This window comes from Malaclemys terrapin, chromosome 12 (assembly GCF_027887155.1).
Source record: "Malaclemys terrapin pileata isolate rMalTer1 chromosome 12, rMalTer1.hap1, whole genome shotgun sequence".
Classification (NCBI taxonomy): Eukaryota; Metazoa; Chordata; order Testudines; family Emydidae; genus Malaclemys; species Malaclemys terrapin.
Window position 1 is genome coordinate 6,094,930 of NC_071516.1, and position 71,394 is coordinate 6,166,323.

Consider the following 71,394-nt stretch of genomic DNA (forward strand, 5'->3'; position numbering starts at 1 on the left):
GCTCCAGCCAGCTCTACCAAAAAAATGCAATTCTAGATTCAGTGGTAGGAAGTTAGAGCCCAAAACAGCCCCTAGCCCTCAAAGAGCATTGGGTAGTTATCAAAACATCCTGTCTGTGCTGATGAGTGGGATGTAGAAAAGACAAAGCTGCCAGCTAATGTTAGCTAAGGTGTGGCAGCCTTTCCTTCCTGATGTGCACTTTGGAAGTGACACACATCTGGCAAACCAGGTCACTGCAGCAGTGCCACTTCTAAGCCACAGCCCACTGGCTTAATGGAGTATTTCTGCACAGGCACATCACACCTCTTCTTCACACTAATCTAACCTTGGTCTGTTTCCAGGCAAAATTCAAGAAGTTTTTCAATCTGGCTGCCTCAGGAACTGCTGCTTCCTATTTGTCGTCATGGCTGCTAAGATGCAGTCCCCAGATGCTGGAGACCTGGAGGCAGAATGTTCTCAGATGGTCCCCCACTGTGGATTCCCTCGCTGTTCAGGCAAGCCAGAGACAGAGTTTCTTAAGTCTTCCGAGCAGAGTACAAGACTCGCCTTCCTTTGGCCAACACCCTGTCTGTTCAATAAATTGTTATTTGTTTGCATGTGACAAGCCTGTAGCCACAGCACCTAACTACAGCATGATGCAGTGAAAACACTATCTTCAGCATTCTCCTATTTTAAAGCCAACTTCATGCTAGTCTTAGCACCGATAATAATTTGTTACTATGAAACATTTACAAAATGATTAGTTAAGAAAACCAATCCAGGGAAGTACAGTTGATCCAAGAAGCTTCTCCAGACACATTAACATGCAGGGATTTAAATCTGAATCCCGTAACACTGCCTGTGGGAAACATCCCACAAGGTGGATCACACCTATGCTGCTACTTATCGGACAGATGTGCTGTCAGACACAGGAAACAAGGTGCATTTAGGACAGGGATACTCAGACTTCAGTGGTTCAGGAGCCAAATTAGCGATCAACATTAGCTAAAAGAGCCATAGTAGTGTGAATTCATGGTTTCATTTTCTATAATCCTATATATTCATATTTAAATAGTAGGAGAGGGAAAATATTATATATATAATTCTCACAGCAAAATGACCAAGTATTAGTTTATCCACTACAATTGGTTAACACAGTAAAGCGTCCCAATTTAATTATTAACCAATCACACAGTGTTTTAATATCATGTGCTGCAAAGAGCCACAGGAGACACATTAAAGAGCCGCTCACAGCCCCTGAGCTTCAGTTTGAGTGTCACTGGTTTAGCATCTGCCCGGGCACAGCCATCCCCTGCTGCTGCAGATAACTAGTCACGCTGTGCTTCCCCAGTAATCTAGTGTTAAGGTGAGCCTGTCGACTACAGGAGAGGAAGACGGGAGACAGGTTATTATCTAGTAAATTGGACTTGCCATGAAGGGTATTGAGTTTGTCAAGAGCTGTGACCAGGCAATAGAACAACAGGAGCAGGGAGCCTTGGGAGAAATTCCTCATACCCTAATAACCAGCACCACTGACAAGGCCAACCCAACTATTCCCAACCAAGGCGAGTGTCTACAATTCATCACCTTTCAATGGAAGGAAGAATGATTAAGGGGTAGGGTTTTAATTTGAAGCTCAGCTACCAAAGGAAGAAACTACTGAAATGGTAGCTGTATATTCTAGAAAACGGGTCATGCTCCATCTTGCTACGAAATGCATATCTTGGGTATTTCCATGTCCCTCACCTTACTATAGTATCTAAACACCTCATGGTCTTCAGTGTGTTTACCCTCACACCACCTCTGTGAAACAGGAAGCGTTATCCCCTATGCACAGATGGGAAACAGAAGCACAGATTAAGTGACTTGCCGAGGGTCACACAGAAAATCGGTGGCAGAACCGGTCGTTTAGCCTGGGACTTCGGAGACCCATGTTCGTGCGCTCTCTCAGCATCTTAGGATGCTGAAAGGGGATGAGAAGAGAGCTCATTTGTGTAGCAAAGGACCCACCTGATCACCATGGATGTAAGGGCAAATGGCTTTTCACATTCCTCAGCATTTACTCACCACATGTGAAAGACAGATTTAGGCCAATCTCAATTTTGAAAAAACAAACACCAAATGTACAGACATGACCAGTAGGAAAGAACCAACCGGAACCTCAACTGCCAATGAAGGCTGCAGCCTCAAATTTGAGGTTAACATTTATTTTATTTCCTATTCTGCATTTAATAGACTCCATTAAAAACAAATCATATCCCACTTTCAGCCAGATGCAGGTCACTCCATGTCCCACATTTTAAGCTACACACATTATATGATGAAGGCATGGGGTCGTCAAGTCAGAGTTTGAGAGAGAAAAAAAACGATTCTGGTTTGTCCTTGTTTGCTAAATTCTTATCATAGTGTAAAGCCACACTCAAACCTCTGGTGAGCAGAGTAACACACTGACAGATTTATTTCACGTGTAGGCATTTCTGTGTTTCACATGTAGGCATTTCTGTGTCAGTGGCACCAGTGCTCAGAACTTGTCCTTAATCTCTAGTCTTTGAAAAGGCAGTCTCTGTTTTTAGTCACTCCACTTTAAACCAGTACATCCCAAACTGTAGTACATCCGCTTGATATTTTCTATCAATTCATTTCACAATAATATTTTAAGAAGATGGTACGTGAACCAATAAAGTTAAGTTAAAAAGAATCCCCATTACCAGCTTATAAAACACCTTTGTAAAGTTATCAGCATTCAAGCATGTTGCTGCATGAAAGGTTCTGCTGGCAGATGTGATCAGTTCTCTAGTGTATCCAGTGCACTTTTCCTTAAAGTATCAGACTATGGATAGTAAGCGCCTCATCAGATTTCTCTTTCATTCCGTGATCAAGAATGACTGAAATTCCTCTGAAATTGTTTGATGGAAAGGGTAACAGCTGCATATTAACTGGCAAATAAACCTCTACTACACATTTGTGGGTCTAACAAACTTGCTTGTTTTGCAACAGATGTGGTCTCCTTACAGATTTTAGTGTTCAAGGAAATCAAATGCAGATGAATGTACAACATGGTTCATCCAGTAGAAGATTCTGCTAGTCAAAAATGACCAAGGTCATGTAGCCATAAGCAGTGCTGTGTTAGCAAAGGCAGTTGGCACATCTAGTAAAACCTTCACAAACTGCCTAGAAGAACCAAGTTTAAATGAAATCTGGTTCATACCAGTTTAATCAGAATCACCACACACAGACATTTCCCTTCCTCCAGAGCACGTTTGATGAGGCAATACAATTAATGCAGAAGAAATAGAACAGGGACAGATTCACACCGCTTGCACACTTCTTAGCTGGATGGGAAAAAATAGACTGCACTTCTACACTGGGGGATGGCTTTAACATTTTTAGAAAACTGTGTGGGAAGGGAGTCAGTGACTAGGGTTATGTAAACTGAAGGGAAATCATCAAAACATGTTTGATTTACAGAGGGGGAGGAAGTGGCCATTTCTTTTGTCTCTCGTCTCTTGTAGAGAATTCTTTACTTGCCTGCAGCTGGGGGTGGGGAACTCTGCTAGAACACACAAGCTGAAAAAACCGGACTGAACTGGCTCGCAGCAACCTACAGAGAGCCCCATCCCATCCCCCTTGCCTAGCTTCTAGTCCTGTACTTCCCTACAAGCATGATCCAACTCGCTCAGCACGTCTCTCAAGTAATTTGTGGGGGAAGGAGAGCGGTAGAGAGGAAAAAAGCATGTCAAGGATTTGAGGGGGGGAGAGGAGTGTCCGGATGTTCAGTCTCGTATCCTAGGCTAACAAAAAAGCCATGCACAGAAAGCAATGCCCTCTCTCAGCTCTACGATCAGCAAAGGGCAGCTGCGGTAACACCCCCATAGCGAAGCTGTGTCTAGAGATTGCACAGCAACTGGTTTGGGTTAAAAGATTCCCCAAGACGCGTGCGAGGGAAAAAAAAAAGAAAGACGGAGCAGCAGACCCTGCACATGGGGGGAGCGTCCTCTGCGGAAAGGAAACAGTTGCCAACATCCCGAACGAACTCAGCGCAATTCTTCTAGGGTGCCCGCAGCTCTGACCGACTGGGGCCAGCCCAGGTGGGCCGTGGAACGTCGGGACACGGGGGTGGAACGTCGGGACACGGGGGTGGAACGTCGGGACACCGGCCCCTACCCAGGCACTGGTAACGAGTAAACCCCATCCATGTCACTTACAATGCAACTGACAAAGCCACCGGGAGCCCGTTTCGCTCCTGTTTCGGGGAGACACGGGGAAACCCTATTTTTCTTCCGCTTCAGATCTTCACCCACGTCCCCTATTTGCCCCGTACCGAAAGGTTCTGTAGGGCGGTGAGCTGGAAAGGCCCTGTCAATCCTGGGACAGTTTCACCGAGGGAGATCGCGTGTTTCATTACAACGCAGAGCAAAAAGGGGGAAGAGGAAGAAAAGAAGAGAAATCCCTCAAAATGAGAGGAAAACACTTAAAAGAGCCTTTAAAAGCGAGATCTGGGGCGAGACTGTCCTCCTTGGTCTCCCCACACAAGCAAGGCTTGGCAGCGTGTCTGGAAGCGGAGAAAACACACCAAATCAGCCCGTCCCCAAATCAACACAATACTCGGTTTAACAAAGCTGCGGTCGCACAGATCTGCAGTCACCCGCCACCCCTCTCCGGCATCCCTAGCTCACCCCCCCCACCAGTTGCTCAAAGTTTCCCTTGGCGCAGCTATTCTCGGAAGCCCCAACCCGACTGGGTTTTTGGGGAGTGGGGTGTGTGTGTGGGGGGGTTGTTTTACCTTGTTTCTTTTCAGCGCTGCTGCCAGCAGCACCTTCACGGCTTGAGATCACAGGTGGCGAGGCTCAGGGGAGTAAACGCTAGGCCACAGAGCCCATTTGCAAAGGAGATACTGGGAGTGCACTCCACGTCCACAAAACACAGCCAAGGTCTACGGGATTTCAGAGGCAGCGCCGCCGCAGCATGGCTTTATATAGGCCGGTGTCATCACAGCTCGTGGACACGCTGGGGACGCCCCCAGTGGGAGGGGACACGGGAGGGAAGAGGTTTCCACCCCCTAACCTAGGGGATAAGGGCCCTCTCGGTGTAGGGGCTGGGACGTCTTGTCCGCGTTGGGATCGGAAAGTGTCAGCCCCACGGGTTATTGCACAAACTCTTTGTGTTGTTTTCTGGTGCCTTGTGTATTGCTAATCCCGAGTTCACACATTCAGCAAGCAGGAAAAGGGAGTGAATGATTCGGAGAGAGTCCCCTTGCAGATCAAAACCTGCCTCCTGTTGGAAAAAAAAAAACAGGCAACATTTTGCAAACAGCCATGCCTCTACCCCTTGGGGGCAATAATACGAATGATTAAATTAATAGGGCAAAATCACCCTTGATGCAACTCTGCTTAAGTGAAGGGCGTTACACCCAGGGATGAATCTGGTTTATTAATGTAATTAGAAATGTAATATTTTTGTTTTGTTCTGGCTTTTACACTCGTCTGTGTAAATAAATTAATACAAAATGTAAGGATTAGAAAGGGGAAACTGAGGTCCTTGCAATGAGCTCAGGGCTTCACCTGCCCGGAGCCCCCTGCAGGATTGGGAGCATATGCCTCAATCCTACAAATGCTTCTGTCAATGTAGTCTCTTATATGACCCCTTATCACCATAGTATCTGAGGACCTCAGAATCATTAATGGATTTATTCCCACAACATCCCTTTGAGGTAGGAGGCGATCATCTCCATTGTACAGATATGGAACTGAGTGACAGGCTGAGGTTACACAGGAAGGCTATGGCTGGCAGTGACCCAAGAACTGAACAGGGCTGCCGGTCTGGTTCCCTATCCACTAGGCCACACTTATATTATATACATTCAAGCCACTACATAACTTTACTCAGGTGACTGGTTCCATAGCTGTAAGTGGGACTACTCACATAGGTAAGTTATGAATGTTCTTCAGTGTTTGCAGGTTCGAGTCCATATACAGAACAGCATAATGCAATTCCATACTATGACATAAAGCAATTGCTTACTTCAAGTCTCTGATCCTGCAGCCCTCACAGAATATCCCCATTCGGTGGGAGTTTGGGTTATGGAAAGACAGCAAGATATGAACGCCCATCAAATGTTTCTTACAAAAGTGAAGGAAGCATCTGGGATTAGGTATACATTTCTTTCTCACCTTAGTGTTGTTGAGCCAAGGGTACAGAACTGCTTGAAGCACAGTACAGGATGTTCCTGGGCGAAAAGAAAGCAAAGGACATTTCTCTGGCAATTTAAACTCCCTTTGAAACAAAGATTCAGTCCATAATAACAACAACATCTGGATAAATTCAACAAACCAGCACAAGTTGTGCTTAAAGGCCCAGATTTTGCACTCCTATCTTCGTGGGCTCACCTGTGTGGATCTAACTGCAATATCAGTAACAAGGGAAGCAAACTTTCAGCTTGTCATCTCTCCGTATGCAGCAAACTAATTATTTTTAAAGGACACTTTCTAAAGGACATATCCTGCCATTGATTTTTAAGCAAAACTCCCCACTGAAATCAGTGGGGAATTCTGCCTAGAAGTCAATGACAATGCATGAATTTGAGTCTTTTTCATATCTTCAGTGCGAGGTCTGGCAGAATCAGCAAGGGAGTAGGATTAGGCAAATTACTTCACCCCTTCCTGTGCCTCGGTTTACCCATCTATTCCATGGGGATAATAAAACTGACCTACCTTCAGGGATGTTGTGAGGGATTAGTTAACTACTGTAATGGACTTTGAATATAGAAATGCTAAACAAATGACTGTTTAAATAATCCTTTGGTAGCTTTAGATACAAATCTATTTTTAGCCAGTGATGTTTTGTTTTTCTGCATCACATAGGCACATGGGTTTGTTATGGTAGGGTTCCTCATAAGCATTTGACTAGTATTAATTATATAGCTTTGAAACATTTTTAAAAAAACACCAGGACCCTTTAAATGCATGTGTAACGCACACACCTTTTGGGTGTGGTGTTCTGTCCCTTCTAGTGGCAGTGAGACCACAGAGAGAGAGATCAAATGAGTCTGCTCGACAGCCTTAGCTAACAGCCAATTGGCTTTTAGCTCATGCAGCAGAGGATCATGCACTGAGCTCCAGGGGTCCCAGGTTTGATCCTGCCCACTGACCACTGGGGGTCTGTCAGTGTTGTACATGCACAGCATTAATCAATGTGTAGCAAGATAATTATATGGCTCATGAAGTAACCAGAATTAGCAAATATATAAAAGAATAAAATATATACATAAAATAAAATATAGACACGCTAAATTTTGGACTTCCCAACCTTTTTGTCTTAGTAAAGTCAAGAGTGTGTCCCAAATTCCTCTTCAGATCTATCCTGGTGTATACCATGTGTCCTTTCTAATTACTCCTAATGATACCTAATGGCACCTTCCCACAAAGGATATAGAATTGTTTTATATACTATAGTGTCTGAGTTGAGCTTATTGCTTTTATAAGTGATGGAGCCTGGAATAAAACATATTGTGTGTGTGTGATGGCTCCATACATGTTCACATTCAACTCTGCTTTTCAAAGTTAGTTAACCACAACACTATTCATTTAAGATAATCACTCTGTCATGGCAAGTGAGGATGAATCAAGGTTCTACAGCATGTTGATTCAGAAAGGATCAGGTCTCCACCCTATGTCAATTACCATCTACACTGTAATATGGATGTTTGCCAAAAGGAAAAAGAGTGAAGGTAAAATACATATTGATACAGTGTTTTCCCAGCCCATATGCCTACACACAAGCAAATATATCTCCTACCGCTCTCCTATTGGTTTTTGAATGTTACAGTTCTTGATGTCAGATTTGTGTCCAGTAGGCGAGCACTTCGGTCTCCCAGAACACTCAATAACAGACTTAAAAGTCGCCATTCTTCAATAAAAAAAAACTTAATAAACAGACTTCAGCGAGAAACTGCAGAACTGGAATTAATTTGCAAACTTGACACCATCAAATTAGGCCTGAATAAAGACTGGGAATGGGTGAGTCACTACAAAAAAATAATCTTCTCTGTGTTGATACTCACACCACCTCTGATACTTCACACCTCCTTGTCAACTGCTGGGGATGGGCCACATCCACCTTGATTGAATTGGCCTGGTTAGCACTGACCCCCCACTTGGTAAGGCAACTCCCATCTTTTTGTGTGCTGTATATTTATACCTGCTACTGTATTTTCCACTCCATGCATCTGATGAAGTGGGTTTTAGCCCACAAAAGCTTATGCCCAAATAAATGTGTTAGTCTCTAAGGTGCCACAAGGACTCCTCATTGTTTTACTGCAGACTAACATGGCTACCCCTCTGAAACCTGGGTCCACCTAGTTTTTCTGCCCGAGCTGTCCTGGCTGTACAAGCCAAGCCAGTAACTATAAAAAGGCAGTGAGTGTATCCTGGGATTACGTTGCTTCAGGCTCAGGAAGAATCACTTGCAGTGAAATTTATTCAGCAGAGGAGCCATACTATGAGGCCTCGAGATCGTGGAACTGCCATGGTTTTGCTGCTTGGGGAGTGCGTGGCTGCAGTTCTGGTGCACAAAGGAGCTCCACACACTTGCACACAGCAGAGCAGGGCTCCGAGTAGGGGGGATAAAGGAGGCTCGGCGGCAGGCCGTGGGAGAGGTATAGGAAAGCCAGTGGGCCCTCCATTACACAGCCCTAGTGGGAGAGTCATTGTGGGCGCTTCCAGATGAGGGGTTAGAGTAGCAGTAATAGAGGGCTAGTGGGATTGGGGGTGAGACCCCCAGGCAGTTTCCTAGCACAAGGCTTCTCTATGCAAGTTGGGTGTGTTGGGGCTGGAGAAAGGGAATTTTACTGGTTACTAGGAGTGAAACACAACCGTTTTAAATCCAGAACGGAAGTCAGGAGTCGGCTGGGGATTTCTCTCCGATTCCCATCTACTTCTCTTCTTCTCCTGCAGCTGTTTTCATTCAGCGCCATGCTTTTCACCCAGGCCGTCTCCGGATTCCATACTGGGTGTGAAAGGCAATGTTGAATCTGGCAGCTGGCTTTTGTCCTTACTCGGCGTTGTGAACGTTCGGGAGATAAAGCCTTTCATGCAATGTAATGTACTTGGCAAAAACATCGGGACTAAACCAACTCTGCAGAGCTGGTTGAAGCAGCTGGCCTCTGTCATAGTCACCAGGACGTGAAGGCGTACATTAATAAAGCTTTTATATGTAGTAATAGACATCCCTGTCCCACAGGGTTACTATCTCAATTAAATTAATGGAGATATCCTATCTCCTAGAACTGAAAGGGACCTTGAAAGGTGTTCGAGTCCAGCCCCCTGCCTTCACTAGCAGGACCAAGTACTGATTTTGCCCCAGATCCCTACGTGGCCCCCTCAAGGATTGAACTCACAACCCTGGGTTTAACAGGCCAATGCTCAAACCACTGAGCTATCCCTTAATAAAGCTGTAACTGACTTATAAAGGAACACCATCTGTTTCCCCTCCCCCCACTCAAAATACAGTGTACCATTCCCGTTTTTCCTAACTTCTTAGAAGCCTAAAAAAGTATATATTTCCTCTTCTGAGTTTTAACTTTACTATCTGGCACACTTGTTATTTGCCAAACAGGAAAGTTACATCTCAATACACACACACAACCACTGAACTGTGTGGGTGCTTGAGAACAAAGTAACTCTTTGCTTCCTTGTGTTTGTATCATCATCTCTGATGATTAGGTGGCAGGAGAACTCGGGGAATAGTTTTGATTGGGCTCTGGCTGCTGCAGAGCTAGGGGATCATAAGAGCACCAAACTTTGTTTTTGTGTAGGGCCTACAAGAACTATGACTGTTGTTTCTTTATGGTAGTTGGAGGGAGGGAGTTGTTTGTTGTTAAAGTCGTGATTTAAAAAAAAAAAAAAAACAGGGCTGGATACTGGCCACAGGCAGCAAGTGGAGAAATCTCTTGGTCAAAGGGAACTTCCCACTGGCATAAAGCTGGTAGAGCGGGCTTCTGCACCAGCCAAACTCATCCTGGCACTGCGGCATATGAGAGAAGGGAAAGGCTCTGATCTCCTACCCTGATCATTTACTGGACTACGGGCCTATATAGACTACACGCCTGTGGCCTATGTATCAGCAGCCCCTAGGCTGCTCTAACACTGCGCCTGGGGCCCACACTGGTCCACAGGATCAGAGAGCCAGAGGCAGCTCCCTAACATTCTCTCCACGTGTGTGCCGTGAGCAGAGCTCAGGTGCAGGGGAAAATCTGGCCCATAATATTTAGAAACTGGAGATCACTTCTGATCAGTGCACAGGCCCTGTAACCGGGGTGCGTGACAGGGAGAATTGCATCAACGGGTGGGGTTAGAATCTCCTGCCATGTCTCCTCTACTGCTGCTACTTCAACCTTAGGGACAGCAATATGAGTTTACAGTGATGCCCCAGTAGCACCAGCATGACATTTCACGCTGCCTGCAGCTTATAGTGTAAAACAGAATATACACGGCTACCATGTCACGTCTGATATGTTGGGTTTGTGTGACTCATACATGAACAGTAACAAAACCAACTCCTTTCCTATGTTACATTCCATGCACATATGAAGCACATCCAAAAATCTCTCTTCCTTACAAAACGATGTTGCCAATTCTTGCAGTGTCATCATGAGTCTGGCAATAGAACATAAACACATAAGAAAGGCCACGCTGGGTCGGATCAATGGTCCATCTAGCCCAGTATCCTGTCTTCCAACAATGGCCAACGCCCAGATACTTCAGAGGGAATGAATAGAACAGGGGTCGGCAGCGTTCGGCACATGGCTCGCCAGGGTAAGCACCCTGGCGGGCCGGGCCAGTTTATTTACCTGCTGACACAGCAGGTTCGGCCGATCACGGCCCCTACTGGCCTCGGTTCGCCATCCCGGGCCAATGGAGGCATCAAGAAGCCGCGACCAGCACATCGCTCGCCCGCGCCACTTCTCGCCGCCCACATTGGCCCGAGACGGCGAACCATGGCCAGTGGGGGCCGCGATCGGCCGAACCTGCCGCGTCAGCAGGTAAATAAAACTGGCCTGGCCCGCTAGGGTGCTTACCCTGGCGAGCCGCGTGCCGAACGTTGCCGACCCCTGGAATAGAACAAGTAATCAAGTGATCCATCCACTGGTGCTTTTCTTAAAGCCCCAGCTCCTGGAGTCATGAGCTTATGTGAGAATCTCTGCTTTCATTAAAACAACAACAACAACAACACAAAGATTCTAGTCCTCTTGGTTGCGAAGAAAAGCTGGGAAACATGCCCAAAGCACATCCTAAAAGCTCAGAAACCTTAAGGCAAACAGAAATTTTTGAATGTTTGGTGTTGGCAAGGCTGAAAACGTATTTTTCCTTTCTGCGTGGGCATTGGAAAACTTGGAGCATTTTCATATGTGCTTATGTTGTTTTATCAGCCAGCTGTAAATACTCCATTCGGAAAGGAAATGATAGCCCTGTACAGCATTCCTTCGGAGAGACCGTGCAATATCCTGGTGAAATACTGCAGACATGTTGCATTGTCTCTTGCAGCATATGGAAAAATCACCTCCCTCTCCGCAGTGAACACAACTTGCTGGGAGTGCCACTAAAGAAATCAACATTTCCCAACAGCTCGTGCACTCTAGAGTCTGAGCTTATACCAGGAAATAACTAACACAAAGCATCTGTGCCAAAGAGCAATGGGCCTTTTCATTGGTAGCAGCATTATCCCATCTCTGTAACCGACGTATGGCCTTCAGAGAGTTGCTGCACACAAATATGTATATTCCCAGTTTGGTGCCTAAGCCCCCGTTGTTTGCACACATAATAATGGAGGCCAGGGCCTGGAAATATGGCCCAAACAGAGCAGCAACAAAGCAAGAGGCTTTTTCCTGAAGTCGAGAATATTTATCCAAACTTGTGAACTTATAAGGCCAGACTGTCTGTGGTCACCATTGTGCCAGTGCACAAGGGGAAGAGTGCATAGGGAGCTTCTTGCCTGCATTTCCCCCAGAGCAAGGGACCAAGGACAATTGCACCACTTGTGCTTTGGAGAGTTCAGGGACTGCCCCCTTCCATGTGCTCCCCTCCCCCCCGCCCCCGGTGGCAAGCATGATCTCCAAGGTGATGGATAGGTGGATAAGGGGATGTAAGGTCGTGGCCCCACCGATGCTCACTGTCGCTGACCCTAAATGTTCAAAAAATCACGAGTCAGCCCTCCCCCACAATCATGAGAGCAGCTTAAACATCATGAGACGTTTACACCCTCCCTCTCAGTATATTGATTCTTTTTGTTTCCCTTCTGGTTTCTGAGCCTTTGGAAGGCATTTGGGCCACGTTTTCGAGTGTCCCTCTGCAACCACAAGGGCTAGAAACTTACTCTTCTAAAAAAAAGAGAGAGAGAAGAAAGAAAGCCGAGAGTCCCATTGGAATCACTGGGGTCCAGCGCTTTAAATAAGGCATTACATATTGAGAGATCGGCAATGAAATCCCAAGAGCTGGCAGCACTATATTGTCTGCACTGACCCACAGGGCGGGAGAGAGAGGGCGAGGGGGGCAGGGACCGGCCCCAAAGAGGCCCAAGGATTTCAGGGAGGGACAGTGCTTCCCTGAGGGACAAACTTTTCCTGAGCTGCTGCAAGTCAGTGTGGATTTCAGGGCCGTGACATAAGAGGCCCTTTGAGCATTTCCTATGGCTACTTCTGCTCCTAGAGACTGCCTTTTAGAGAGCTCAGTGGAGACTGGAATGGTGTCAGCTCTTTGCTGGCCACAGCCAGGGATACCAGTACAAGGGGCCTTTAGCCCAGGCAACAGTCACATGACGACCTGAGATGCAGCTCGTTTCAGGATGCTGCCCTGAATCCAGGAGCCTGGTGCTCTATGCAGAGAATGGTAATGCAGAGCCCACTCCTACTAGTACTAAACAGGTGATAGGAGGAAGGGAGATTAACCTTATGGGGTTGATTTTCAGCCAGGTCTCCGCCCAGCTCGCCCTTGTGCAGGTGCAAAATTGAGAGGGAGGGAATAGCGGCCAAGCAGCACCCACTGATTGCTGTGCACCTGGGACCCAAGGCTGCGGAGCTTGCACAGGTCCATAATGGCCGGGGCAGCGTGTCCGTGCACCCTGATGGCCCAAAGCACTCCCTAGCCCCAAGCCATTGCCTGAAGGTTTTACCACTCAAAATAGGTCCGCTAAAGACGCGGCTGCTTTTCCTTGAAGGAGATGACACCCCCTGGTGGAGCAGGAGTGGAATGTTCCACACACAGAGAACAACAATAACCTAGCTCCTCGTCCCCAGCCAGCCGAGGTGGAGCCAGTCCTGTTGGGATCAGATTGCCCCAGAGCACTGAGCAATAGGGGCCACTGGGAGGAGGTCGCACTGGCTATTGATTAACCTTTCAGTGCAGGGGAAACGCATAATTAGTTGCTCTACTAAAGCTAGAGGGCAGGGGTCGGCAACCTTTCAGGAGTGGGGTGCCGAGTCTTCATTTGTTCACTCTAATGTAAACTTTCGCGTGCCAGTCATCCATTTTAACGTTTTTAGACAGTCTCTTTCTATAAGTCTATAGTATAGAACTAAACTATTGTATGTAAAGGAAATACGGTTTTTAAAATGGTTAAGAAGCTTCATTTAAAATTAAATTAAAATGCAGAGCCCCCCCCAGACCGGTGGCCAGGACCCGGGCAGCATGAGTGCCACCGAAAATCAGCTCATGTGCCTCCTTTGGCATGCGTGCCATAGGTTGCCTACCCCTGCTATAGGGCCTGATGCAGCACTGTTAAACCCAATGGGACCAAGTCAGGCCTTAGTAAACTCAAGAGGCCCAATTCTGGTACCTTTACCCACTCTGACTAGTACCTTTCATTGCAAGGAAGAGTAGCAGACAACCTCCAATGACTGTGCTTCACAGATTCTACTCCAGAGAGCTAGATTTTTGCCCCTCTTCCTCACGCTAAGTAGGACCATCCTTGGAGCACAGAGCCGTTGCACTTGCAAGTGACTTCAGTAAAGTTACGCTAGGGAGTAGGTTGTCCATAAGTCTTTTGTCTGGTTCATAAAAATAATCAATGAAACATCCAATGAAAGAGAACCTCATTGTGAGGATAATAATGAGTTTGAAGGGAGAAAGGGTGTCAGGCTTTGTGGTGTCAAACCTAAAAACCATCCAAATGCCCAGTAGAAGGAATTGGAATGGTTTGATGTTTGTGTCTGAGAAGCAAAAACAGTGGCATGAGTTGGTTCACGTTCCAGGTAAGAGCCTAGAGTTGAGCAGCGGGAAAAACTCTCTGGGGCGGGTCTTCATCTGGTCTGACTTGGCGCTTCACTGAGATGGGAGCTCTGCCAATTCTACCCCCAATAGGGTTACCATTCGTCCGGATTTACCCGGACATGTCCTCCTTTTGTGTGCTAAAAATAGCGTCCGGGGGGAATTTGTAAAGCACTCACAATGTCCGGGATTTCCCCCTCCCCTGGCAGAGCAGAGCGAGCGGCTGGGAGGGCTGCAGGAAAGTCCCGGGCTGGACTCCGGAGCAGCTTCCTCCTCCCACCCCCCCCTCCCTGCATTCTGAGCCGGCCGGCAGCTCCTCCTCCTGCAGCCCGCTCCGGCAGCCCTGTGCAGGGCCAGGGACCGGGTTTTGTGTTGTGCTGGGGAGCTCAGCCATGTGTCCGGCTGGCACAGAGCCCAACACCCTGTTCTGAGCAGCAGGGTAAGGGGGGGCAGGAGAAGGGACAGGGAGGTTCTGGAGGGGGCAGTCAAGAAACGGGGGGGGGCTTTTGGAGGGGAGTGGAGAAAGTTTTGGGCAGTCAGGGTACAGGTAGGGGGTAGGGTCCTGGGGGGCAGTTGGGGGGGGGTCTTAGGAGGGGGCAGTTAGGGGACAAGGAACAGGGAGTCTTAGGTAGGGGGTGGGGTTCTGGAGGGCAGTTAGGAGCAGGGGTCCCAGGAGGGGGCAGTCAGGGGACAAGGAGCGGGGGGTAGGGGGCTGGGAGTTCTGGGGGGGAGCTGTCAGGGGGCAGGAGTGGGGAGAGGGATCGGAGCAGTCAGGGGACAGGGAGCAGAGGGGTTTAGATGGGTTGGGAGTTCTGGGGGGGGGCTGTCAGGGGGTGGGGAGTGGTTGGATGGGGCGTGGGAGTCCCAGGGGTCTGTCTGGGGGTGGGGGTGTGGATAAGGGTTGGGGCAGTCAGGGGACAAGAGGCAAGGAGGCTTAGATAGGGAGTGGAGTCCCAGGGGGCAGTTAGGGGCAGGGGTCCCAGGAGGGGGCAGTCAGGGGACAAGGAACGGGGGGAGGGTTGGGGGTTCTGGGGGGGCGGGAAGTGGGAGGGGCAGGGGCGGGGCTAGGGCGGGGCTCCTCCCGTCCTCTTTTTTGCTTGTTGAAATATGGTAACCCTAACCCCCAAGTCTCTGCAATCTCCCACAGTTCAGACACAGCAACCCAGTGACGGGCTCAAATGTCAATCAGCTGTAGCCCACTGTGGGGAGCTGCTGCCACCTATGGATAAGAATTAGCCTTAACCTCCTTTCCCAAATGCGGTTCTAGCTCTTGATTTGAAGGCTGCTCTATCAAGACCCCTTCTAGTATCAGGGGGATCGTAGCAGGAATAACCATAGGCCTGAAAACAAGCAGATCTTCACGTCGCTGGAAGCAGAAGCAGACACGGTGTAAAAATGCAAGAGAAGAAGAATTCGTAATGGCCAGTTCATTAAAGCAGCCTCCAACATGTCAAGCCTAAAAATATACCTCTAAGGAAAATGACACCAACAGACACTAATAGACTTAGTCTGCCAAACGTAGCTGTAATGTTGCAAACCCTCAAAAACGGAATGTAAAGTCTAATTGAATATTATAGCAATTGACTCCTTCACTGCTGCTAGGACATGGGCTAACAATGTTTAATCGTGTGAGTAGAGCGCTAGCATGAGGAAGGAAGCCCTGCTGAGTATTTCCAGGATGCTGGCAGCAAACGGCCATCCTAAAACCATTTGAAGAGGGGCATCTAGATAGAAGTGGACAGGATTTTGGAGAAGTTATGTTGCTACTACACCTTTGCAAGTTCCTCCAATTCACATGCTTAATTGTGGAACTGGTGAGTCACAAGAACACTTTTCACAGTTTATGCACATCAAAAGCAGGCTGCATAGCGCGCTTCATGGAAAACTTCACAGGAAAAGTTATTAACAATTAACCACACCTCATGGGACCTGTGGATGGGACCTTAATCTAAGGGCTACATGTGCCTTTAGGCACAACCCTAAGCAATAAGTTGCTCCACCCCAGAAGGTGAGATAACCCTACAAAGAGGTGAGATATAAAAAATAGCAAAACCCCTTAAAGAGGTAAACCTGTTGTCTACACAGATTTGTGTTGTTCCTGCACCGAAACCTGTCTCATTCCTGCACTGAAATCGTCTTAAATGTGTCCTCCTTGACAGAAGAATATGGGACTGATAATCAGAATAGTGCCCTGCAGAATATGCATGCAGAATTAATGTGATTGCATGCTCTGTCATTGTAATATACAGCACAAAGCTTTTACCAGAGCCATTTTCACTGCCCCTTTCAGGGCGTCATGAGTGGCTCTGTGAATCCCACGTGTATTTTTCGTTTGCAGTTCTAGTCTAGAAATCTAACTTTCACGGCCAAATTTTCAACAGGTTTGTTTAAATTTCATCTGCAACGATTGCATGTGTATCTTTAGTGAGGACAAGAGCCTGATTTGCATAGGCAAATAAGCACAGGTATGTGTAAAGAAGATAAAGATCGTTACATACCTAACTACTTGATTTCAATATATACGATGTTCCTTTCATTTTGGGGCTGCAGTTAAGAGAGACAGTGTGTTCTGGAACTGGGATTCAGCAACCTGTGTTCTGGTCCTTACTCAGCCAGTGGATCAGTGTGTGACTTGGTCAGGTTACTTAATGAATCTGAGACACAGATATCTGTAAAATGGGAATAATAATAATAATATGTAGCCAGCTTTGTAAAGTTCTTTGAGCTGTATGGATGAATACAAGTGTTATGTACAATAGTGAGGCTGAGTAGTAATAGTTATAACTAAGGAAGCTTTATGTAAATTAGGTCTGAAGAGTTAGCTCATCATTTTGCCAGCCATAACTTTGATCTGCCTATTCCCTTAGCCAGCCTGCATTTCAAAGTCTTTTGTAAAGGAAAATGCAGAGACAGGACTTGCTTGTCGCACATCTTTAATCGGCAAAGCACTGTGTTCCTCCTGGCAAACGGTCTTGCAGAGGCAGGATGCTCTCAGGACATCTCTTGTCTCAGCAAACCGCTGCCCATATTGACTAACTCACCTGGCCCTATGGCAGGATCGGTGGTCACTAAATAGCATTTTAACACATATGGATGAATAGAAAACATATGGCATCAAATTAATCCCTAGTGTGACACCATTGGCTTTACCAGGGGTTACTCAGCGATGAATTTTGGCTCATCCATTTCACGGACCTGTACTTCTAACAGATCAGTGTTGTAGTAATCGCCCTTTGAATGCCCTAAAAGTTTATTCTTTTTTTTTAACCCGGTCGTTCCTTTAATAGGTCTTCAGTTAAGGTGGTTAGAAGATGTGTCCAGCCAGAGTCCTTTTAACTCAGCACCCATGAATTCATAAACAAAGCCTTGGCTTTTGCCAACTCACGTATGTGCACAGCTGCCAGATAAAATCTGATGCGGTTTCCTGATACTACTGGACATTTACTGCCGTATAAACAATCCAGCCAGATAGATGTCCAACATGCTGTAAACAGCATTAAGGCAATACTGCGCGGATATCTCCCATTCTCTCTCCAACTTGACCTACATCAGGAATCAAGAGGGGACTCTAGCCTCTGGGAGTGTGTATCTGAGCAGCTTGTGTTGGCATTAGCGGGCGTTATGCACACAGCTCCCCTGTGCTTCAAGAATGTCCCTAACTAAATAAATTTTCACATCTCTCTGTTAGCCTCCTCTCCTCGAATTAAAAAGATTGCATTGGATATAGAAACATCTGCATTGGCTGCTTCTTGGATTGCTACCGCATCCAATTGTACCGTGCAATTTTATTCTGTACGGCCTCTTTCATATCAAGTGTCTCTCAAAAGGCTTTAAGGAGTTAAGGAATAAGGTAGCAATATAATAATAGCAAAGGAAGTGAGAAATGAAGGAGACAAGCATTAGATTTTCAGAGGAGATCTGAATATAGGTGAAGAGTTGCTGTATTTTGCTATGGGACGTCTGCTCTGAATGGCAGAAGCTGTAGAGGAGAAGGTACTTGGCACCAGCAGAGTTGTGAGTATCTGATAATCTAGCCAGTGCTAGATGAGCAAAGGGAGCAGGGAGGGGAGTAGGGAGAAAGACAGAGGCAAGCACCATTAGGTGGGGAGGCTAAAGGTTAGAAGGGCAATTTTGAATTGCATCTTGAAATGATGGGGGAGTCAATGGAGTTGTTTCAAGACAGGAGTATTATGGTTATGTTTTAAGGGGGCTGTGGTAGAGATAGTCACTTGGTCAATTGTATAGCCATGGGGAAATCCGGGACCCATCTGTCAAACTCAACTCATCCATCGTGCAGTTTTGAACACCTCACTTGCACTCCGTCCACCATCCCCATTGTTTTCCCTGGGATTTAGTCTAACATCCCAAATCTTTGCCTTAAAAAAATCAACCTGCTATTAAAAAAAAGAGTCTTTCTTTCCCCCACATGTGAATTTTCCCATTTTTCCCTCCCCACTCCCTGGAAAAAAAAAATGCTGGCCTGAGGTTCAAGATGGGCAATATTCAGTCCTATGCCCATGTCTTCTTAAGGCCTGATATCACATGGCTCTCTGGGCTCTGGAGTTTTATACCACTGGGAAGGGAAGATTCCCAATAGACCACACAACATTTCCGTTTAGGCCTCGAAGGGCCCAAGGGATTCAAAAATGTGACATGTTAATGTCTGAAAAAGCTATTTTAGGTCATTTTTAGAGATGTTCACATCCACTGGTTTTAATTTCTCCCTCCCTGTTGGCTGACTTTGCAGGCAGAGGAGTATGAGAAATATATCCAATGCATTTGTTAAAAACCCATTCCCTAAGGAGATTTCGAACACAGCTTTCTATAAAGCATGTGGTGTTGAGAGTATGCAATGGCCTGGGATGGTATCAAGCTGTGTATAAAGGTGAGCTCTGTAATGCAGCCATCACAAACGCATGCCAATAAAGCTTTTATGCCCCTCCGTGTCCTCATGCGTTCCCAGCTTCTGTCATCCTATGGGTCAGATTCTCTGCTGAGACACAAAGGGGCCAGGAAGGAACTGGATCCAGCCAGCTAAGAATTGCCCCAGCATGGGGAAGCTGTTGGCTAGCACAGAGCTAATATAGCTACTTCCTGAGCCACCACCATCCCTGCAGCTCCAGCACAGTAGGTATATCATTGTTGAGAGGGGACATATCTGGAACACGCTATGCTCTGGTTATGCCCAGCTGGCATATGGGGACTGTTGCCGGCTGATGTAATATAGAGCAGACCCCAGGCTGCTCCACCTACATGGCGCTCCTGAATGGTGCAGATCTAGACCGAGAATCAGGGAGCTGGCTCCCTGACAGCCCCCACTCCCTGCTATGCTGAATTTGGGCCTATCCGTTTCTCCATGGATTGATAATACACACAGACGTTGTACTCCTCTCCCCATAGATTCTTTAACAGCAATGGCAGATTAAAGCAGGATCATCTCTAGGTCACCTAACCAGATGCTGGCATCTTTAGGGGGGTTTCCCCGCCCCCCCATAACTGCGGATTTCACTCTCCAGGTTTCAGGCAGCACTATCCCAACATGGAATAGTCTCATGGAATATTTTCCTCCCCCTCAAGCCCTTCATCCATTCCAGCATAAACCCTCCCACCAGGGAGTCTAGCCATCCATCAGTGGAAGATGTTTAGCCATCATCCCTCCCTGTTTCTGAGCATTACAGGACTTCCTCAGAAGCACAGCTCAATTCCCTGCAGTGGGCTCATATCCTTCAGGGGCTGCACAGGTGAATTCTCGACCCAGATGCACAAAGGGAAGAATGGGCACTTGGGCAGGTGGAATTTAAACATGGAAGCCTCCCCCCCCCCAGTGTGTTGGAGCTGCAGGTCGGGGATCCACGCCTCCCCACAGTCTATAAGAGCAGCTGATGTAAAACGCAGGCGCATCCGTTCCATGAGTGTAGCACTTGGCGAGGATGCTGATTGTTGATGCTACACAGCATCACCATGGCAACCAGCTTCCGCCTTTGCTGCTCTCTCTTCTCTATGCACCGCCTGTGGGAAGCTGGAGTGAAGTTGCATGGTCCCCTGGTTGTCTCAGGTGGGCTGCTGACATCTCGGCCCAAAAGACGTTTGCTTGCCGGGGGCTTTGGAGTGTTGTAACTTCCCAGCATTTCACGAGAGCAGCGCAGGCATCACTCACCCTTCATGTCTGCCCTTGGGGTGGTAATTTGGTGTCTAGAGCCAGAATTTCCCAGAGGGAAAGGGGGACGGAGCAAACCCAGCCTCCTGCTGTGCTAGGATGAGGATCATAATGACAAACAGTAGGTTAAAGAGTCAATGAGTCTCTGCTGGCAAAGCTGTTTCAGGGAAATCAAGGATCTGTCCCCATCAACGAATTCCTCTATTTTCTGTGCCTTGTGCTACAGAAGCATGTCTCCTGTCTGCATGCAGATGAGTGGTCTATTGACGAGAGATCAGCACCAGTCCCACCAGTGCATCTCCATCCTTAAAACTCCCAGCATGGACCTGATTATCTACCCTACTGTCCTGAAGCTCATTCTGGTTTTACAAACCGTTGCATTGCTTTGCTGCCACGGCCTACAGAATTCTGGGCCCTGAGGGATGGAAGAGGTTTAGAAAGATCTGCCAAAGTTCCCAAAGGCTTCGATTCTCTTTGGATGATACAGACCCAATTTATTCATGTTTCTCTCCCTTTCCCAAGGGGATTCGTTGAGTCAGTGTACAAATTGCATCATCTTCACTGCCTTTTAAACCACATGTTCCTGCTGCAATGGGTGAGGGTGCTGAATGCCCTGTCCTCCCTAGAGACATTTATTTTTTAATGGCACCAAATGCTAAGCCCTCGAAACACCATCTCTTCCCCCAGGTGTGATCTTTGTGTGTTAAATGATGAAGGGCTTATTCAAGCCACCCAGTTTCCATCGAAAGAAGAGCAAATAATCCCCAGAAACGCACTGGCTGCCTGGCACATTCAACTCGTTATTAGAAAATGGAAGTTATTAAAATGAAAAGGTCATTACTTCTACATATACACAGAGACAACCTCACCGGTAGCCAACCAGAAAGCAGCATTCGCATCCAGGGTTTTTGAGACATTTCATGATAAAGTTTAATTTTATCTGGCTCTGCCTGTAGATTACATTGCGCCAGGAAAGCACAAGCATTGCCTGGAGACAGAAGGAGATGAAATTCTTGCTGCGCCTTCCTCCTCTCCTCTGACTGAACCAGGGAAGACAGTTCCAAAGGACTGAGAATATATGGAGTGATAGAGCATACTTCAAAGCATCTGGTGGGATTTTACGTCTGCTTTATCCTAGAGGATTAAACCTGCTTGCTGTGCACACACTGAATATCCCCTCTCACCCCAACCCTTCTCTCTGTCTCCTGTCCACCTCTCCTTTGCATCACTTCTCTTCTGCCCTTAAGGGCCAGGTTATAGTCAGCCCTTGCCCTGCTATACAAGGAGGAAGGGGACTCCTGTCCTTGTGCTCCTGCAACCACTAGCCTCCCCAAAAAGGCCAGAGGAGATAGGGCCGTGTCCTTGCCCCTTCTCAGCATCATCAGCAGAGCTTGAGAAGTGATGGTCCCAGCTCAGGAACTGGACTCTGAGCTCATGTTCCCGCTAGACTGATCCCTGGGGAAATTATATTTGCAGTGAGTGCTTCCCAAATTGATCTGTTTAGGAAGAGAAATGTTCCCCCTCTTTGCTTCTCAGCAATGGTGTTACTCCTTTCATGGCTTCTTGGGCAGTGGGTTCTATAGGACACCCTTTGAGATGGATGGCCACCAGGACATAGGAGTCATGTCCATCGGCACTGGAGAGGTACAATCCTCAACCCTTTGTTCGGCACTGAAAGCGGGTGCATCATTGAACATACTGGCAGAGGACCCGCTCCCACATAGACATCTGTTAACACAGTCACCTCTGCAGAACCCCAGAGTCAGGGCCAAAGTATGTAATGTCTTATACTGCCCTCTGGAGAAAGAAGATCAGACCTGCCAGAGTGTATGTGGCCTGTGTCTGATCTAGAGAGGGTGGAAACCCTAATGCTCCCTCAGTTAACAGAGATGATCCTTTAGCTCCTAAGGGAAAGTCCTTTGTCTTTGGAGCTAGCAGTCCAGAGTCCTGCCCCCAATGACGCCAGTTTTTTTGGTTTTCTTTAAAAAAAACCTTTTCATTAAGGCAAAGTTACAATGAAAAATGTAACATACTAATTCGTTTATTACTTATTCAGGATCAGGTTAATATTCAAAGAACCTGGCTAATGATTCTGGCTTGCTGGCTGGGAAGCCCTCCTCCTCTGAGTATGCTTAAAAGGGTGACTACATTTCTAAATACCTGTCCTAATTTTAGCGCTTCTGTTGTGTGCGTACTTGGGGTGAAAGCTTTTCCATTACAAGGATAGTCCATATTTTACCATACCACAATGCCATTGGAGGAGAAATCACACAACGTGCAATTCAAAGTCTTGCTGCTAACAATAATACATAAATAAAAAAAAGTGTTGTTCTGTTTAAAATATAGATCCTTTTACTGGACCGTTAAGTAAGCAGGTCAGGGGATCTCTAGGGAGTTGGCATTTTGTCATAAGTTGAATCCCTTGAATAATTTCCAGGCAAAATCATCCGATTCTTGGACATAACCACCATATGTGCAAGTATGTTCCTTTACCTGCAACCCCTCCAATGGAGCACTTCCCTAGTAACCAAAATCTGGATCTTAACTGGAGTCAAATGCCATCTCTGCAATATTTTATACCAATTTTCTGTACGAGCGATACAAATTGAAGATGTGTATCCTCTTTCCCATGTAGAAACCCACTCATCCAGGCCAATTTCTTTCTCCAAATCCCTGTACTATATTTTCATCAGGGTTGTTTTCTTAACATCTTTTTCAGTCAAAATTGTATATATGTTAGAAATTCAACCTCTGTTTCATCTGGCTCCTGGATAAACTCCTGAAAGAGCTAGAGGTCTAAAGTTGCAGATAGGGGCCTAAAGACATTCAAAACCTGGCCCAAGAGCACTCCTGTAATAAGAAGGATAGAATAGTTATGCTGTCTCCACCCTGCTTATTTAGCACCAATAAAGCTAGTGGAACAGTTTGGTGGAACGGGGAAGAATTTCCAGAAGGGCTGCTCCATGACATGAATGAAACCACGTTGGGTTGTAAACCTGCATGAGGCCTGCACCGAGCATTGAATACAGTCTCTGCTGGAGGAATCACACACTGTGCTTTATTCAAGTGTATCCTCTTTCACAGAGATGTCATCACTCTCACTTGTGTCATGCGCTCTTCGCTTTGTCAATGACCGGCCTGCATGCCTCTCAGAAGCAAGGACGGGGGGGGGGGGATATTAGCTAATGGGGCACAGTAATACCCAATCTGTGTTCTTGGCATCACAGCAGTACCTCTGCACTGAACAGAGATGGTATGTGCTGAAGTGCCCAGGAGTTAAAGCAACCTTCATAACTGACAATATAACTGTCGGCGAAGAAGAGTTGGCATTGGATATGGAGTCCAGCTGGCTGGGCTGCTGGCGTTTTTCTAAGAACTTGATTTCACGTCAGAGGTTTATTTTTAAATTCCTGGCTCCAGTTTGCTGGTATCAACAGCACACAATGATTTCAGCCATTCAAAATATTCCATAATTCTCCCCTCCTTTTCTCCCTTTCTCTGCCCCTCATTTCACGGCCCCCGCCCTCAATACTGAAATGCCTGTACAAACTGAAATGGTTTGGCAGAGTTGTTGGTCTAGCCTCTTAAAGGGCTTTATGAATCCTCCACCTGTTTGGTAGGAATTGGACACTCCCATCCGTTTACCACACAACGCTATTTCCATTTGCTGGATTATTGATGAGCCATCATTATTCATTTAGCTCTAATACATTTATTATTTACTACGTGTTCAGTGCAGTACAAGACACAAAATAAAGGCAGTCCTTGCCCCAAAGAGCGTATAGTCTAAAAGACCGACCATTAGAAGGACATGCACTGGGAAATCAAAACACGGGAGTAACAGAGATCATCCTCATTATTATGATGAGAATTATTTAATTATAAATTCACTTCGTGTGGGCGTCATTGAAGGCACGCAGCCACTACAGTTAGAGTGCATAGAGTGAAACAGAATTTGCCCTTTCTGTAAGGCTGTGTACCTGGGAGGTAAGCATTCAGCATTTCATGATGAGGTATCAATATAACCCATATGTGAGGGGAAGATGGTCTAGAGAGCCGCTACTACACAGCTTCTCATTCACCCTGCTCCCTGAGTTCTTGGGAGCCCCTTTCTGCACAGACCGGCACCAATGGAGGCATTGCAGCATCTGGGACCAGTGGGGAGGATAAAGGAATAGCTACTGTCCCTACACATAGGCATGGGGAGACTTGCAGGTGCCTATCGCTACCCTCCACGTGGAGTTGCAGAAGGTAGCATGAGGCCCTGCATCTGGGCAGATCCCGACACTGCAGGCATATAAGAACATAAGAACGGCCGTACCAGGTCAGACCAAAGGTCCATCTAGCCCAGTATCCTGTCTACCAACAGTGGCCAATGCCAGGAGCCCCAGAGGGAGTGGACCAACAGGCAATGATTAAGTGATCTCTCTCCTGCCGTCCATCTCCATCCTCTGACAAACAGAGGCTAGGGACACCATTCCTTACCCATCCTGGCTAATAACCATTAATGGACTTAACCACCATGAATTTATCCAGTTCTCTTTTAAACGCTGTTACAGTCCTAGCCTTCACAACCTCCTCAGGCAAGGAGTTCCACAAGTTGACTGTGCTGCTGCTGCACCTCAATCCTAATCTATAGCACTCCAGATAGAATATGTCAGCCCTGGACTTTCTTTGACTGGAGACTGTAAGTTGTCTTGAATGATTCTGAACTGTGTGGTGACCGTTTTGTGATACAGATAAGTGCCCACTAGAGAGTACATGGAAACTAACAAAGTAGTGTCACCTGAGATCCAAATACGTTCTGAACGCAGGTATCTAGATGGGAGAAGCTAGAGCATTCAACCTGCTACTGGATGTCATGGGGTTTGTATTCCTGAACATTTAAACGTGTTTTTACAAAATTACTTTTCATAGAATCATAGAAATGAAGGGCTGGAAGGGACCTTGGGAGGTCATCTAGTCCAGCCCCCTGAACTGAAGCAGAAACAAGTCAACTTACATCATCCTTGACAAGTGTTTGTCTGTTTTTAAAAACCTCCAATGACGGGGATTCCACAACCTGCCTTGGAAGCCTATGCCAGAGCTTAAGTGTCCTTATAGTTAGAAAGTTTTTTCTAATATCGAACCTAAATCTTCCTTGCTGCAGATTAAACCGACTGCTTTTTGTTCTACCTTCAGTGGGCATGGAAAACAATTGCTCACCATCCTCTTTATAACAGCCCTTATCATATTTGAAGACGATCAGGTCCCCAGTCGGTATTCTTTTCTCAAGACTAAACATAGTTCTTTTAACATTTCCTCATAGGGCTAGTTTTCTAAAACTTTTATCATTTTTGTTGGTCTCCTCTGGACTCTCTCCAGTTTGTCCCCATCTTTCTTAAAGTATAGTGCCCAAAACTGGACACCGTACTCTCGCTGAGACCTCCGCAGTGCTGAGTAGAGCAGGACAATTACCTCCCCTCTCTGACATTCAACATTTCTGTTAATACACCCCAGAATGATATTAGGGTCTGAATCATCATCGTTTGGATACAAAAAGAATTCTAGATTCTGATGTACATTATCAGACGGCTACCACTTTCAATCTTTCAGAGGCTGGGCACAACACGGCTAAACTGAGCCCAGAGTAGCCAGGTCCAAGAAAGATGTATCCTTTTTGTATTCTGTACTATTTACAGCATGATGGACTGTCAGACTGGGTTTCATTGTTAAAATAAGATGCATGCCGTGCACCAGACTGCCCTGTCTTATGCCAGTGTCAATGGGGCAGCATGGATGTAACTGAGAGCAGAATTTGGTGATACAAACAACACATTAAAATTCAGACAACACTTTGCAGTGCAATATGAGCAAATCCCCTAATGACTCTCCTGTTTGAACAAGGCTATGTGGGGACTGAATGATTATGTGCCACATTATTTTAAGTACAGTTTCTAATATGCACGGTCATTTACCCTTCTTCCCTGACAGTTGTAGACCTTAAACTGAGTAGGGGCAAACACTGAATTTAGCCTTACCTTGCTAGAGAAAGTAGAGGATAAAATGAGGGCTGTTATCTGCTCTCCTTTCCTGTCTGTCCTCAGGAGTGGTCCAATTCACCCTTATGAGCTCTGGGATGGAACTTTCAGCCAGGGAAGATGAATCTATTAACAAACTTCAGATCATGTCCCATTTAGGGTTATTCCCTGGTTAGCTGGCACAAAGGAGTAAAAGAGGGCGCAGACTATCCCTGCAATACACAGGCAGTAAGGCACAGATGGTGGGAACAAGGGGGCTTCATGTACACAGAACATACTGCTACTCAGACGAGAAAGTACGCCTGACGTTTAGTGTATTCTTCCAGTCCTGCACATAATGGCAGAATTTCTGGTTCCATTTAAGTCAATAGTTTTGCCATTGACTTAAGTGGGGTCAGCATTTGACCCAATGGGCCAAATTCATCACTAGCACTAAAGTCTATGGTGTTGTGTCCTCTTTACTCAGTTGTGTCTATATTATAATCTCCTATGAACAATCTATATAATTTACACTCACTGGGCCTAATTCAGACCGGATGTAACTCCATCAGGAGAGCACTGGTCTGAACTGGGCCTTTTAAATCTTGCCTTAAAGCCATCTTTTCTGGTTTACATTTGAGTCTCACTGCACTATATTTTATACAGGGAATGCTATGTAAAAATAAATGGCCCCATCTCATATATAATTTTATGTTATATAGGGCTAAAGTATTAATTGAATACCAGTTACACTATAATAGAAACATAATATAACTCTGATTCAATACATAACTGTAGGTTAGGACTACTATAAGTTACCTGATATAGATATTATTTAACCCTTTAATGACACAGGTAAAAGTGTCAGGTTCAGCTGGTAAAATGTGGTATATAAGTTGTTTGTTGTTATGTATTTATTCAATTAATTAATTTATTATTATTTATCGTGCTAATGCCTAGGAGCTCCAGTCCTGGACCAGGACCCCACTGTGCTAGGTGCTGTACAAACACAGAACAAAAAGATGGGTCCATATCCTAAAAATCCTGCTTGGCTAGTGTTTTGTTTAGGTCAAAACTAATGATCTTTTAACCTGTCTTCTAGCTTTAGAAGATAGAAATCTCCTACATTAGTCTTACAATTGCATAGCTCACACAGTCTGTAAATATTCTGGCAACCACATGGTATTTCTCATGCAAGTACAATATCAAGTTACTGCACAAGAAGAGAGTACTTACGAGATATTTGTGCCCTCAGAGCCTCAACCACTTCTCATAGATTTATCATATCAAACAAAATGATGTTAATAAGCCTCTTATTCTTGATAAATCAATATGGACATCAACTGAATCAGCATAGGGCATACAGCATATTTTGCTTTATTTGTTCATTTGTATATTTGCTGATAAACTCTAGTGTTTCCTGCTGTAATAATGCATGTTGATGTCATTTTTAAATGACCAGTGTTGAATCTAATAATTAGACTTTTCACCTGAAGGTCTGGGAGAGCTATAGAAGGATTTAATTATTTCCAAATAAGTTTTGTGAGCTAGATAATCATTAGCCCCATTTTAAGGATTGGCAAACTGAGACACAGGGAAGGTAAGTGACTTGCCCAAGGTCACACAGCTAATCGATAGCAGAGACTGGGATAGACTCCAAGAGTCCTAACTCACAGTCCCCTGCTTTAAATATTAGACACACTGATATTTGATGAATCCAAAATCTTATCCGCGCTGCCTGGGTAAGTTACCTAGGCCTCTCTGTCCCTCAGTTCCCCATCTGTACAATGGGGACAATAGCACTTCCCTACCTCCCAGGGATGTTCTGAGGATAAATACACTAAAGATTGTGAATTGCTTTGAGATCTACTGGTGAAAAAGTGCTATATAAAAGAGCTAGGTATGATTATTATTACTTATAAGCCATGGTGAAACCCTGTTGTGCAAATCTAGAAAGAAGCCTTTTCTTTCCACTTCCAAACAGGTCATGCAGACCTGAACATGCCTTTCCCTCTGTGAACAAGCATCAGAGCTCTGAATGCCTCTCTATGCTTTTCCTCCCTCTGAAGTACATCTCTACCCCGATATAACGCTGTCCTCGGGGGCCAAAAAATCTTACTGTGTTATAGGTGAAACCGCATAATATTGAACTTTGCTTTGATCCGCCGGAGCGTGCAGCCCCACCCCGCTGGAGCGCTGCTGCTCCGAATTCATGTTATATCGGGTCGCGTTATATCGGGGTAGAGGTGTATTCCATTGTAAAAGTCTCCCTATCCTGTAGCATTTATTTGCTGGTATCTACTGTCCCTCCCCTGCACACACTTCCTTCCACCACTAACAAAATGTGGAGTGGTAGCTTTTAAGCCTACATCCTAGCCATTGAGGTGAATTTGCAATCTAATCAGGTCAGGCCAGCCTTGGTGTCTTCTCCAAAGTAATGGATGGGCTAAAATAAGTTGGGAGAGAGATTGAATTGATAGCCTTGTGATTACTGCCAGAATTCAATTTGTAATGGCAATAGCCTCTCCTAGGTGGTGAATATCAATCACTGCTAATGCTTCACTAGGCCTTCAGCACTCACACAGGCAGTTTGCTATGTCCTGCAGGCTTTGGGGGGCAAATGCGGCCTACTCTAAAAGGGCCCAGGGACAGCCGTGTTTCAGCAATCCAGCCTGCAGCTACACTGGGGAATGACAAGTGATGTCACACAAGAGCAACTCTCTCTTTCTTTTGGGAATTTAAGGTTTGCAAAGCAAGTCGCGTTCAGAGCCAGAGAACAGGTCCAGCACAGGGCCCGGAAGTGAAAGCTTCTTTTCATGGCCCCAGCCGTGTGCCTCAATCCTGGCTGGGAGGCTGGTGAGAAGTTCTCTCTCCAGGGCCCACTCAGCCCTCAGCAGCATGTTATGGCTGGTTTCAGCAATGTGGATGCTTGTCCCCTACAATGTTCTGAGCCCACCAGCTCGTCTCACACGGGACACCCCGCAGCCTTTGGATGGTAGCAGCGCCCAGTCACGGCTGACCTCAGCCAGCTGCCTAGTGCTGACGATGCCACACGGTGCAGATATCCCCGCTAGGCCTGACTCTGCCCAGCCTGTGGCTGGATAGGACCTCGAGCCTCACTTCCTGCCCACCTCCTTCTGCTGCCCTATTGCAAGACACTTCTTGGTTCCCCAGCCCTTCCTCTGACCCCATTCTCCTGCCATCCACACTCTATCCCCCCCTCCTCTCCTCACTCCCCCTCCTCATTCCCTTCCCCCATCTCCCCCTCCCCATCTCCTCATTCCCTTCCCCCATCTCCCCCTCCCCATCTCATTCCCCACTCCCCCAGCTCCTCATTCCCTTCCCCCCATCTCCCCCTCCCCATCTCCTCATTCCCTTCCCCCTATCTCCCCCTCCCCATCTCTTCATTCCCTTCCCCCATCTCCCCCTCCCCATCTCATTCCCCACTCCCCCAGCTCCTCATTCCCTTCCCCCCATCTCCCCCTCCCCATCTCCTCATTCCCTTCCCCCTATCTCCCCCTCCCCATCTCTTCATTCCCTTCCCCCATCTCCCCCTCCCCATCTCATTCCCCACTCTCCCAGCTCCTCATTCCCTTCCCCCATCTCCCCCTCCCCATCTCATTCCCCCTCCCCCAGCTCCTCATTCCCTTCCCCCCAGTTTGTCATTCCTGTCCCCCATCTCCTCATTCCCCCTCCTCTCCCCACTTCCTCATTCCCTTCCCCCGCCTTCCCACTATCTCCCCTCCCCATCTCCTCATTCCGGCTTCCCTCTCCCCCTCCTTATTCCCTTCCCTCTATCTCCCCCTCCTGCCTCCATTCCCGCTTCCCCCTATCTCCCCCATCTCCTCATTCCCCCTCCATCCATCTCCCCAATCCCCCCTCCCTATCTCCCCGTCCTCCCCCCATTCCTGCTTCCCCTATCTCCCCCTCCCCATCCCTCTATCTCCCCGTCCTACCCCCCCATTCCTGCTTCCCCTATCTCCCCTCCCTCTATCTCCCCAATCCCCCCCATTCCTGCTTCCCCCATCTCCCCTCCTCCTCCCCATCCCCCCCAGCTCCCCCTCGTCCCCACACCCCCTCATTCCCCCTAATCTTCCCCACCCCCTCTCTCTAGCTCCCCCTCCCCACCCCACCCCACCCTCTATTTTTCTCTTCCTCTCCCATCCTCTGACCCCCATCCCCTCCCTGCCCCCCCGCCTCTCGCTGCTCCCAGGCGCCCTCCCCCTCCGCCGGCTCCGCCCCGCTCGGTACCGCATTGCTGTAGCGCAGGGGGTCACTGCATTGCGCCGGCACCGGCAATAGGGGGACCCCCTCCCAGGGAGATAAAGCCGCCGGAGCCGAAGCTGGCAGCCTCTCCTGTCTGAGCCCGGCGCCGCCACCGGTAAGAGCGCCCAGCCGCCGCCGCTTGCGGTGGGAACGGGGGACCCCGGGGCCGGCTCGAACCCGGGGCTGCAGGGTCGGGGGTTCGCGGCCGGGGCCGCCTGCAAAGCGGGGGGCTGCAGCCGGGGGTGGGAGGAGGCGCTGCAGCGAGTGATGCCCGGGCAGCGATGAAGGGCGAGCCGGGGTCGCCGGCGATGCAGAATAAAAGGGGCTCCAAAAAGCGGGGCGAAGGCTGGCCCGGAGCCGGTCCTGTCTGCTCGGGGCATACGCCGCTCTTAAGCGGCGGGGTCAGGGCAGTGTCATTGCGGCGGCTGGCGAACGCGTCTCCTCCGAGCTCGCCACGCTGGGGGCTTGGGAACGGCTCCCACGCTGGGCTGGGGTGAAGTGGGGGGAGCGAGAGCAGGAAATCAGGCCGGGAGGGGGGCAGCGGCTGGGTTTGACCTTGTGCTGACACCCCCCAGGAAAGGGAGGGAAGACATGCCTACATTGGGGATTTGCAGATCGCTCGGAAAAGGTGGCTGGATGATTTGAAAATGTGGGGTAGAATTCAGCATGCCGGGTGCTAGGAAAGGCTTAAGAAAGGGAATCATAGTCCATAACTGCTTTGAACTAGCCCCGTCTGGGGCAGTCCGGGTTTAAAAAGAACCCAGAGGGAGGGGCAGAGAAGGGGAGGCTGTGTCACCAGACTCCATCAGGTGCTGTATGTGGGGTTTTGACCGTTCGCAGAGCTTGCACACAACTAGATTTTCCAGCCCAAGATGCCTGACCCTCCTACCGACTTGTAAATAAAGGCACTGAGCATCTTTAACCCTGAAAAAAATACGGTCGAGAGGTTGCTGAAACCATTGGAGGTTGCTTATCTTGAATGTATTGCAGCTGGAGGATGTGGGATGCACCCACTTGAAAGAGCTGCATTCATTTTTGTTGGCTTATAATGTGTATTAGCATAACTGATTTAATAATACGAGCCAGGTCCATGAAGGGTAAAAAAGGTGGAGGGGTTTGCTCCAGTCCCAGGGGATATCACTGAGTGCAGGATGGAATCTGTATTATACCAGCAAACTTTCCCTGACCTCTTTTAACTTTAAGGGTGGATAAAAGAAATTCGTTTTTATTAGGCTCCTATTCTGCACGGTTACCATAGCAGGTGCAGCGCTACAGGGTCCTGTTCGAGGCTGAGGCAGATAGCTGGATGTATTGCTTTTATACCGTCTTTCGATACCTCTTCTTCAATTTTATCTTGATGTGTGGAAGAAAAGTCGCTGCTGCATGCTCGGTTGGCATTGCTGTGTTTTCTGGAAGCTCCCATTTCACCTTCTGGGGAGAGGGCTGAGCATGGGTTATTTTTGGCTGTTCCCTTTTGTGGGCACCATATTGTCATCCTAACCATGAGCTCCTTGGGAGATTTCAGTCCATGGGGAACCAGAAAGGAATTGAATATCTTCTAGAACCTCTATTGAGACAAGCCTAGACAAGAATGGATGCCTGAGGGCTCCTCGGAGAGCAGAGCAGTGCGTGAAATGGAGGCAGTGCCTAGAAATCACTGGCATTTTTAACACAGAAGCACCAGGAATAAATCAGTAACAACCCCCTGTAAGTGAGGCTGTCGGTCTGGCAGGGTTTCAAGGGCTAACTAGGATCATATGTTTGGGGCCCCTATTACGTGTCACTTTGAACGAGCAGTCTCATCACCTATCTTTGGCTTGCTTGCAAAGGCTGAAAAGATGGTGACCTGCATGGGGCTTGGAAGGGTTTACACAGCATACAGAAATAGAAAATGAGTGGAGTTAGCATCAGCTACAGCAACGCCAGAGGCAGGCAGGCTCCATCACTGCTACAAAAAAGGGAGGTGGACAGACAAACCTGACTATGTCTGGCCTACATCTAGCTTGCTGGTATCTGGGGAGAGTGTGCCTTAATTCAGGAGACAGAAGGTAAAAATATGTCTAAATAGCTAAACAGTGTTGTCATTGTGGCCGCCAGACTCAGCCTGGGTGAAGCTGCTGGGAAGGTCTGGTTGCCCTGGGTCTTGTTGCTGTTGCTGTCAGACTCTTTTGATGTTCTTGTTTGTCTCTCCCCAGCCTCCACCAAAAAACGCAGCTGTTCTTCCGCTCCTTTGCTTAGCGTCGGCCCTTTCCAACATAACCCAAGAGGATGGGGAAGGAGAAGACGCATATCAACATTGTCGTCATTGGACATGTGGACTCTGGGAAATCCACCACCACTGGGCACCTCATCTACAAATGCGGGGGCATTGACAAAAGGACCATTGAGAAATTTGAGAAGGAAGCTGCTGAGGTGAGGCCTCTGACCCTTCCCGTGCCTTCTCCTTTGTCCCCTCCTCAGCAAATGAGTGATGGACAAGTCCTGTAGATCATCCAATCCATCCCCTGCCAGTGCAGGATTGTTCCCTACATTTCCTCCCTTCTTCCTGTGCCCCATCTCAACCTTCCCTCTACTCCTCTGCCCTCCTTTGTTCCTATTCTCCCAATATCCCTTTGCCTCTGGGCCTTTCCAACTCTTCTGGCCTTGGTAAAAGAGGACATTTTGCACCCTTTTCTCTGGCTCTTCCAGTTGGCTGTGGAACTCATTGCCACATTATATCAATGCGGGTAAGAGTTGAGCATGATTTGAAAGATATTTGGGAGATTTACAGGGATAACATATTATAACTTTAAAAGAATAAATATTCTGGAAGAGAGATAAATGCTTGTACTTTAGGGCATAAGCCAACATCTAAATATTGGGAGCTAGAAGGAAGTTTTCCCTAGGAAGAGATTATTCCATTATTGCCTGCTCTAGGATTTCTTGCATTGTACTCTGAATCAGCTGGTCTTGGCTATTGTTAGAGACTAGATACTGGGTAGGTGGTCTGATCCAGTCTGGTAAAACCGATTTACATTCTTGGGTTTGGGATCTTGTGTGTAGTTTTGACAGTAGCTGTCAAAGTAGAAAATCTGGTCTGAAATATGTGTACTTCATTTAATTTTATGATTTCTCTTTTATAAAGACGATAATAATAGCAGCATAATAATAAATGCATTTATCTGGCTTTCACCGTAGAACATACAAAGCCAAAGCATATAACAAGAGAAGATGCATAGAGTAAAAGGGAAGAAATACCTTTGCAGAATGACATTTTTAAATTAAATGAGCTCAGAACGTGGCAATGGTAAATTCTAGTGAGATGAACCATTAGGAGCCTTGATGCATTTTTCAAAAGGTCTGTGGCCATCATAAATCTGTCTGATGCATATACGCTTCAATATGTGTAATATACAAAAATGGCCGCATTTTTAGAGCTGCCAGTCTTGAATAGACATTTTGCTGATTGTCTCTTAACCCTTTGCATTTACGGAATAACATCCAGGATAAACCACCTTTTTCTCTACCTTGTCATCCGTTCCCTTTGCAGCTCTCTCAGCAAGAGCTGCATCCTGTGTCTAAACTCTGTTTTAAAATGGACTGTGCTGTTCTCGTAGATATTTTTGTCCTGTACCGATGAGTGAGACGCAGTATAATTAGGTTGTTCTAGATGTGACTGCAGCCACTTGAATTGAACGGACACTTTCACTGACTTGCCAGAATATGCAGGGGCTAGAAGCTGCTATTAATAGCCTATTGACTGAGCTTCCAGACTCCATTTTCTGATGCAGGGCTGTGGAGGGGTTTTTCTTTCACTAAGTTGCATTAGGAGGAAATGGAGGCCTGCATGAATAAAAAAACAAAACAAAATGACAACCACCACTGCTTCTCTTCTCTCCCCCCCTTCCCGGTACTATTTTATCTTTTCTCCTTTGTTTTTTTTTTTTTTTAAGGAGAGAATTATTTCACGAGAGCACAGAGGTTGCGGTAGCTTGGACGGTGTCTGTATTCATTATTTTTGATCTTAGAACATAACTGTCCTTGATGCTTAGCTTAATTGAGAAATATCAGGCAGTTTCTGGTATTTAACAGTAGAGTTATTGTGTAAAGCTAGATAATACAGGTTTTTTTCTACACCAGTTCTGGGTAACTGAATATACCCAGTGAAAGGGACCTGGGGGATGGCGGGGAGTGCGGGGGTGGGAGGGGATCTGTTTGTTAAATAAAGGCTCACATTTGTCGTCAAGCTATGCATGACATTGTAAGTTTTAGTGTGATTCAGCACTTATCTGGAAGGACCATCCCCCCCCGTTTTGGGGGTGGGTAAGCAAATAACCCTCTCTCTTTGATAATTCTCAATCATCTGTTTTTCTGAGTGAGGAGGAACGTTGTGAGGTATCAAATAAGAAGGCACAGTTGTATGTTGAAGGTATAGTCTATAGAGATGAGGGTAAGAACCGTCCCAAATACGTTCAGACTAGATTCAAATCCCAGTCTGCTCTTCTGGGAGGATACAGTTTGACAGGCAGCATGGTTAAGCAAGCAGAGCAGTGGTTTGTGAGCCCGGAGACCTGGGGTCTCTTCTCAGCTCTACCTGTGACCTTCCTCACACTATGCCTCAGTTTGTTCATCTATGAAATGGGGTTGTTGATACCGTCTCTTGCAAAGTACTTTGTATGAAAAATGCTATGAGATCTATGTATTGTTGTTAATAAATTCCACTAGCTAAAGCAGTTTCTCTGGCACTTTTCTCTGATATAGCCACACTATTTCGAACTGTAATTATTTGCAGTAAGAATAACCCCTGTCCTTTTCCATTTGTAATAATGCGCTAGACAAATAAGTATGCAAGTTTGAAAGGAGTTGAACTGTTAGCACTTGCTCAGATCCCGATTATAATCTGAATTCCTTGTAAATTAGCTGTAAGGACACAAGGATTGCTTGGGACCTTCCTTTCTTTGTATAGCTTTTTCCAGTGCCACCAACCTATAGCTAAGGACATGTGAAGATGCACCTTTAGAAATGCATGGAAACTCATTACTACCTATTCAGAAGAGGTAGGCTTTCTGTTTGCTCGGTGTGGCAGTTTATTTCCATGTAGCAAGGAGTAGGTTTTTCAACTATTTTAGGACTATGCCCATCACCCTCTGTAGCCAGATGCAAAGTCATTCCCAAGATAAATCTGTGTAAGCAGTCTGCACTCCATTAATAATTTGTACTCCACAAATCGTGCCCAGGGGAATCACGTCTCTATCTCTGGGATGGAACATGGCAGCTGTCTAAGGGCTTGATCCAGTGTCCACTGAAGTTAATGGGAGACTTTCCATTGACTCTGATGGCAATGGAACTAACAACACAGTAGCAGAACATCCACAGTTAAGTTAGAGAGGATAAACTTTTATGCAGCAATATTAACTCTCATATTTCAGGACACAAGCAACAACTAACAGCCTGTAGTTAGGAAGAAACTTCCACTGTGGGTGGATCATCCATAATTGCCCCATATGAAGTTTGTTGCACCTTTCTTTGAAGCATCTAGTACTGATTTCTACTGTAGACAGGCTATTGGACTAGATGAATCTGCTATGGCATTTGCTATGCTCTTGAGAACTACATAGGAAGTGGCGAAGCATGCCATGGCGAATGACCTAATTCTCTAGATAAGGTCTATTTTTTTGGTGTAGAATATTTCAGGTGTTTTTAAAGACCGGAATATCCATGAGCATTAACACCTTTATTTCTGCAAGCACTGCCAAGTAACTACAGTGCATCTCAGTCAGAGAGCCTATTGCAGGATAGTTCTCCCCGCCCCACCCACCCCTCTATCTGAGACTTCATTTTCATTGGTAGAAGGTTCACACTTAGGGAGGGATGCACACAACTCCAATCCAGGAGGGGAAAGAGCAGCTCCCCCTACTGGTGTGATTTCAGAAGGCTCTGATCAAGATTTGGCATCAGAAAAGGCCAGAGGGAGGAAGATGGAGCCAACACATGGCAAAACCTAATTTAGTGGCTTCCCCAACTATATGAATATATGTAGATTGAGACATAAGGGGGAGACACAGGTAGTGAGCTAATATGTGGGCATAATGCTAAATTGACAAGCAATATAACAAAGAAAACATGATTTTACTCATTAGCTACAAAATCACAGCATGACTTTACCTATGAGCAAGGCCTGTCACACCATGATGGTATTTACTTTGATTAGCCCCACACAGCATGGTTTTATGCATTGGATACCTCTGGCCACGATTTCATCCATTAGTCAGCAATATCATAGCATAGGTTTGCTCATGAATTCAGCCACCGTTTAGCAACATCACATTGTTGGCTGCTGCGTAAAAGAGCAATATCCTATCATCATCTCATTGATTTAATCTATCAGGCATTATACTGTGGTGGTGTTCATTTCAACTATTGGCTGACTACACCGACACCTGGACTTCTGGATTGAGAAACAGCGTTTTCTGTTAGCCAGCAATGTTGCACAGTTTCACCTAATAGCCAGCAATACTGGGTCAGGGATTTTTCCAATATTGCACCATAATTCTTTACTATCATATCTGTTTCTGGGCTCAGGTTTCTTCTCATTAGGTGCTCTCCTCTTTTCTTTTAATCACTTGCTAGATGGGAAAAGGCTCCTTTAAATACGCCTGGGTGCTGGACAAGCTGAAGGCTGAGCGTGAGCGTGGGATCACCATTGACATCTCCCTGTGGAAGTTTGAGACCACCAAGTACTACATCACCATCATTGATGCCCCGGGCCACAGAGACTTCATCAAGAACATGATCACAGGGACCTCACAGGTGAGAACAATGAGAGGAGGAGCAGAAGGATTGCAGGAATTAAAAGTGAAAATGTGCCATGCTGGTGGGCGGCACCCGGGAAGGGGACAGGGCAGCTGGGTGACACCCTGGGGTGCAGGATGGATGGGGGTGCCCATGCATATTTTTGAAACCATGTACTGCCTTCTCATGCATGCAGGCAGCTTCCATTGTAGTCCCTATCTGTAGCGGAGGAGGGAACGTGGTCATGAGAGAACTCCTGCCTGGTAGCGGGGATAGATAATGGTATGCTGGGTTTGTGCACATGGGGTTTGATCCAAAGTCCATTGAGGTAAGTTGGAAGATTTCTATTGGCTTCAATGGGCATTAGATCAGGCCCCTGCTGTGAACTCGAGTTGGATGGTCTTGTCCTGGTCCCCAGCCCATGTCACAAGACCAAGCTCAACTGGCAGTCTGGCGTAGCACAATTGGCACACGAGTTATATGGGTTGGAGTTTCAGTAGCACCTGCTCAGACAATGCCTGTCTCGAGAGACTCGGGAATACTCATTTTGGGCCTGTTAAAATCCGTGGCAATACTCCCACTGATGTAATTAGGAGCAGTATTTAATCCTCGACGAGCACCGCAGAGAGAAGTGTTGGATAGGAGCAGGCTCACCCTATTCCGGTGTGCACTGGGCAGCTACTCACAAGCAACGAGGGATTGAAAGGATCAATAGGGACTGAGAAACCGTTTAGGTTCCTAGGTGGCCCCCAGTCACTAGCAGGTGAGCACTGCACATGCATTAATGAACTTGCCCTTACAACACCTTTGTGAGGTAGGAAAGTATTATTAGCCCCATTTTACACATAGGGAACTGAGGAACAAAAGAATAAATGACTTGCTGAAGATCACCTGTGGCAAAAGCAGGACCATAACCTAGAAGTCCCAAGTACCAGGCTATGGCCTTCACCGCAAGATCATCCTCTCTCCCTAGTACAATAGCAAATAATTTCCTAATAGGGCAGAGCTGACTTGGCAGGATAGGAAAGAGGAGGCTTGCTTTCAAGATGAGGATGCTCTTACTTATCATGTAGGCTAGTGGGAGCAGTCATGTCAGAGAGGGAACCTGCATGGAGAGGTTATTATGAACCTTCTCACTCAAGAGGAACCAAGGACACAGCAGCGGAGGACAGATCTCCTTTGGGTTGGCAGCAACACTTAATTTGCTTCATGTCTTTCTTGCTCCCAGGCTGACTGTGCCGTGCTGATTGTTGCTGCTGGCGTAGGTGAATTTGAAGCTGGCATCTCCAAGAATGGGCAGACCCGTGAACATGCCCTTCTGGCCTATACGCTGGGTGTCAAGCAGCTCATTGTGGGCATCAACAAGATGGATTCCACAGAGCCGCCATACAGCGAGAAGCGTTACGATGAGATCGTCAAGGAGGTCAGCGCCTACATCAAGAAGATCGGCTACAACCCTGCCACAGTCCCCTTCGTGCCCATCTCCGGGTGGCATGGGGACAACATGCTGGAGCCATCTCCCAATGTAAGTGTGCATGGGTGCGGTGCTAGATTTGCCTCTTCAAAGCTGCTCAAGTCCAGGCTGAGGTTGACCTTTGTGCTGTACAAAATGAATGCAAATTGCATGCACCCCTGTGATGCAAAACGACCTGTGATGCAAAAATAGATCTTTGTCCCACAGCTTTAATCAAGCTGACCAAATGAAATGGGCCTAGGGTTCAGGGCCCTGATTATCGTCCTGTGTTGGACTGATACCACGGCAGATAAGTATAAACAGCTGCAGGAGCTGATCTGAGTGACTTCTCCTTAGGGATTTAATTTGAAGGCCTTTGGTTCCTAGCAACCAGATCTATCCAAAGCGGCTGTCAAACCCAGGGGGAGCATAACACGTTTTCCTGCACTGTTTGTTCAGTGAAATAACACAAACTAGGTCATGCCCTTGGAATGGTTCCCTTTATTCAGTCTAGTTTCTACCTATCAGGCATTGGGAAATTCTCTCAGAAGTGTCTGTGTCAATAGAGCAGCCACACATTGGTGTGTGTGTGTGTGTGTGTGTGTGTGTGTGTGTCTCATTGGATAAGTCTCATTACTCGGGCAACCCAAGACTCTCCAAGAAGATAGTCATGAAAGTGATGGTCCATCAGATCATCCAGGATTGTTCGTTACAGGACATTAGCTAGGGTTATGTCTACTCTACTCTAGTTTTAAATGACCCAAACAGTGGAGCTTCACCACTCCCCTTTGGAAACCATTCAGAGACCAACTGAGGAAGAATTTCCTGACACTAATTCTAAATGTCCCTTTCTGTCTAAATTTGTTCCCATTCCTCCTAGTTATGTGCCATGTACTATGCTAGAGAATCCCTCTCCTTCCTCAACAGGTACATCCTGGACATATTGCTACATTGTTCTCCTATTCCCACCTTAGCCCTCACTTCCCCAAGCTGTGCATATGTAGCTCATTCACTCTTCCTTCCTAAATCAGTCCTTCATCGCACTGATCTCCTCCGACCTGCTTTGTCCATACCTTTCTGATGTGGTACCTAGAATGAAATGAGCTATTTCAGGGACCGTTTATTGTACCAGAAGCAGCTCCTTCCCCTATAAGGCATATGACCTAGTGGTGAGCCTGTTCTGTACACTGCCACATGGCAGGACCGCTTCTTGGCTTCCCCAGATGTACCCCATGGCATGTCTTGGGGGCCACAGGTGGTTGTTTTTTTTTTTGCATGGCAAAATCAAAATAGGAAAATTAACTTCACCCCCTCCTCTGCTCAGCCGAGATGGGAGGAGAAGAGAAGCTGCCGTTCCCCATGATAAAGAGAAACGTCTAAACTCTTAATCTTGCAGCAGCTGTTCCCCGGCGGGTGTGACAATAGGGCTTTGTAGGGGCCTCCTGCAGTTGTCAGCACACCTTTGCCAGACAGCCTGTCTTCTAGGCTAGTGACACTCGTATAGTGAAGTTTTTTTTGGTGGGGAAAAAACTAACCACAACCCAAGGGGAAGAAGGGTCCGGTGGTTGGGCTGGTGACCTGGCACCTGTAAGATCTAGGTTCAATTCCCTGGTCTGGCACAGACTCCCCGGGTTACCTTGGCCATGTCATTTAGCCTCTCTGGTGCATCTGTTCCCCATCTATAAGAAGGTGGATAATAGCACTGTCCTTCCAAACAGGGCTGTTGTGAAAATAAAGACTGTGAGGTGCTCGGGTACATTATCCTAAGTACCTCGGTTAGAGGAGGGATGTGCTGTAATTACACCTATAACGATGAAACGTTATTCAAACATCATTGAGCCCCCATAGGACAAACTGGTCAGAAGAGGACCAGGCTTAACTTAGAAGAGAATATTTGCCCCCTTGGACTTTAGAGAGTCTCTTCCTCTCCCCGTGAAGCTGGGGTAACGTCCATCTTGGTCACTACAAGGAAAGTACCAGGGGTTCTTGACTAGACTCAAGTTAGACAGGCTTCCAAAGGTCACCAGTTGCTGGGTTGGGAAGATGATACTGAGCAACCCTCCTATTAATAGGTCGGGCGGTGGAGGTGCAGAGTGAGGCTGTGGCACGCAGGACTTTTTTTTTTTTTTTTTTTTTTTTTTAAACTTACTTGAGTGGGCTGGCCCCATTCATCCAAATAGCATTTTCTAAACGCTACCCCTTGGTTGTGCCAAGCTTATGTGCAGAAATAGCTTTCCCGTGCCAGACAAAGGCAGCTCTCTCGGGGATGGGTGGCCGGCAGCTGTTTGAACAGCACATTAGAATGCCCCCGTCAATTGAAATGGCAGCGGGAGCTTGGATGGGTAGAATTTTAACATTCTTACGCTCATGAACGCACCACAAGACCCTTAGCATTGGCTCAATCCGGCTGAGTGACGAGCTGTTGCAAGGTGCTGAGCGCTCTGGTCCCAATCCAGCAAAGCACTTAAGCCCATGTTTAATTTTAAGCGTATGAATAAGGCCTTGCTTGCTGACTGTGTTGGATTGCAGCCAGTGACCACAACAATTTGCAGGATCAGGCTCTGCAAATGACCAGGACTTCAGTCTTATGTCTTACCCAAAAGATCAGACTAGCGCCCCCTACCGCCACTTCTCCTAGGAGGGGTCTAGTGAGAAGCAGCATCTGGGTTTTCCCCCCTCACAGTAAAGGCTTGATTTTTTTTTTTTTCCCACCCCCATTTTCTGGCTGGGTTCCATTAAAGCACAAGGCAGTCACATGCTCCGAGTGTGCAGCTCCGCGGCAGCTTCATTCTCCTCCATGCCATGTAGTGGCCTCATCCAAATAAAATAGGACACAGCCCGGCTGCATTTGCTGCAGGAGATCTTCGTGAGACCGTCATTTTGGACCAGTCCCCGGTTCCTACTTTGGAAGCAGTGAGGAGATCGAAAGTAACATACACTGGCCGGCAGACGATTCTGTGCTACGCTCCCAGCCATCTTGGTACCCCGCTTCCATTCAGACCTTGTTTAACTGCTCATGCTGTCAGACCAACACTTCTGGAACGGGCCAGTGGATTGCTTGATTTAGCATGTGCCCATCAGTTTAAGGGTTAAATATAATGCATTCCACTGAACATCAATTCCTAGGCCTATGTTGGTTCTACACAACGGGGGCAGATCTACAGCTCACTGAAGTTCGTAGAGAAATGGATTTCAGTGGGCATGCGAACTTGGCTTTTCCCTTCCCCTTGCAGCTTTCTGTCGCTTAGAAGCCTATTTCAGGGAAGGTGTCTCGAGCAGAGGCTGTTTACTCCTGTGGCTGGCAATCCGGTCTCAGGCTCTTTTGGGCCCAGCTGATGAGCAACACGCCCCTTTAAAGATCGGTTCCTGATACCGCCCTGAAGGCAGTGTTTAATTTGTAATGAAAGAGGCGCCGGGTCAGGCAGTGTCTCCACACTCCCCAGCCCACCCCAGGGTCCTCTCCTTTAGAAATACCTGCCGAGCAGTTCTGCAGAATGAGCTGCTAAAGAATCTGGGGCTCCTTCCCTGAATTTCCGGGTGGGAGTGAGTGGCTCCTGGGAAGGGCCCGTGATCACACCGAGTCCTGCGACTCGAGGCTGCTGGGCTATTGCTCTCTCCATCCCAGCCAGTAGTTTGGACAAAGGCATGAAACTCAATCTGGAAACTGATGCCCGTTCTCTCTTGTCGGTACCGGCTGGAGGAGGAGGCAGGTGCAGGGCTGGCTGCCAACTACTGTGGTTTCGACCTTTCCTGCCGCACAGAAGCAGAGGCTTCTCCAGGCACAGTCACTTGCCGGAGCAGAGGGGGCTTGGGAACAGTGCAGTTTCCTGGAGAGGCTGAGCCATTTTAATCAACGGTAGCGGTCCTCTCTGCCTTTTCCTTAGTGTGGTTATTGTATCCTCTGTCTACCAGAGCCACAAGCCCCTGCAGCCAGGAGGTCAGGTCTACCAGCCCCTTCTGGCCCTATAGGCCCAGGCCACAAAGGGTGCAGCACAGAGAAATGCAGCTTGGCTGGTCTTGATTACAGCTGGTCAGTCCTCTCTCTCTGACTAATTAAACTCCAGCCTGGGAATGGTCTCCAGTTAGCAGCTTTGCACCTGCATAGGCTCTAGCCACCATGTTCTGTAGTTTTTTTTTAACCCATCCCTGCCTGGACATTGACCACCAGGAGCTGATCCCATTCTCACCAGCCAACCTTGGCCCTCAAACTAGGTCAAGTAAAAATGTGTTTTATTTTTATATAACTAAATTAATGGAGATATCCTATCTCCTAGAACTGGAAGGGACCTTGAAAGGTCATGGAGTCCAGCCCCCTGCCTTCACTAGCAGGACCAAGTACTGATTTTGCCCCAGATCCCTAAGTGGCCCCCTCAAGGATTGAACTCACAACGCTGGGTTTAGCAGGCCAATGCTCAAACCACTAAGCTATCCCTCCCCCCCAAAATTCTTCCCAGGTTCCCTCCCATGGTATAGCTCCTCCATCCCATGCCTCCACCCTGCCTGAATACACCTGTCTCAGTAGAAAGCCCCACAGCTGAGATGATTCATAAGGCGATCAGGGGTAGCTGACTTCAGAGCCAGGCCTGGATTGTGAGTGTTGCCCTGCCTGAAGGCACCGGGTGGGAAGCATCACCTGGAGAGCCAGTTTCTCTGCTGCCTCGCACTTGTGTTGCCCTTGATGCCTGTGCGAAGTGGGTGTGAAATGGTACCAGATCAGAAGGGCAGCCCTGCATACTCCCAGCTGTATGTGACAGTGCCTGGCAGCAGAGAATCAAGCCCTGATGATATAGGGGACAAGCAACGTCCATAGTATGTAGAGACAAGCGTGTTTGTGCTGGGAAGTGGACATGGGTGAAGATTGGGGAAAATAGGAGAGTTTCCTAAGTCCGTCTTTGTTGGCTAAAGGGACATTTTGCTTGCTGATGGCTCCCAATCCTACCCCCTAGGGGAGTAGCTAATGGATTCTGATACTGAACTACCTCCTAAATACCGGAAATGTTCTGGGCAGGAAACTGCAGAGCTAGCAATGAGGGAGTCGGGCAGAAATGTCACTGTAGACAGTTTTGTGCTTTCTGGTGTCCCAGAGGTGTTGTCACTGTCAGGGAGGAATGCCAGAGAGAATGTCAGTGATGGCAATGAGGGAGACTGTCCACTAGATGGCACTGTTGCCTCACACAGTCTCAGCCAAAGGTTTCTGTAGCCTGGGAGGTGCAAAGTCCCGAGCTTTGGTGCGGAGGAAGGTTCACTCATTTATCAGCCCTGAGGTGTTGAGAGGGCAGACGTGCTGAGGAAAACCCACCTGCCTCCAGCCACCCTAGCAGGGCTCCAAGGCGGCACTGCCAACCCGCAGGGCGCAAAACTCACCAGGCAGCTCTCCCAAAACCGTGCGATTGGCTTGGAAAGAATCCCTTTTTTATTTGCGTCTTGGTTTTGAGCCTTGAGGAGTCACATTTTCAGGCTTTTCTGTGGAACAACCAGGGCTGGAAAGTATCAGAGAGGTAGCTGCGTTTGTCTGTAGCCACAAAAACAAAAATCCGGTGGCACCTTAAAGACTAACAGATTTATTTGGGCATAAGCTTTCGTGGATAAAAAACTCATTTCTTCAGATTCATGGAGTGAAAATTACAGAGGCAGGCGTAAATATACTGACACATGAAGAGAAGGGAGTTACCTTACATGTGGAGAACCAGTGTGGACAGGGCCAATTCAATCAGGGTGGATGTAGTCCACTCCCAATAATTGATGAGGAGGTGTCAATACCAGGAAAGGGAAAATTGCTTTTGTAGTGAGCCAACCACCCCCAGTCCCTATTCAAGCCCAAATTAATGGTGTTAAGTTTGCAAATGAATTGTTGCTCTGCAGTTTCTCTTTGAAGTCTGTTTTTGAAGTTTTTTTTTGTTGAAGGATGGCTACTTTTAAATCTGCTATTGAGTGTCCAGGGAGATTGGAGTGTTCTCCTGCTGGCTTTTGTATGTTACTATTCCTGATGTCTGATTTGTGTCCATTTAACCTTTTACGTAGAGACTGTCTGGTTTGGCCAATGTACATGGCAGAGGGGCATTGCTGGCACATGATGGCATATATCACATTGGTAGATGTGCAGGTGAATGAACCTGTGATGGTGTGGCTCATGTGGGTGGGTCCTCTGATGGTGTCGCTAAAGTAGATATGAGCACAGAGTAGGTAACGGGGTTTGTTACAGGGATTGGTTCCTGGATTAGTGTTTCTGTGGTGTGGTGCGTAGTTGCTGGAAACTTACTTAACAAAACAAACCCCGCTGAGATTCTCGTGGAATCACCTGACTCCAAGCGCTGGGGCTTTACGAAAAACACCAGATACCCAGAGCTGGCAACACCGCAGGGAGCCTGGTTCCTCTCTCACTTACCCCAGTGTAAATTAAAAGTACCATGAGGGAAAACTGGTATAGCAGAGATGAATCAGGCCAAGATAGTGTGAAATATAGAACTTAGTGCTTAGATACAGTGTTTTATTATTTGTATTCCAGTAGCCCTAGGGACTCCAGTCAGGGATCTAAGCCCCATTGTACTTGGCACTGTGCAAACACAGAACAACGAGACAGTCCCTGCCCTGAAAAGCTACCTCCTCAAAGCACTTTACAGACCTAAGACCTCTGGGAGGTGGGATGCCCTCTTATGGATAGGGAACCTCTGACACAGAAGGTGTGTCACACTAGAACATGGAGTGCCTGTAATATATCAAGAGTACAGCTGGACCAGTGTACAGCCACAAGCTTATGAAATGGAGCGCTGTCTACACTAGGGCCTATGCTGTTGTTACCATTGAATCTGCTGCATCTCTGAGGGCCATTGCTATAACCCATTGGTACTAATTTTCCTAGTGTAGAGAAGGCCAGAGAAGTTTACCAAGTTTTCAGTAGTCCTGAGCACAATTGAAGTCAGTGGGGACTAGAGGTACTCAGGATGTCTGGGAATCGGGCCCTGTCTGGCATGCCCAAATCAGTGGCAGAGGGAATTGAATTTGGGAGCTCTGGGTGCCACTCTTGGTTCCTGTCCACTAGAGCATCCTACTGCAAGTTTTATTTTACTAAGAGCTCCAGGGACGTGGCTGGGCTGAACTTGGAGCTGGGGGGGAAGGAAGGTGCCTGGTTGCTACCTTTGCACCTCCCAGATTCCAGAGCCACCAGGAGACAGCTCAGTCCCCGGTGTGGGCTAAAGCAACCCAGGAATGGCTCCAGTTCACATCCTTCCTCCCCCGGCATGTCCTGCACTGAACTCTGCGATGGGGAGCAGCGGAGGCTGTTCCACCCACCCGAAGCCGTCAGGGAAGCGAGAGGTGGAAGCTCCCAGAGACCTCCCAAGTGACAGGGGACGCGGACTGGCACGGCTCTGACATTCATGGGGGTCAACACCCACCTAGAGTGGCCATTGGCTCCGAATCAGGAGCCTGTCAGTAGACACTTCTCCAGAGGGAGGTGGATGAGGCCCTGGTAACTCAGCTCTGTGACTCCTTGTCTCCTGCTTCTCCTGTCTCTCTCCTTTGTGACTCCCAGCTGAGGGCATGGGCTGTTTTCTGAGGGCACTGGGCTCAGAGTCAGCAGGCCTGGGTCTCTGCCACTGAGCGGCTGGGTGACCTTGGGCAAATCACTTCCCCTCTTTGTGCCTCTGTTTCTCCTCCTGCCTGTTGTCCCTTCAGAGAGTAAGCTGTTTGGGGCAGGGCTCCCCTCGCTGGGTTTTCCCGGTTACCCCTAACGTCCGGGTTAAAGGAACCTGATGGTATTTGGTATGTCACTACTGTCTATTGGATGGACTGTGTCAGGCCTGCGTGAAGGTTCTGCTCCCTCTGCTGGCTGAGCTGAGGTGTTGCTGCTGCAGCTCGCCTGGAAGAGGTTTGTTTTCTAGAGCTGACGGTTGGGAATTCTGTCCTGCACGGTTGGCAGGTGGCCGTGCTGTCTCTGTGTTGGTGGCCACGAAGCCAAACGCGAAGGGAGGTCTGGGAACGTGCCGCTTGCTGCCAGAAGCCAGCCATGGTCTCGATTTGCATTGCAAGCACGAACTAGAGTTTCATGGCATGGTGCCCTGCAAGGGTTGCTAGGATTTGGCATTCAGGTCTGGGGGGAGCTTAGCTTCAGTGCCCGGAACAAGCTGCCAATTAAATCAGGCAGTTAAACAGTCACTGACACCTGCTGCTTGAGAGACTGGCAAGACTTGAAGGCATCTTGCACATTCACCTCTGCGTCAGCGCTCCCTGCCCTGCCCTGAGGTCGCCTGTCTTGCTTTTCCTCCTCTTCAGCGCTCCCTTCCATCCCTCTTTGTTTCTCCCTCTAACTTGAGAAACTTTCCTCTCAATGGCCCATCTCACCATTTTCTTCATCCTCTCCCTCTTTCCTCCCATGCACGCCCCTCTCTGGCCTTCTCTACACACTGGAGTTGCATGCGTTTAACTTGGCTTTAAACCAGCTCGGTGAAACCGAGCAAACCCCTGCGCGGATGCCTTTTATTTCAGTTTATCAGTGACTTGGCTTAACCCTGTTCCTGATCAGCAGACTTCAGGCTGAGATCAGTTTTCAGAGGATCCACGCCGACTTTTGCCTTGGTTTAATAATGTCAATTTTAAGTTGCACCCGTAGTTTAAGCCACTGTAACTCTGCCCGTAGATGAGCCCGCTGCGTGTGTCGCAAAATAGGGGGCATCCCCTCCCTAGAGCGTCCAGCAGTCTGCAGGCTTGGGTCTGCCCCTAGCTGGGGTTTAGTGAGTCATCAGGGCAAAGGTGAATAGGGACAGATTTGGGGGTGTGTCACTGGATTACTTGTGCTAACATATGGTGTGTGCTGCTCCTAATGAGAGGAGAGAATGGGGGCTGGGAGGCCTTGCTGGAGCGGCTGGTGAGTTAAGGCAGGCAGATCTAGATTAACACACGGGATGATCTTGCTCCTTGCTAAATGAGTCGAGCCAGATTAAGACAGGTCAGCAGGTGACTGCAACCCCAGCTCATATAAAGAGCTTTCTGCTCTCCTGGAGAGAAATGAGCTTCTCTGTCTGGAGACGGGGTTCAGATTCAGTGGCTGAATGGCTGTCCCAGAATCATACGTGGATACGGGGCTTCTAGCATGCCCATCTCCTGCTGGAACATTTGTATGGGACTTTGGGTCTGAAGGGTTCTGCCGCAGAGAACTGGCCCGCTCAGTGCATGCTTCTGCCCTTTTGTTCTCCAGATGCCTTGGTTCAAAGGGTGGAAGGTAGAACGTAAGGAAGGAAATGCTAGTGGAGTGTCGCTGCTGGAAGCTCTGGATACCATCCTGCCTCCCACCCGCCCTACAGACAAACCTCTGCGTCTGCCCCTTCAGGACGTCTACAAGATCGGCGGTGAGCAAAGCGATTGCTGTCTTCTCTCCCTAATTACAGCACCCTCTGGTGGTTGGACCAGAGATTTCCCCCCCATAGTTATTGTCCACATTTTCCAGGTCTAATTGGGCTGACTTAGTTGGACTTCGCAAACTCCACCCAAAATCAAACCTGTAAGGGTTGGAAGAAGCTAAAGGGAACATTGGGTTAGGACTGTTGCAAAGAGACCCATCGGTGGCTAGTTTTACAAGGCTGGGGATTTAGGGAGGCATTTGCAGAATGTTTCTTTTGGGGGCACAACCTGCACCCAAAATTAATTTTCTGAGCATGAATGTTGTGGGTGCCAGATTGTGCCTGGAAACAGGGGTCTGCTGAAATCTGGTCTAAGGCCCAAAAGGAAATGTATGTTAATGATTCCTCGCAAGGAACACGTGTCTGCCTCATAAAATGGCCACCGAGCTTTGCACAGCTCTCAGTCTGTGCTTAACAGGAGCTGCAGGCCAGAATGGCAGCGGGCACTGCATGGCCTGGTTGGAGGTACCCTGGCTAAACTGTGCTAGAGGCCAGGATCGGGACAGCAAGGAGGCTCTGAGGTAGGTGCTGTGTCTGAGCTGGGAGAAGGAGGTTTGCTCAGTGCCCCCTGGCGCTATGCCCCGATGTCACCAGCGCTGTCTGTCGCACAAGCACTAAAATTCACTGAAGGAAAAAGTCAGATCAGCAAGCCAATAGCCTGTGCCCTTGAGAGATCCTTCTCTGCCCTGTTGGCACCTGGTGTCTTCCCCTCCCTCCCGAGTCAGGTGCTTTCCAGTTGCCTGTGTCAATCAGTAACCCCGCGTTAGCTAGCCTACCCGGCAAGCTGTGTCTGGGATATTTAAGCCACTGTCTCCTTTGCCCTGGTGAACTGAGGTCTCCGTGGATATAAATATCTTGCAGGAGTCCCTCCTGCTTACGGCACAAGGCAATGTCTGCTGAATCTCTCACAATCAATTTGCAGCCCCTCCCCTCACCAGGACTTGCTCAGTGTGGAAGTCAGGCATGGATTGAATTTTTCTCTCCTAAAGTGCATTGTTGTGGCCTGGGCTTTAGTCGTTAACCTGCCGCATCAGATCACATGGTCATTAGTTAGTGGGTCCCAGTCAAGGGCATGAGCAACAGATACAGAGGGTTTTCCCATGGAGTAAGACGAGTGTTTGGAGGAAAACAATACTGCGGGGGGTACGAGAACTGACTCCAAGGAGGGGACAGATCCAGCCAGGCTTCCTGGCATCTTTGCAAGGTCATTTCTCTTGGTGTTTCTTACATAACTCATGGAATTTTCCAAACTCTTGAGATGGAGGAAGTTGGTAAAAAGCCTCCCTTTGGTTAATACCCTCTGTCGTTCTGTCGCTCCCTGGACCTAGGCGCTAATTCTGAGCAAGTATCAGGTGCGTTGTCAGGGCCGCTGTGAAAGCACTTAGCAATATTCAGGCCAGGAGATTTCTTTCCTGTCCCTATGAATTTAAAGCAAGAGGCTTTACATGGGTAGAATGGAACTTCTTTCGGATGACCAGAGGCTGCAGAGCTAGTCGTGGCGATGAGGTCCCTTCTTTGAGCTATAGAGGGTTTCTCAAAGCACTGAATGGGTATCATTTCTCTGGCACAGAGCAAGGCATTGCCAGGGGCCCTGGTAGCTGATCTTGTCCCCGTGGTTCTAGATTAGGCCGTAAATAAGCAAATAGTCCCATATCTTCTGCTGGTGTAAACTGACATAGCTTCACTGACTTCAGTGCTTTCCACCAGCTGATGGTCTGGCCCACAGTCTCTGGGAATATGATCAGCTGATTGCTTTCAGCTCTGCTGTCTTCATGTCGCCTCCTCTCTCCTCCCTCGCAGGGATCGGTACTGTCCCAGTGGGCCGTGTGGAGACGGGGATCCTCCGGCCTGGCATGGTGGTGACTTTTGCCCCAGTGAACATCACCACTGAGGTGAAGTCGGTGGAGATGCACCACGAGGCTCTGAGCGAGGCCCTGCCAGGAGACAACGTCGGCTTCAACGTGAAGAATGTTTCAGTCAAAGATATCCGCCGCGGGAACGTCTGCGGGGACAGCAAGTCGGACCCGCCCCAGGAGGCAGCGCAGTTCACGTCTCAGGTCAGCAGCACTGAACGGTGATCAGGTAACGGGGGTCTGTGAGTCGCATCCATCAGCGCATGCATGGACAAGCTGGGGACTTTCTGGTCACAGGTACGGAACAAACCCAAGGCCTGCCTATTGGTACATCAGGTTGCCGGGATGGATAAGATCATCTCAAGAAGGGCTGCCCCAGGCAGCAGCACTTGTGAGAGGCTGGTAGAGACTATCACAGCCAGCTCGAGGGGAAGGCTTTATAATTATGTAGTACCTTTCTCCCAGAAAGATCCCAGAGCTCTTAACTACCTGGTGTTCAAGCTATGTACATGCAGATGTAAGAATCGCTTTCACCACGACTGAAATGTAGCCACCTCTGGGGTGGAACACAGCAGCGGTTGAACAGTGCACAGCAACATTACTCAGCACTTTAGGGACAGCAAGCATAGTGGATTGTAGCCTAGTGGATTCCATGTATGCAGCTGAAACTTGGGGGATTTTTATGTACCTGTGTATACCAGCCTTTCAGGTCATTTACATCATGTTTCTACTTTCCTTGTTTAAACCCAAACTGGGCATGGTTGGCTTTTCATGGACCCTAGTCCCCACTGCTGCTTGTTAGAACTGTCCTATTTCCCCCTTCAGCCTTTCTCCATCAGGGCGGAGGAGCTGAGGCGAGGTTCTATGGGTCTTTATGAAGGCTGGGCCGGGAGAAGGCTTGTAACAAACAGATGTTCTCCAGAGATGATACAATTACCAGATGAATCTCTCGCTCACATGCAGCCCAGGGAGCTGGGACTAGAACGTTGGTCCGTCAGCATCCAAAATACAGGTCTCCTAGCGCTTAAGCTAAGGGAGAACTCTGAGAGCTGGTAATGAAAGTCTGTCTTATTTTCACTGAGTGCCAGCCACTAGATGGCAAAAACAACAAGGAGTCTGGTGGCACCTTAAAGACTAACAGATTTATTTGGGCATAAGCTTTCGTGAGTAAAAACCTCACTTCTTCGGATGCATAGAGAGCCACTAGATGGCAGTATCTTCTTCACTCCCTGCCCCCACAACATACTGTGTACTTGGGCTGCGTGGGAGCGGCAAGGGGTTTCCTTCACGGTTTTTGCCTCCGTGTACCCTGGCGAGCTCCGTTTTGTTCTGTGTTCCAGGTGATCATTCTGAACCATCCTGGCCAGATCAGCGCTGGCTACTCCCCTGTCATTGACTGCCACACCGCGCATATCGCTTGCAAGTTCGCTGAGCTGAAGGAGAAGATCGACCGACGCTCCGGCAAGAAGCTGGAGGACAACCCCAAATCCTTGAAATCCGGAGATGCCGCCATTGTGGAGATGATCCCTGGGAAGCCGATGTGTGTGGAGAGCTTCTCCCAGTACCCACCCCTTGGTGAGACAACGGGTTCATTGTTTACCTCCCATTGTTTACATTCCTACTCTTCATACCCACAAAAGGGGGGCTCAGGGCTGGTTATTTCCAAGGCCGTGGTCAGTTGTTACCTCCCGGAAACCACGTATCACATCAGGGTGAGGAGGTCCCTAACTGGAAAGACACTTGAGCTACTTAAAGTCTCTCTGAGTCTGCTGACATAGCGTTTATGATGCAGGCTGTGAATTTTTGGGGTTTTCTGGTTTAAATCAAATCCTGGCAGCTAACGAAGCATGTCATCCGCGAACAGGCTACTGCACTCAGCGGGATGGATCTTTCTGGGGCAAGGAGTCCCAGCTCCTGCAAAGGGGGAGGTGTTAAAGCAGATCCATTTGGATGCTGTCGTGCACCAGGATGTATTTATGTGGTAATGCTTTAACTTGCACAGCACAAATCTCTTGTAACATTTTAATAAGGGGGTGATTACAGAATCTTCAGTTCAGTGTGTCGCAGTGCGAAGGCTAGCTTGATGATAACAATGAGTTTAGATTACTTAGCACAGCAACAATTCACATATCACCTTCATTCCTTGCTTAGAGGACAGAAGTACCAATAATAGGGTAAGTGATCAGTGAAGTGGTATTTATGTACCTTTCCCAATTGAGAGCCTGATTGGCAGCTCTGTAGCAACTTGCAGGCCTTGCTTATTTGCCTAGAAGAGAGTTTAGTGCACCTGCTCATACAGCTAATAGCAAGGTGCAATCTGTGCACACCTCACACAGCCCCACTAGAGTAAGAAGAACAGGAGTACTTGTGGCACCTTAGAGACTAACAAATTTATTAGACCATAAGCTTTCGTGGACTACAGCCCACTTCTTCAGATGAATTGCATGCTGGGATCTGTAGTCTCAGCCAAATTGCATGCTGGGATCTGTAGTCTCAGCTAAATCTATGAATTGCATGCTGGGATCTGTAGTCTCAGCCAAATTGCATGCTGGGATCTGTAGTCTCAGCTAAATCTAAGGAGAGCAGCCGTGGGATCGCATTGCAGGGCTCATGTGGCCCACGTGCGTGGTGCTTAGTATCTGGAACTGGTTGTAGAATGGACAGGAATATCAACTGTGTTTCTCAATTTCATGGACGTTTGTTTGGCCGGTTCTCAATCAGCCACACTAAACCCTAAGGAAATAGGGTTACATGGAGCAAAGGAGGAACTGCATGAGGTCTGCGATAGGCACCTGCATCAAGGTCATGCTGTCCTTGAATTGCCCTTCCCTATGCCATATTGGCTCAGGAAATGCCTTAAGTCTCAAGGGCCTGAATCAGCCAAGCCTGGGGGGTTGACAGACGACGTCACCGAACGGCCCCTTCACTGAGTGAGAGGGAGAAGCTGGCAAACAAATCTCAGAGCACAGGGGGCATTCCTGTGCAGCACAGGGCTCCTTTGGAGGTGCAGGGCTCTGAATGAGGCATTCGCCTGGAGCTGCCATCCGTAAATATGAGGATCTCTTCATTGCCTCCCTGAGGGGCAGAGCGCAACACGCCCAGCTCCTGCTGATTGGTGGAACAAGATGCCTTGTGACTTGTCCCTCTAGGGCAGCCCACTGTCCCTCCTTACTGCAGGTCTGTTTGTCTTAGGTACTTATCAGGCCCCCATTATGTGCTATCTGAGCACCTCAGACTTGTTAACAGACATACTCCCTGTGAGGTAAGCAGGACTATTGTCCCCATTTTACAGAGAGAAACTGAGGCCTGGAGACGTTTAGTGACTTGATCGTACACAAAATCTGTTGGAGCAGGGAATCGAATGTAGGTCTCCCCTGTCCTGGGCTGGTGCCTTAACCACTGAGCCGTCCTTCCTCCTCTGTTCTAGTCTGACCACCATCTGCCTGGTAAAGTCTGTTGCCTGCTCTGGGCATGGACTGGTCAGAAGGGGTTTCTAGGTCTAATCTGAAATGGGGCTCTACAAGTGTTAGAGACAGCAACATGCTCCTGTTGTTCTCACGCCACCTCCTTCCTCTCCATCCCCCCACCCCGCAGGACGCTTTGCCGTGCGCGACATGCGGCAGACCGTGGCCGTCGGCGTCATCAAGAACGTGGAGAAGAAGAGCGGTGGTGCTGGCAAGGTCACCAAGTCGGCCCAGAAGGCCCAAAAGGCTGGCAAATGAATTGTAGGCGCCCAGTGCATCGCGCAGAAACCATCCCCGTCACCAGGATGCTGCCATCTTCTCCCTGAGGCGCATGTGTGCACATCGGCTTGTAAGAGTTTATATGTCAACGACTGGATGTTAACCATTAAGGTCCAGTGGAAATTCTTTAAAAGGAAAAGCATGTTCCAGCATTTGTGAGGCTTCATGTTCATTTTACCAATAAACTGGTGCAACATCCACAGTGACAGCGTGTGTGTGTGCACGTGTGTGTCTGTTATCCCCATTGTATGGCTGGGCAACTGAGATCCCATTTCCAGAGCCTCCAAGACATTTAGGAACCTAGTACCCATTGATTTCAAATAATTGATTGTGACTTGCCCAGGGTCCCACGGAAAATCTGTAGCAGAGCAGGGATTTGAGCCCAGGGCTCCCAAGGCCTAAGCAAGTCTCCTAACGGCTAGACAAGCTTTGCTGTCCATCTTGAAAGGCAACAGCATCTGTGACACTGGCAATTCCGGCCCTCAGTGTGACAAGCCCCGACCCAGCGCCCTGTCTGCTTTACGAGCAGAAGCACTTAATTATTTAAAGCAGGGCTGCATTTTTAAGGAGCCGCTAGATTGGTGTTTGCATGCACACCACCCTGCACTTGTGCCTGCAGACAGGAGATTGCTCACGGAAAGTGGCCAGCTGTATTCATGTAACTGCAAAATCATTGAAATGTCGGGCTGGAAGGGAACTTGGGACATCCTCAAGTCTAGCCCCCTGTGCTGAGGCAGGACCAAGTAAACTTAGAACAGGGGCTCTCAGCCTTTCCAGACAACTGTCCCCCTTTCAGTAGTCTGATTTGTCTTGCGTACCCCCAAGTTTCAGTTCACTTAAAACCCACTCGCTTACAAAATCAGACATCAAAGTACAACAGCGTCACAGCTCACTAGTACTGAACAATTGCTGACTTTCTCATTTTTAACCATATAATTATAAAATCAATTGGAATATAAATATCGTACTTACATTTCGGTGTATAGTATATAGAGCAGTAAACATGAGTCATTGTTTGTATGAAATTTAAGTTTGTATTCACTTTGCTAGTGCTTTTTATGTAGCCTGTTGTAAAACTAGGCAAATATCTAGATGAGTTGATGTACCTCCAGGAAGACCTTTGTGTACCCCTAGGTACACATACCCCTGGTTGAGAACCACTGACTTTGAACATCCCTGACAGTTGTTTGTCCAACCTGTTCTTAAAAATCTATAATGATGGAGATTCCACAACCTCATGTGGAAGCCTATTCCAGAGCTTAACTATGCTATAGTTTGAAAGTTTTTCCTAATATCTAACCTAAATCTCCCTTGCTGGAGATTAAGCCCATTACTTCTTGTCCTACTTTCAGTGGACATGGAGAACAATTGATCGCTGCCCTCTGTATAACAGCCCTTAACAGATTTTAAGACTATAATCAGGTCCCCCCTCAGTCATCTTTTCTCAAGACTCAACATGCCCAGTTTTTTAAAAATTTCCTCAGAGGTCAGATTTTTTTCTAAACCTTTTATAATTGTTGTTGCTCTCCTCTGGACTCTTTCCAGTTTATCCACATCTTTGCTAAAGTGCAATGCCCAAAACTAGACACTCTACTCGAGCTTGAAACCCCATCAGCACGGAGCAGATGAGGGCAATTATTTCCTGTGTCTTACATACCACACTCTGGTTAAGACAGCCCAGAATTAAATTAGCCTTTTTCGCAACTGCATCATATTGTTGACTCAGTCAATATATGATCCACTCTGACCCCTAGATATTTTTTTAGCAGTACTACCATCTAGTCAGTTATTTCCGATTTTGTAGTTTTGCATTTGATTTTTCCTTCCTAGGTGAAGTACTTACGCTTGTCTTTATTGAATTTCATCTTATTAGTTTCAAACCAATTCTCCAATTTATCAAGGTCAGCTTGAATTCAAATCCTCTCTTCCAAAGTACTTGCCACCCCTCCCAGCTTTGTGTCAGCCACGAATTTTATAAGCATAATCTCTACTCCATTATCCAAGTCATTAATGAAAATATTGAAGAGTCGGGGACCAAGGATTGACCCCGTGGAACTCCACTAGATACACCCATTGATAATTCCTCTCGGAGCATGGCCTTTCAACCAGTCTTGCCCCCACCTTATAGTAATTTCCCTAGACCACATTGCCCTAGTTTGCTTATGAGAATGTCATGGGACTGTGTCAAAAGCCTTTCTAAAATCAAGAGATGTCATGTCACGTCTACTGCTTCCTCTCAATCACTAGGCCAGCAACCCTGTCAAAGACAGAAATTAGATTGGTTTGGTGTGATTTGCTGGCTATTCTGTATAACCTTATTATCCGCTAGGTTCTTACTGACTGATTGCTTCATCATTTGTTCCAGTATCTTTCCAGACATTGAAGTTAGACTGACTGATCTATAATTCCCAGGTCTTCTTTTGAAAGATAGGTCCTATGTTTGCCCTTCTCTGGTCCTCTGGGACGTCACATGCCCTCCATGCGTTCTGGAAGATAATTGCTTACGTAAATCCTGCTCTAATAAATAATAATAATTAATGGAGATATCCCATCTCCTAGAACTGGAAGGGACCTTGAAAGGTCATTGAATCCAGCCCCCTGCCTTCCCTAGCAGGACCAAGTACTGATTTTGCCCTAGATCCCCAAGTGGCCCCCTCAAGGATTGAACTCACAACCCTGGGTTTAGCAGGCCAATGCTCAAACCACTGAGCTATCCATCCCCTATGCTGGGGTTTGTTAGGAGGAACCTTTGTAAATCTCTCCCACTTTAAGACAGGCCAAATTTTCATGGACTGAATTGGGCTAAAATCATTCATATGAGTAGTTCCATTGATTTACGGACCTAGTCTGGTTACAGTGAGACTTCACTGATTTCAGTGGCACCACTCAGGGAAGGAGAGCAGGGTTTGGCCCAGTGAGTTTTTTCCCCAAGTAAGAGCCCTTCACCACTTGGTCCATTATTACCGTAGCTCTTTGGAGCCCTAGTTATAGCCCACGCCCCCATGGTGCTTGGCGCTGTACAAACACAGACCAAAAAGACAGTCCCCACCATTATGACTAATGTTTACGTTCTGCAGCATTTTATTGCCCTATCTTGCCCGTTAACAGTCAATCCCTGCACCGTGACATTTCACATTAAAACTAAAGCTTGATTTAACATTTTTTAAATGTTTCATTTGCCGAGAGAAAATAAGAGCTTGGCACATGTTTCCGGGAGGCTGCTTACTAATAACCATGCGCTATTCTGGAGAAGCAGCCACAGCATGTCTTGTCGGTGCGCGGGAGGCACTTATTTGCAGAATGTCTGGCACGGGGAAAAATATCATGACACTCAAAACACCAGCCCGGTCCAATGGCATCCCAGGAACGAAAGGATCAAGCTACGAAATTCCCATCTGGACGTTGGGTCTGTTCACCCCCAAATTCAGTGTGTTTTAGGGTGGGATGTTGGTTTGGCCCATTTGTAAAATTCAGACCTGGAATCGGATTTTTTTTTTTTTTTTAAAGCTCCGAAGGACAAGGGATGCTCGAATCCAGGGAGCTGGTTAAGCCCAGCCCCTAGATCGATCATGGCGCGACAGCCATGTGCAATGTAGGGGGACTCAGAATAGCAAGAACATTAGGTGCATGCAGGGCCGGCTCCCGGCACCAGCGCAGCAAGCAGGTGCTTGGTGCAGCCAACGGAAGGGGCGGCACGTCCAGCTCTCCAGCGGCAATTTCGCTGCGGGTCCCTCAGTCCCTCTCGGAGGGAAGGACCTGTCGCCGAAGAATGAAGCAGCGGCGGTAGAGCTGCTGCCGATCGTGGCTTTTTTTCCGCTGCTTGGGGCAGCAAAAACGCTGGAGCCGGCCCTGGGTGCATGTGAGTGGCACATTTATCGACGTGACACTGGCACTGAGAGTTTAAAATAAAAAGGGAGCCGTTCTGGTGCCAGGCAATAAGACTGGCTGGTGCTCTGCTGGACAAAGTATGAATCAGAACTGGTCGGAGGCCTTGCCAGATTTAGGAAACCTCTCCAGAGAAGCAGTTGGCACTGGCAGGGAAATGTGCTCATGGCTATTTTGGAGCGAGCATCCGATTGACGCCAACAAATGAGCCCCTTTGGCCTGCCCGGGCTGCTGCTCGCCTGGGGTGAGCAAAGCAAGAGGCGTGCCGGAGAAACTGAATTCCAGCAAGGATTCTGGGAATCAGGTGCTCAGGGCTGCACAGGCTGGGAACTAATTTAATAATGGGCCCTAAAATGGCACCGCTGCGTGGGGAAGCTTGGAAATCACCACTAAGATATCAGTTGTCTTCAACCAGTGCTTGTGAAAGGGAGTGACTGAGAGCACTGGCTGAAGTCAAGAATTATATTAGTGGGTGATTTCCGAGCTTCCCCAGGCAGATGTGCCAGTGCACCTCCAACCTGACCTGCAACCCCCTCTGCTACCCTGGTCAGTACTTGCTTGTACGTAAAGTAATGTTGGCTTTCCAAATCCCTGTCTCTTAAAAGAGGGGCTACTCTATTCTCTGATTGGCTGGAACATGCAGTGAGCCAGATTTCTAAAAGGCCTCCAAAATGACACCCTCCATATTAGCAGGCAAACCCATGAAGATGCAGGAAAACCTGTATTTGAGCATGCCGGCTGGGTTCTTCGGCATGCAATAACCCACCTGGTGCATCAAGTACGGAGGGATGCACTTGCAAGCCGCTGCTAAGGATGCATTTTCAGAGGCTTTGAAAATATAGGGCAAATAATGCAGTCAGACTATAGCTATTCCATAACACCGTGCTTCTCTCTGAGACAGCACTGGTTGTCTCTCTAAGTACACGCGCCATCTGATCTATCAGAAATCAAGCCACCAGAGCAGAACATCACAGGATCAGTGTCTCCTGGCTTTAAAAAGAAACACCCGTTTTCAATCTATTCCACTGGTATTGGCTCTTACATTACAGTGAGGAAAGCAAAGAGAGACTGCTTGTGTATCCAGTTTGTTTCCTCAGCCATTGCTAGTGCAGCAAACTTTTCTCTCCAGAGGTTAATTGTGCTACTAAATTCCCGCTGGAGAATCTCACTAGATGGATTTTACTCTTGTTAACAAGGCCCCATCAGCTATGTTTTAATGAGCAAGAATGTTGCTTTGTTGCAAAGTGTCAGGGAAGCTCCTCCCACTGAAAACCGAAGTGTGAGGAAGCGTGACAGCGTTGCAGAAGTGGGGCCTAAGGATTACAGTAGATCAGGGTGTCAGACACACAGCAACGTGTGGAGGAAGCAGAATGCCATCCAGGGCCATAGCATCAAACCTGCCACCACCGGGAGCAAACAGGAGCTGGCTTCCATTACACCTGCTGATGCTGTAGTGTCCGTGTTTGGGCACAATGCCACGATGGGAGGTGAGTTCGAAGAGCCACTCCGGACTCCAACAACCGCTGAGAGTAGGGAGCAGTGGATGGAAGCAAGGCCTCCCTTTTTGTGGTCTAACCCCTCCCCAGCACACATGAGTGGGAAGCCAAATCTGGCACACAGATGCCCACTCTGTATCCTGCAAGGGCCAATCCTTGATGTTCTGACTTAGTTTTCACTCAAGCAAAATCCTCCCCAACATTAACAAAGGCTTTGCCTCGAGGGAGGACTCCCAGTAGCATCACCCATTGAATTAGCTCCTCAGCTCGACAAAATGACTATGCTCCACCTTGTGGCTGTGTAGCCTTTACTTCAACTGAACTGGCAGTTCTGTGTTCAAGCCCAGTGTGCCTAGTGAGGGAGGCCAGCCGGTGTTGCCAGAGTTGTAAGATCAGCAGGCCGAGAGTCACCCAGGGCGACTCTAGGCGGTCACAAAGAATGAATACAGCGACCACACACACAGCCACAAGAAAGAAATTTAGTCTGTATTATACGTTTCACCATCAGATAATCAGTATTACAATCACAAATACATACACGAACCCTGAGAGAGCCCATGTGACAGCCAATGCTGTATTCATACTCTCATACCCAAGCGATCATAGTGTTGGATGGATCTCTCAACAGGCTGTCGTCGATAGAGGGGGTGTTTCCTGATGGGGTCTTCCTGACTTGCTTGTTCCCTCCATAACATTACCGGAGAACCCCTTTCAGCCTGTGTCATGACTGTGTCTACCACCTTATGCATATGCATGAGGGTTCCAACCCCCTTTTCCTTTCTGTATTTCCATACCCCATAAGGTTGGGGTGCCCTCCTTTTCATAGGTTGTTCTCTTAGTTCCCTTTATTCTTATGAGCATCTCATTACCATCTACGGAAACATGTTCCCATGGTAGCCTGCAGTAAGAGCAAAACTTTCCACGATGTTACAGTCAGTCAGGTGTCGCAAGGTCTAGACAGGCACATTCTTTCCAGTAATCTTGTAACTTTACTGGTATAGGGTGATTCCTGGGTTACCTACTTCTGTCAAGCCTCCTTATGCCTGAGGCCTATATGGCTAAGCTGAAATATTACAGGCCTTAGCCTGTAGGCCTTGCCTCACCTTGCTTCTATACCTAAAACACACTCATCACTTATAAATACCTGTCAATCTTATCCTTGGATGTCCTAGCCTAATTATAGCTATTCCTATACCTACAACATAAATCTATTCATCACATGTTGATTACATATGAAATAACATGAGTTAATCACAACAATAATGCAATTAAATGATTACAATGAACTAATTGGCTACAGCTGGAAGGGGCGAATGCTGTTTGCTTTCTGATAACAAGGCTTCAGACGCCAGAGAACTTTCCATGCGTAGTTCTCTAATCTAGGCAATAAGCAGGCAGTGGTTATAGGGAGGTTTCTGTTGCCTTGAGGATGTTCATTCAGAGGCCTGGAGCTTAACGCTCCCCGAGTGCTGGCAGAGAACACATGCCCAACCTGTCCAGGGATGAGAGTGCCCCCCACAGCTCTAGAGTGCCTCCCCGGCAGAGTCAGGTGCAGCACCCATGAAGTCCCATCCCGCCTTCCTGGGCTAAGGAATGTCGCTGTGACATGAGCCCAGGGAAAGGCAAAAAGGATGTTCACCCCCACGTTCCCAGCACACAAACATTAGTCAGGCCTGGGGGAAAAGAGTTCGGGCACACTTGGGCCCAAAAGGTTATTTTTTCTGTCCATTTCCTGGGAGCTGGAGGAGATGTGGATAGCATCTTCTCCCACCAGCCACACCGCTCTGGGGCTAGAGGAGCCATTCCTGGTTAAAGACAGATTGCACAGGCAATCAGAATAGCATTCAGGATTGCTATTTTTGTCCTGAGAACCCGGCCTTTCTCGAAAGGATATGATCCCCAAAGCTGACGTGCATAGGCGCTTGTGCCCTGCCTTCATCTGAACAGCTCATCAGGACTGTTTGAGTCCTCCAAGAGAGACAGAGACAGCTAATGCCGTATTACAGGCGCTCCTACCCGGGTTCTGCGCCCCAGTGTGTTAAGTACTATCCATACACAGACTGTCCCTGCCCCTAAGAGCTTACAATAAGCTTACTTATAGTAAGAGATGTTCTTATCATCCACACCCATCCCCTGCCCTTTCCTCCTTCGCACCAGATATAATTGCTTACTTACAAGAAAAGTCATTCCCCACCCCCCAGGGGCTTACCATCTAAATAAACAACGCAGGCCGAAAACCTCACAGGAATAGAACCGGTGCCCTGTCTTGTTCCTAGACCATTAGACCACACTGCCTCCCATGCAGTGAATAAACAACAGGGATGATACAACAGCCCGTGAAGTAAGGACACAGCATGGTGCTCCACCTCCAGATATGAAACAGCTCCACATCTCAGATTTTTTTTTTTTTTTGCCTTTTGCCTTCTAGTTTTTAATTTGCGAGTGTGCTGTGGATAACAAAGCTGCAATTCCAGCTGGGGGTCGTAAGTGATTTTATAAACCACAAGAGTGAAGCTTGAGATTCCAGAGCCTCCACATGGAATTAATGCCTCTGTTTATATTCATGTTCCGCTCTGTGCAGAGCTTGAAATGCTATTTCCCCATCTGTATGTTTCTCTTGTCCCCTCATTCTTGTATTTCTATCCCCCCTCCTGCCATCTTTCTGCTTCTCTTCTCTCCCCGCAGCCTGGCATTTCATCTCCAAAGTCCTGTATATCCCCAAACCCTGCCAAAGAACATGGTTACTGTCTACCTGCCAGGCGTCCCTGGCTCAGCGTTAACTGAACAAGAATGGGAACTGGAAAATAATCACTTTTTCATAACCCTGTCACAAGCTTCGCACTCCTAGCTTATGAAGGCACCAAAATCCCCCCTGTGCAATTAGAGCTGCAACACGGCCAAGGGGGAGGGTGTTATTCCGACTGATTCAAATACATTGTAAAGTAGGGAAGATACATCACAAAGTTAATCAGCCCCAGAGGCATGGACGCCCCTCAGGGGAAGAGAATTGCACAGAATGACAAACAAGGTATGTTAAAACGAACAAACAGCGGTATCTGAGGATCCTCCCAGTGCTTTCCGATGATGGGGGAGCTTTATTATCCCCATTTTACATCTGGGGAAACTGAGGCACGGAGCATTTAAGGGCCTGATTTTCAACACTTATGAGCATTCACGACTCCCAAGATCGGCCAGCAAGCCAGTGGCTCAGCTGGAAATGGAACAGGCCAGGGCAGAGTCTGTCTTACAGTGCAAAGCAAAATGAAGCACCATCCTGGGAGTCTGGAGTCCTGCCTTCTAACTACTAGAACGCTTTCTCCCACGGAACTCCCACATGTAATGATAATTCCTAGTAACAACTAATAATGATAAGCAAACGATGCCCTCTAATAAGTGGTGGGTGCCTGGTGTGTCTTTGTATGTGTTCACACAGGGAAAACAAATCTCCAGCAGTGAGTCACAGAGCCTGGGTCAACTGACCGGGGCTCACGCGATGGGGCTAAAAATAGCCGTGTAGACGTTCTGGCTTGGGCTGAAGCCTGGGCTCTGAAATCCAGCCAGGGGGGAGGGCATCAGAGTCCAAGCTCCAGCCTGAGCTCAGAAATCTACACTGCTGTTTTTAGCCCCATAGTGCGAGCCCCGTGAATCCAAGTCAGTTGACTCAGGCTCTGAGACTCGCTACTGCATTTAAAAAATTTTTTTTTTTTTGCTGTGTAAACATATATAAGTGCAGACTTTCCAGATTGCTATTCACTTGTGAACCACCCACTGGGGTCCAGCTGAGGGCCATATTCTGCTCTGAGATGTCTGTGGAAGCCGAACACAAAGCAGGACAATCGCTGCAAACCAGGTCCCCGTTCTTGCAAACTCTGTACGTGAAATGCTGGCTAGATGAGCACAGGCCATGGGCAGCTCACTGAAGAGAGCTCACCAGGCAGGACTGAACCCAGGGAAGGCTGCCAAAGACCAGGTGCCTGGCTGGCTGGATAGAGCAGCAGGGCCACGAAAAGGTCAGTGCGGGCAGCTGAGGCCAGGAGACTGAGCCAGGACTTTGCCAGACCAGGCGAGGATACCGAGATGGGCCCTGCTGGTCTGGTTGCAGACTGAGCCCAGGGAGGGCTGCTGAAAAGGACACCAGCTGCGGGTAGGGAGATGAGCCCCGGCGGGGTGGTTGAAGAAGGCAGGGCTTCGGGGAAGAAGCCTTAGAGCTACGGCCCCATAATATGGCCGTGATAAGAACTCAGGACTGTATACACCGGAAGGGGGGACAGCGTGTGCGGCTCGGGCGGAGGGCTGAGCTGCCGAAGACCAGCTGAGAAGACCAGTGGCCGGGGGTGCTCACGAGAGTCAGGTGCCGCCCTGACGTAAGACCAAAAAAGAAAAGTAGATCCCTAACCGAGACAAAGGGGGTCATCCACGGGAGGTAGGTGCCCCCTGTGAAAAGAACTGTGTTTGCAGGCACTATCGGCCAGAGAAAAGGAGGCATGCATGAGAGGCGGGTGCTGACCCCGTTACAGGCCCCTCAATTCAGTCTCTGATTTTGCTGCAACAATTAAATAACTGGGTGCATTTACTACACTCACTGGTGGCTGTAAAACTACCTGGAAAACTGGAAGCTGTTTAAAAGTCAGGCCCATGATATTCCAGACATATATAAATTAAAGCATCTCTTCATGGTACAGTGCTCAGATCTCAAACTTCACTCTTGTGGTTTGCAAGCTCCATGAGAACCTCTGGATGGAATGACAGCTCTTTTGATGTGTGCACCATTTCCAAATGAGATGAAAAGCCCCACTGGCCCACAGCTGAGATTTAAAGTGGTTGAATGTGCAAAGCTGGCAGACATTAGTGTGTGCATCGCCTCTTCGTTCATCTGCATTTGGATTTAATAGCCTGTTGCATTGTGGGTCTTATCACCGTATTGGTGTGTCTCAGCGTTGTGCATCCAAGGGCAGAATTTTGCCCTTGCTTTTGAATTTTCAGTTTTCATTTTCTACCCACTATTTTTCCTTATAAGTGACCTGAGAAAAGGGGAAAAGTATGTTTATGGCCCTGTTTTGTTTCTTTATGATCATTAAAGAATGTTTTAAAGAATGTTGACTATTTTTTCAATCTATCTTTTTCTGCTGGTAATTTACAGCTGAGATGCAGTGCTTGTTTGCCCTCTTTTTCTTGAAAGACTCTCTGGGTCATTAGACACCTACTTTGATATCACAAGTACCAAGGAAGTGAAATTGGAGCAGTTGAAAGAGGAAAAGGATTTTTGGTAGACTATTGTGTTGTTTTGTTTTTTGGTTAATACCCATTTAACTCAAATGCTGAATAAACATTTGAGAGAAAAATAATGATTTAATTAAGAGCTGAGAAGGCTCCAACTCCACTTTACTGGTACTCCAGTGAGAACTCCAGCAAAATCAAGGAAGAACCAAAAGGTTTTCTTAAAACAAAATCTCTTAGACCTTCTTTATAGATTAGAAAGAAACTAAACAAGGCACAAACTCAGCACCTCCTTTGAAGGTCACTGTTAACAGTTCTTAAGCAAAGGCAAGTTTGACAATCCCAACTATGTTTCCACAGAAAGCTGTTAGAGAAACCGCAGATGATGTATTGGGAGCATTCTACACATGGTGGAGTAATTAACAATGTGGTTTCAGAGAAAGGGAAATTAAAAACTCTAAGGATTTGATTCAGAAGCGCTCACGATTCATAGCTGGTTCTGTGTACTCAGCATGATTCTAATGCAACCTGTGCCTTAGAATTCGAGACGGGTTCTACGTTGTGAATTTTTGATCTGGAATCAGAACTTCCTCAAAGTTCAGGGTTCTGGTTTGGCCCAGCGTAGGGACATGATAAGTGGAGCAATTCAGATCTGGATCCACTTGGGATTCACATCCCATTAGTGTTGGTTTGTCATGTTGAGTGAATTTCACGCAGAGTTTTTCGTTTTGTTTGCATCTCAAACTCAATTTCATAGGGTTTCACATCAAAATCACATGAAAGCATGGACTGTTCCCAGACCAGAACCCTGGATCTGAACATCCCAAAATATAGTTCTCACCCAACTAGCAAGGTGTCTGTAAATCCAGATTTGGATCCAACTTTTATGGCTTGGGCCCTTTCCTGCAAAACCATAAATAGATCCAAGATCACTCCAGACTGGGTCAGGGTTTGTTGTAAACCTTTCAGTGAACTGGGGCCAAGCTGAAAACTGGGAGACAGACTGTGAAAACTGGAACAGTGCTCTGTGGCAAACATTGCACTTGGCACTGCTGATTACAGTTAAGGACACACACATTTTAAAATTCCCAAATCTCTGCAGAATCCTCGCCTTGAAATGGAAGGGTACTCTGGAGTCTCGGCTTTCTTTTTTTTAAAGTATGTTTTTACCCCCATGCTATAAGTTTAGGTGCAGCTTCCCACATAACCTGTAGGGCCTTGATTATATAGTAGGCTTGCTTTGATTCTGAAGGCTGGCACTTACTATTAGAGTTAGAAGGCTGGGTTGAGTTGAGCCAAGGAGAGAAGGGAATATGCTCTCATTGCACGATTGAACGCCCACAGTGGCATGGGATGTTCCTAGGCCAGTTATATGTTTCTGGCACAGCACAGCCAAGCTCTCACTGATCTTTTTTGGAGCTATTCAGGATGGATCCTGCGTGCATCCTGCTGTCTTCTTTGCCTACCCTGCATAGTGCATATATATGTCTGTTTCCTGTCTCAGATGCAAACTCGGTCATTACAGCAATGCTCAGCATTAATCTTAGTGCTGTCACCTACAACTCGCTTGCTGAGCACAGCCAGGTGAAGAGTGTTCTAGAGGAATGTACAGCAAAGTACAACAGCTCTCTCCAGTTTGCATGGCGTCCTGGATAGGCAGGTGCTCCGCATCTGTGACTGTAGAGAAGTGATTCCAAGAAAAGTTGTAGTTCTGCTTCTTACTGTGCCAGCCATGAATGCTGGAAATGACTCGTCCTCAACTCCACCGTCTCTGGAGTTCTTCTTTCATGAACCTGGACAAAGGAACTGCAGATTATTTGGAACGACAGAGCTGTCTACATTCTAGAATCCCCAAACAAAACCCTGGCTGCGTGCCACCCGATCTGTAACTGCTTGTGTATGGCTCTGGGCATCAGCAAGGAAAAAAAGCGAATTAAATTAAAATATACCCAACCGTATGGTAGTAGCAGTGGTAGGAATAATGAGGAGGAGGATGTAGCTTCAAAAGCATGCAACGTGCTTATTATATTTCCTTGGGAGAAGGATAGTTTAAATTATGGGGAACAGAGTTTGCAAACTTGAATATGTTGCATGAAATTAAATGCTTTGAAAATTTGTTAGCGCTCTGGTCATCATTACTAACTGTCAGGGTCATTAACCACGGGAATAAATTGCCCAGAGAGGCTGTGGAATCTCCATCATTGGAGGTTTTTAAGAGCAGGTTAGAAAAACACCTGTCAGGGATGGTCTAGGTCAGTGGCTCTCAAACTGGGGCCGCCGCTTGTTCAGGGAAAGCCCCTAGCCGGCCGGGCCGGTTTGTTTACCTGCCGCATCCGCAGGTTTGGCCGATCGCGGCTCCCACTGGCCTACTGACTGCACGCTGCGGATGCGAATGAGGATGTCACACCATCAGCATACATGAAAGTGCCCCATGCCCCCCCGGTCCGTTGACCCCCCCCCACTCCACCACTCTGCACCATCATTTCTCGTTGCACAAAGTCATTGAGACCAGCTGGGCTGAGACCACCAATAGCTCAGATAACAGGGACAAGGGTAGCTGTTTACTAAGGCATCAGGCCCATATAAAGATGACCAGCTTCCGAATGAACACTACCAAGAGGACAGCAGCTCTGATGAAGAAGAGCAAAGCCTGCCAGGTGCCATGAGATTGCCTGCAGCTACTCCAGTCCTGTATGTTCCATGCAGGCAAGGCTGGAGGGTCTGCAGCAGGAGGCAGGTGATGATTGCTAAAGGACACAAGGACATGAGTGAAACAAACAGCACAAACTTCTCTCTGTGTCAATCTCTCTAGACAGCGATGGAGAGGGACTGCATAGACAGACAGACACGTGGATGGACAATATGGATACATGGAGATCAATACATTCATCTATAGCGCTTTTGAGTCGTAGATCTCAAAGAGCTTTGCAAAGAAGGTCAGTTTCATTATCCCATTTTTACAGATAGACGAATCTCTAGCCCGGTTCTTGTTCTGCAAAGTGCATGTGCACAGCCTCTGGATAATACGGGATTGGGGGAGTCCTTCGAGCTTCTACCCAGCCAGACAACTGAGCAGGGGCCAAGCAGTAAGTAGGAGGGTTGGTCATTCCCCCAATTCATTAGATAATCTCTTCCTGGAAGGCTCTCTGACCTGGGGCCTGACCTATGGCAAAGTGTTCTGCGTTGGGCGCTTGGCATTTAATTCTTTCAGTTCTATAAGGGAAATTAGCAACTCCCACTCTCCACCGCCCCCCAGTCCCCGCCTCAGCCTAATGCCTGGCTGTGCTTTAATAATTGAAACTAACTTTCATTAATCGACTGTACCTGATTGGCAGACTCAGCAGGCACTTTGGGCTTCTCTAAAAAATTCATAAGGCGTTTGAACGGCTGCGAATGGGATCTGTGCTGCAAATGCTGAGTTGAGTGAATCTGATCCACCTGCTGCCCTTCCAGGGGTGGAGACAGGTTAATGCAGCAGCAAGAGCAGCGAAATCCCCACCGGACCCCAGTTCATCTCAGCAGAAAGCAGCCGCGTAACTCCCTGCAGCTCTTCCCCCTGAAGGAGGTGGGTTACGTTACCGGCGTGGCCGCTTCTCTGTGTAAAGGTTGAGCAGTGGCTCTGAAGTGCGGGCAAGAGGAACTGCCTCCTTTGAAGACAAGGGCTGCAGGAGGGGCTCTGTGATGATCTCGGTCCAGTGGGGAAAAGGCCACAGGTGAAAGTAAGCTGGTACGCCCCGGTACGGTGTACCGGCAAGAGCCGGTTTGCCGTACTGGGGCAACCCGGCTTCCCCAGGGGGCAATTTAAAGGGCCTGGGGCTCCCAGCAGGGGCTGGAGCCCCAGGCCCTTTAAATTGCCACCAGAGCCCCATTGCTGGAGCCCTGGGGTAAGACTGCGGGGCTCTGGGGGCTATTTAAAAAGTCTGGGGCTCCCGCTGCTTCTACCGTCCCAGCCCTTTAAATAGCCGCCGGAGACCCACCGCCACTACTCCAGGGCTCCGGCGACTATTTAAAGAGCCAGTGCGGTAGAAGCAGGGGAGCCCTGGGCCCTTTAAATAGCCCCCGGAGCCCCGGGCTGCTGCTGCTACCCCGTTGGGGGGGGGCACTTACCTTACAGGGGGGACTGGGGCTGGCTCTGACTCCCTCAGTCACGCCCCTTCCGCCCTAGGCCCCGCCCCTTCTGGAGGCCAGAGCTGGCCCCAGTGTACCAGTAAGTCACTGGACTTACTTTCACCCCTGGAGAAGGCAGATGTGCTGGGGATGGAGATGAAGGTGCTCTGGGGTGGGTGAGGAGGAGGGAGCCGGTGACTTCTGCTATATGTGTCTCGTGTCATTCCCCCACCGCAGGCTGAGCTGAGAGCCCCACGGGCAGCCGACAGATTCCAGTCGCAGGGAGATTCCCCAGACCTGCCCGTGTACTTTAGAGCTCCTCAAGGTGTTCCTTGCTGAGCATCACTAGCCCGTGTTCTGTCAGATGAGAGCCTCCTCGTGCGTCTTAACCAAAACCATCCCTTCCGACCTGCTGAAGATCTCAGCCACATTCAGCGTCCTTCAAGCCTGCAGCCTCCAAGCAAGCTTCTGTGAGGGCTGGATGGATGGAGAGCCCACCCACCTTAGGGCCCAATCCTGTTTCCATGGAAGTCAGTGGAAATGTTGCTACTGATTTCCATGGGAGCTATTTAGGCCTCCCTATACCTGCCATGTGGGAGAACTGCAGAGAGGAGCTAGCCAGAGGCTGCAGCCGGTAGGAGCGGAAGCAGCAGAAGCAGGAACCTCTGGATGTTCCAATAACTTCCTGCAGTTTGCGTGGACTCTCTCTGCCCTGTGCTGATCAGCTATTTGCTCCAGCCCGCCTGCTCCCACAGCTTGACTGTATACCTGCCTCTCTTACCCTCTTCTCCCCCGCCGCCCCTTCCACCCCCCTTCCCTCCCCGTTTAGCTGCTCCCCTCTGAATTTAAACCTCCCCCAAAGACTCATAGAACTAACATGCCAGTTGTCACATCATTGTTCACTCTGTTAGCGTGTGCTACCCCTTCCCCCTTCCTGTGTCTGGCTTCTCTCTTAGACTGTAAGCTCTTCAGGGCAGGGACTACCGGTGATGCTGTACAGTGCCCGGCACAGTGGGCCCCATTTTGGGTAGGCCCTTAGGCTCTCCATAATAAACATGACTAAGACAAACAGTAGTTTCTCCATGGGACATAGCTCTTATGACACGCTAGCAGGTCCTTACTCCACTGACTAACGGAGCCTTCCACTGCACCACTCATTGCGGCTATATGGCAGATCGGAGTGACAGTAACACAGCACAAGGCCGGTGTCTGAGAGACCTTTGATGGGGCAGGCAGGCCTCACAGTCCAATATCTTGGTCTTACGGGCTGTCCTTCTTGATCCCTTTCTCTGGGTACGTCGACAGTGCCTGCGGCACGGAGCTTCCCAGCCCAGGTCTGCAGACTCCGGGCTGTGAAAATAGCCGTGCAGACAGCGCTGTGGCCTCGCGGCTCGGGAGGGAGCTCAGGCTCGAAAGCCCACTCCCCTCTCGTGCACTGCAGACGTATTAGAGCCCACGGCAAGTACCACCTAGCAAAGCATTTACACCAGCTGGTAGTTTTCCAGATGGCCCACAATGATGGGCAGTTATAGTCTTTGGCTGCAATGATGCCATTCCAGCGATCTGTCAAAACGTGTCAAGAGAATTTAAAAGAATGACGTTGTGCTAGGAAAGGGGCGGGTTTGGCCCCAGCGGGAGGGAGGCAGACACCCCAGGTATTTCACTGCAGTGTGCGGTGGGGCCTTTCTGAGGAGTCCATAGGGCTACGTTGGGAGCTGGCCTCCTTACGGCCTTGCACAGGCTGCCTGCCTCGTGGGTCCCAGCATGAGGATGACCATCCCCATGCACATGCAAGCGGGCAGGGATGAGGGCGGGCAAGGGTGGGGAGTGGGCGGAGCTCATGCTGCTCTGCCTCACCATAGTGCTGGTCTGCACAAGCGAGCTGATGCGTGGCAGGGAGGACGCTGCCTGAGGGAAGGACTGGTGGGGTGTCCCTCCATGAAGAACAACAAGGGAGAAGGGCGGCAGGATCCCGGGGTGCTGCAGCAGGGCAGATTGCAAAATCCCCGTCTAGCCCTTAGCCTGGAAGGGGTCGGGGGGCCCTGTCTGGCCACCTCCATTGTGCAGCGCCTAGAAAAGAGGGTCCCGCTCCTGATCACAATATTTAGTGTGCAGTGCTGTTGCTAGCCCTGTTGGCCCCAGGATGTGAGAGATGCAAGGTGGAGGAGGTCGCCATTTTATTGGACCAACTTCTGGAGGTGGAAAGGACACAGAGCTCTCCCTCAGAATGCCCCTTTATTTTAAGTGGTCTCCGACCTCTAGCATCTGTGAACCCCTTATGCTTAACAATCTGTCCCATCTTGTATTTAGCCCCGACACCCTGGTTACCTTCCCCAGACCTGAAGAAGAGCTCTGTGTTGCTCGAAAGCGTGTCCCTTCCACCAACAGACATTGGTCCAACAAAACGTTTGGCCTCACCTACCATGTCTCAATTCTGTGGCCAGCCTCGGGCTGCAGACGCTGAATGCAGCCGTTTGTTCCCTTCAGCCTTAGGGACTGTCTGGTGTTTTTTTAAGGAACGCTGAGGCCCCTCATTTCAATGGTAACTCCCCCGAGTTGGGGAGGTCAGAGGCTACTGGCTTCACGAGACCTTAAGGATGGCTCTGCCTCATTGAATGGATTACAGAGGAGAGAGGAAGGAAGGAAGAAGAGCGATGGAGACAGACAGAGAAAAATCCAGCTGTTGAGAATGCCAAGCCACTCTCCGCTCCCCCCTTTGCCTTTGTTACAGGCCCTTTAACAAAGTGCATCTCCCACACATGCTGGGAGAATGCCATCTGAAGTCAGCATCAGCACAGCAGTGGTGTGATCCCAA

The 71,394-nt window shown here is 48.1% G+C and overlaps 2 protein-coding genes across 3 annotated transcripts in view; one reads left to right on the forward strand and one right to left on the reverse strand.

Annotated features, from left to right (window-relative positions):
- The window catches only part of PPDPF (pancreatic progenitor cell differentiation and proliferation factor), a 12,940-nt gene extending 8,000 nt beyond the window's left edge, over window positions 1-4,940 (reverse strand). Inside the window, exon 1 of the mRNA XM_054045915.1 lies at window positions 4,763-4,940. The gene's annotated coding sequence lies outside the window, so the exon portion shown is untranslated. The remainder of the gene's footprint in view (window positions 1-4,762) is intronic.
- A 25,696-nt stretch (window positions 4,941-30,636) lies between these two features.
- On the forward strand, window positions 30,637-54,085 carry EEF1A2 (eukaryotic translation elongation factor 1 alpha 2). 2 transcript variants are annotated; one of them, XM_054045623.1, is made up of 8 exons: window positions 30,637-30,774; window positions 32,855-33,071; window positions 37,269-37,448; window positions 38,659-38,955; window positions 48,077-48,227; window positions 50,079-50,335; window positions 51,472-51,706; window positions 53,726-54,085. In XM_054045623.1, the coding sequence occupies exons 2-8, from the start codon at window positions 32,928-32,930 to the stop codon at window positions 53,851-53,853; spliced, it is 1,392 nt and encodes a 463-aa protein (XP_053901598.1). In that variant the 5' UTR covers window positions 30,637-30,774; window positions 32,855-32,927; the 3' UTR covers window positions 53,854-54,085. The 2 variants fall into 2 exon arrangements, with proteins under 2 accessions (XP_053901598.1, XP_053901599.1); XM_054045624.1 differs by lacking the exon at window positions 30,637-30,774 and adding an exon at window positions 32,617-32,707.
- The last annotated feature ends 17,309 nt before the right edge of the window (window positions 54,086-71,394 follow it).

What these genes read in the sequence shown, in the direction of transcription:
- EEF1A2 (XM_054045623.1), top strand. Translation starts at nt 32,928, where the DNA reads ATGGGGAAGGAGAAGACGCATATCAACATTGTCGTCATTGGACATGTG. An exon ending in TGATCACAGGGACCTCACAG is followed by an intron (nt 37,449 to 38,658) that starts GTGAGAACAATG and finishes TCTTGCTCCCAG; the next exon opens with GCTGACTGTGCCGTGCTGAT. An exon ending in GGACGTCTACAAGATCGGCG is followed by an intron (nt 48,228 to 50,078) that starts GTGAGCAAAGCG and finishes CCTCCCTCGCAG; the next exon opens with GGATCGGTACTGTCCCAGTG.